The sequence below is a fragment of the Liolophura sinensis genome, chromosome 5 (assembly GCF_032854445.1).
Source record: "Liolophura sinensis isolate JHLJ2023 chromosome 5, CUHK_Ljap_v2, whole genome shotgun sequence".
Lineage (NCBI taxonomy): Eukaryota > Metazoa > Mollusca > Polyplacophora > Chitonida > Chitonidae > Liolophura > Liolophura sinensis.
Genome location: NC_088299.1, coordinates 6056671 through 6117618, shown reverse-complemented (window position 1 = coordinate 6117618; position 60948 = coordinate 6056671). Strand labels below are relative to the sequence as shown.

Sequence of the window (60948 nt, the reverse complement as noted above, 5' to 3'; positions counted from 1 at the left end):
ATCGCACTCAAGAATATTTCACTTATACGAGGGTGAGCGTCATATTGGTAGAAGGAGGCCGGAGAGAGCCCGTACATTAGTTACCCACGACCATCCGCTTGTTGCTGGCTCTGAAAATCGTTTTGAAGCACTTTATATTGCAAGGAAACCAACTACCAATCTGAATCAGCGTCAAAGAAAGCGTTAACTACACAACTTTTGCACGGACCCGACTGGTTTTCAAACTCGATCGAAAGTACAAAATTTTCCAGAAAATACTTGGAGCAGTTACTGCCCGGAAATAACCAAAAAATAATAATCACGAATTTCATTAAATATGAAAAACTTAAGCACATATCCGATTGGATTAAAGCGTGATAAGCGGACAGACATAATCAGATGAATACAGAGGCCAGCCCAGCCGAGGTGATTTGCGTACCAGCGCGGCTCAACGACCCATCAGCTCCTCACCAATGCGGTCACTGTGAGTTCAAGCCCAGCTCATGTTGGCTTCCTCTCCGTCCTACGTGGGCAACTGTGAAACCAACCTTTGGAAAGTCGTGGGTTTTCCCCCACCATAATGGTGGCTGCCGTCTTATAAGTGAAATATTGTTGAGTACGGTGTAAACATCAATCAAATAAATACAAAAATCAAACTAACATGCTTCGCGTTCGCAAAAGACAGTAGAAACATGATCGCTTTTGGTATGAAACCATTAGTTTGTCACTACCGTTAGATGGTATTAAGTTAGAATTGTATACAGCAACAAATATTCAAGAAATATGCCGAGCCGTGAATTATGTTTCAACAGCATGAAGTTTGTTTATATTTCACAGTGGCCATTCCCATGGTCATCACATATATCCGTAAAATCAATGTATTCCACTGCTAATCTTATAAACTAATTATGCACTTTAAAAACAACAACAAAAATGTTACAGTACAATCTGGAAGGTTACAATAAAAAAAAATGAAACAGGTCTAAAACATATGAGAAAAGTGATAAAAAATATAGAAGGCTTCACCAAATTTAGCATTTCCAAAGGATAAGTTACCGTACTCTCTAACTCTTTAACTATCAGTTCTCTTTAAAGTCATGCATAATAACAGGTCAAACAAAGGTTTTCTTTTTAGTTGCGTGTTTTGCGATTCCATACTTAAAACGGTCAAATGTAAAACGGTCAAATGCCTGCCCAAAAGCTACTTTCGTCTGAAGTTCCACAGCTACCGAGATCAGGTTTTCTGCTTTGTGAAATAAATGATTGATGATCAAATGATTAACACGACATGACTTAAAAAATGATTTAAAAATAGGCATTTTTAGCCCGAGGAAAATTTAATTTAATGCTGTAAAATATTATGTTTAGTGCTGCCGCGAACATTTAGTAGGTTATCACCCTAGACATGTACCTTTCATGCAAACCTCAAAACACATTTCCAAAAAAAAGAAAAAAAAGAAGAAGAAGATAAATAGAACCCTCAGATTCATTGCAAAATGTGCGCCTCAGTCAGGAGTTTAATTTCAAGTCATTTTAATATCACATATGCAACAAAGATATTAATCCCAGGCCTGTAACATGTTTTAAACCCTGTGTACACTACAGCATGTTACCAACTGCTACGTCAGCACAATGTTACCACCTCTATCGGCTTGCGCCTATGTGGCTGGCGGTATATGTGGGCATGGAATGTATTTTTACACCATTCTCCCAACGGTATAGTGTGAGCCGCGTGTGTTCTCCACGTGGTTGATCGCATTTGTCACTAACAGGGCTACCCACCTATGTGACAATGTGCTACTATGACAACAGGTGGCGCTGCGGTATAGTAACAAGAAATAAATAACCCCTCCCCTCAACGTAAGTACACTCGTTATTCACCCACGGAGCGATTATTATTTCAGCAGCGCCCACTTTCGTCATAATGTCGCATTACCACATACATACACGAATGTGGATAGTCCTGTTAGACGCAAATACGGCTAACCAACATTGTCAATAATTTCTCACATTTATGAGAAAAAGCTGAAAACAGACCTCAGCTTTTAATTTAACTGAGTTAAGTAATGTGCAGCACACAGGGTTGTAGGCCTACGCATGGTTTTTTTGGCGGATATCCCCTTTCATACTCATGACAGTAACAAGGACCTTTAACTCACTAAGTGATCATATCTTTTTGTTGTCGGATCAGAAGGTTTTTATCTTTCTACACATTTGCATGCAATGAGCAGAAAACATGCCACCTTTAAATAGCGATGCAGAGAATACCGGAATGATTGACACACAGATATTATCCTCTAATTATGTAGTGCCAAGATCTTGCCATTCAATCAACAATAAAAACCTAAATTATTATACTGTCATAACTATGACTGTGTTTCATGTGTTACAGAGTTGTGGGGGTAAAGGCACTGGGGAGTTAGTGCACAGAACTACATGTACCAAAGAGGTCTTTCATATGCAAGGCGTAAACTGCATATGACAATCCATGTATATGGGACGCAATTGCAACCCTGTGAATAGCTGAGCATGATTGGCTATCTGTGTACTATGGGTGGCCACTGCAACCCTACGACTGGCCAAAAACTATAACCAAACTGGACATCGCCACCGACTGCATCAGATCCCCTCTCACAATACCCTTACTTCATAGGGCGAGTTAAAATATATGTTCAAACGCTATTTTCTACGGATTCTAAACACAGCCTTTCTGTTGGTTTTCATTTTAAAGTTTTTTTTTTCAGTGACTAAAATGCAAGTAAAGATAGAGGTCAAACGGTGGGCTTTTCGGGCCACTCTGAGCAAGAGGAAGCACACAAAGTCAATCCTAGAGCCTTAATACTTTTTGCATTTTGCTCATAGTAAACAAGATGTAAAATAAAAATCATGAAAACCATGTTTGGAATCTGCATAAAATGGCCTTTCAAATGATGCATACTTTATTTAAAGGTGGCCTCTTCCTTTAACAAATTTCAATACAGCTCATGCTATTTAAGCATATAGTGATATGGAAGAAAACGAGTACAGCCCGGTGGAAACCCACGACCATCCGCAAGTTACTGAAAGACCTTCCCGCGTGCCAAAGGGGAAGTCAGCATCAGCTGGACTTGAACTCACAGCGACCGAATTGGTGAGAGGCTCTTGGGTCATTGTGCCACGCTGGCACGCTAACCACTTCGGCCAGTTGGCCACAGAGGCCCCCGTATCATTTTCCGTTAATTTCCTTGCTCCACTCCATCCTCTGTTTGTTAACAACTGTATGATTATCTGACAACACAGGCTTATTACATGGAAAACACACACAATCTCTTATTGCTCTCATCTATTAACGTGACCCCATTTCAAAAATATGAGGTCAGTAAGTCACGAGTGACAAATATGGCATCTGACCTTTCAAACCAAAGATTGGTACAAAGTACACCCTACAGCTGACAATGGCCTGTTGACAGTGCCGGGATTTCATAATAGCAAATCTATTGAAAGACAAGCAGATGATAGTTTGAAAAAAGCTATGGACAGAGACAAGTACATGTATAGTATAATCTGTCTCTGCTATGGGTAAATGTATGTATCGTCAAGAAATGCAAATAGTTAATAAAACAAATACACACGCCAGATTATGGTGAACATGCTTGTACAGTGATCTAAACAAAGCTCAATCTGAAAACTGAAACGACCAGCAATACATTTAGATATACGTGTAACCCTTGGAATTGCACAAATCCATAAACCTATGGAGTTTTAAGCCCAGTCCAGACTCCCCAACATCATTCAACTTTTGCTGACTCAACAAAACGAAATTTTGCAAAATACACAGCTCAACACGGTTGAACACACAACAGCAGTGTTAGACAATGTTGACCTATCTGATTTGTAGTGTGTACGGCACACTCAACTTACCTCAAAAGCGTTCAACTTGCCATTGAGCCAAGAAAAGTTAAATGATGTTGGATAGTCTGGACGGGGCTTCAGTCACCTAAGTGTTGTATTTCCCCAAACACTATCTACAGGTAGTACTTACAGCATAAAGCGGATGTGGAACACTGACGTTAGTAATCCACACCTTTCACACATAATCTCAGCATAAATAAAACTTCTAATATTCACAACTTCATTAAATACTTTTTTCATTTTGTACAAAACAAATACCTGTAGTGACTTAAAAAAAAACACTGCAGTACAACCACTATCATGCATGCATGTCAGGTTCATTGTGCTGAGTCAGTTTCCTCAGACACAAAATGACAGAGCAAAAGCTAAAATTTACGGTTCTTTATACAATCATGTATAATTTCTTGAAACATACTTCACACCTCTTCACATGAAAGTACAGTGTAAAGACATACAATCACAGCATGTCAATTCTGACACATCTTACCACAGCCATCTGATTTTACATCCTAATATTGTTAATATATACACATAAAGTTCAAGCATCAATTGAGATATATACATGTAAACACACAATCTTTGTGACAAAAGTTCCACTCATGGCTTTCTGAGTCTTTGATAATGATCCCAGTTCCTAGTTATGCTATTCAAATGAGAATACTCCCCCTACGTCAGTTTTGAGTAACTAGGGGGAGAGAACTTCTTTCTCAGATATTTGATCACATACAAAGGAATACAGCTGACTGAAGTCAACAGAAGAACTTTCCATATAAAGTCCAGGGTAATCATAAACTTTGGATCTGTGGGAAAAAACACAACAGACAAAAATATAAATTTGTTACATGTAATTCTTGTCATAAATGTATTACTGATTGACGGACGGATTTTTTATTCAAAAATATACATTCTATAACATGCATACATTAGTGGGGATAGAGCTCAGAGCTTGTCCTATCAAATTTTTATACTGCTTAACTAGTGACAACTTTTAACTATTTTGATATAAAAAAATATTTTGCTACTACTTAATTATCTGACATTTTTCTACAATTCTGATTCTACAATACAATACTGATCAACTACTGTTCTATTAAAAACTTTCGAATCATAGAAGAACACTTAAATTCACTGCAATGTGTTTTTGAAGCGATCTTAAGAGCTGAACCTTTCATGTGGAGGAGAACAAACCTTGTACCACATGCCTAGAAATACAATACTTTTTCTCTGAATACTGTAAATGACCTAAAATTTGATCCTGACAAAATTGGGCATTTTTCAAAATCCTGAGAGATTTATATATCTCCCAAAGGAGTGTTGAATTTTATTTGGAAATCAGTGTGAGATCCTACCGAAAAACTGTAGAAAAAAAAAAGTAACATATCAGGACATTTATTTGACTCTAAAACTGCACTTTTTGGCGGACAAATGTTACATCATTTACGGTAATCATAACATGCTACTGCCATGGACCTAATACCATATTCCATAGAGTTTACCTCTTTCTTACAATGGAATACTTCTTACTCCTGGGTTGGAAAAGGTAGTATGTTGCCCTTTTAATAATCGGCTTACTAAATTTATTCTTTTATTTCACTGTTGCTTAATGTCATAATCATGAATTTGTCAATTATATGATGGCAGTTAGTTTTCTTTATGTAGAAAACCGGAGTAACAAGCATAAACCACCCACCTTTGGCAAGTTGCCGACAAACTTTTCAACATATTACGAAGAGATACTTGTATGCCCGCCATATTAGTGGAAGACAAGTAGTCTTCAGCGAACATCAGACAACTCAAACGGACAAACAACAAAGCCTTATAAGTACTGACAGCGATGGAATCTGCAAATTCAGTCCTCTGCCGAATTTTGAACTTACCAAAGTATTCCTTGAGAATGACAACAGAGGCGATATAAATGCCAATGCTGAAGATTTGAGCGACAACCATTAGGTAATGCCAGGTGCGAATTGTCAAGGCAACCATCAAGAGCTCTGTGAGCAGAAGTGCTGTGAAGGCTATGTCAATCACTCGCACAAACTCCTCGTCAAACAAGAGCAGGGCCCCAAACATCAGGACACCACCTGTCATAGACAAACAAAACAGTGACTGATTGATTGAACATGTGTTAGCACCATACTCATTTGGCAACATTTTAGCCATATAGTAGCAAGAACAGTGGTCGTTCCACTTTAGAATGACAACATCCATCTAAGGACAAACAGTGAACAGACACTTTTAAAACGAGCCAGTAGAGAATACAAAAATCAGCTAAATCTTTGAAAATCACATCAAATGTAATTCACCCATGGTAAATGTGGAATGTACAGAACACATTTGGGGGCCTACTCCACATCAAGGACTAATGCATGTGTTAAATGATGTGGACCCCTTCTGTCCTGGGTTTGTCGCTGGTTTTGTCGAGCTTGACAAAACAGTTAAAACAGTGGAAGAAATATTCTTCCAGTATGTCCAATTTCCAAGAAAACTATACTTTTATCACTTAGGCCTTTATCTGCCATAGGTTACTGCTTGGACTATTAGCCTACACAGAAAATACCTTCAATGTTAGAGAGCTAGAGTATACATGATTTCTGCATGCTGAGGATGAAGGAGAAGCTGTGTCAAAGCGAAGTTTCACTGAACTTTTACCGAGTCAAAATATTAAAAATATTAAATGCCAGCTTAAGACACTTTGAATGGTAGTACTTCAGTGGACAAAAACATTAGTCAGGTGCTGTCTTTCACATTAAACAAAAATACCTACAACGTAGAGTGGATGTACTCACCTTGGTACATACTAATTAGCACCCATACAAAAAATGTCTTGAACGAGAGAGAACGCCCCTGTAAAACAAAATAATTCAACACACATCTTACATTTTTTTTTCTTTTGCACCGTTTCTTTCTTTACTAACATGGCTAATAGATTCCCATAAATTTGACTTAATGGAATATTTGGGAAATCCGGGTGCCAGATTCCTGACGAAGAATAAGTCGTGCAGAATATAACAATTATGGAATAAAATATGTAAAAAAAAAAAAAATATACAAAAATATAGGACAAATGTAAAACGCATAGGGCATATACAGCATAGGACATTAACACGTAGATTTATTTATTTATTTGATTGGTGTTTTAGGCTATACTCGAAAATATTTCACTTATACGACGACAGCCAGCAACATGGTGGGAAGAAACCGAGCAGGGCAGGGGAAACACGAACATCCGCAGGCTCCTGCCAGACCATCTGCAGGTTGCTGCCAGACCTTCCCGTGTACGAGTGGACCGGAAGCATGAAGATTTCGGAATATATACTGGTAGATTTAGGACACCAAAGTGAAGGTCTCTGCAGACTCACCTTTGTCAACTCCTTGTACAGCTCTGGGTACGTTAAGGCAATCTCTGCCGGTACATCTTTGTCCAGGACCAGTGAGAACACAGGGTACATGGTGTATACGGTACCATACCTGACAATACAACCATAGACCAGTGATCAGTTGCGCTGCCATAAATCTTCCCTATTCTAGATGTTCTCATAGTAAATCGAGTTACCAGATTTAGATACAGGGATGAGAATCTTTACCATAAAAATCAGATGAAATTTCTTCTACTAGCTGACCCTTACTAATAAAATGATTAGTTTTTGGTAATTTTGGTGTTAAAATACTATGAAAATCCTGAGTTTTCAAAAATCAACTGATAAACTAAAACTTCTCATCTCTGTATAAAATATGTAAAAGAAAATAAATTCCGTGGAATTTTCTAAGACAGCGACATAGATCTTCAACATACTGTCACGCTGAAAATCACGCTAATTTTCCAGAACTTTCTTACTCAAGAGGAGACAAACAAACGACCTCAAATGTCAAACTGCTTCTGAGGTGTTTGGATGACAGATGAAATGAGATACATGTGATATAACACTATTTCCATGAAAGAACTCTAAATCTGGGAAACCTAGGATATTTATTGAATTAATTGTATTCATATAAATGCAAAGATGTAAAATTTTGCCCATGACAAGTTACACATAGTGCTTGATTCTCTATTTCTCTATATTCTCTAGAGTTCTTAGTATCTTAGTAAAGTGTATTTTGTTTGGAAGGTAAGGTGATATCCTATTAAACAACGCATTTAGAGAATACCGATAGCCTGCCTGACTGAGCAGTTCGAAATACGGCATAATGTCCAAGTCATGTGATACATTCAAATATTGACCTCTAAACCAAAACAAGACATTCAGAGAATACTGATAGCTTGCATGGTTTGTAAAACTGCATAATGTCCAAGTCATGTGATACATTCAAATACTGACCTCTAAACCAAAACAAGACATTCAGAGAATAATGATAGCTTGCAGGGTTTGTAAAACTGCATAATGTCCAAGTCATGTGATACATTCAAATATTGACCTCTAAACCAAAACAAGACATTCAGAGAATACTGATAGCTCGCATGGTTTGTAAAACTGCATAATGTCCAAGTCATGTGATACATTCAAATATTGACCTCTAAACCAAAACAAGACATTCAGAGAATACTGATAGCTCGCATGGTTTGTAAAACTGCATAATGTCCAAGTCATGTGATACATTCAAATATTGACCTCTAAACCAAAACAAGACATTCAGAGAATACTGATAGCTCGCAGAGTTTGTAAAACTGCATAATGTCCAAGTCATGTGATACATTCAAATATTGACCTCTAAACCAAAACAAGACATTCAGAGAATACTGATAGCTTGCATGGTTTGTAAAACTGCATAATGTCCAAGTCATGTGATACATTCAAACATTGACCTCTAAACCAAAACAAGACATTCAGAGAATACTGATAGCTCGCAGGGTTTGTAAAACTGCATAATGTCCAAGTCATGTGATACATTCAAATATTGACCTCTAAACCAAAACAAGACATTCAGAGAATACTGGTAGCTTGCAGGGTTTGTAAAACTGCATAATGTCCAAGTCATGTGATACATTCAAATATTGACCTATAAACCAAAACAAGACATTCAGAGAATACTGGTAGCTTGCAGGGTTTGTAAAACTGCATAATATCCAAGTCATGTGATACATTCAAATATTGACCTCTAAACCAAAACAAGACATTCAGAGAATACTGATAGCTCGCAGGGTTTGTAAAACTGCATAATGTCCAAGTCATGTGATACATTCAAATATTGACCTCTAGACGAAAACAAGGCATTCAGAGAACACCGGTAGCTCGCCTGATTGAGCAGTTTGTAAAACCGCACGATGTCCAAGTCATGTGATACATTCAAATATTAACCTCTAAACCAAAAAAAGCCGTACGTGGGAAGGTCTGCCAGCAACCTGCGGAGCGCCATGAGTTTAGCCCAGTTTCCACTCACCATAATGCTGGCCACGGTCGTATAAGTGAAATATTCTTGAGTACGGCGTAAAACACCACTCAAAAAAATAAGTAAAAACTAAACCAAAAAAAAAAAAAAAGTAGAAGGATTGACACTGTCATACACAGATATTATTCTCTAATTATATAGTGCTAGAATCTCGCCATTAAATCAAGAAGGCCACTATTACTATACTGTCACAACGGTGACTGTTTATCGTATGCGTAAGGCTTGCAGAGCTGTGACTTCATATGTTACAGAGTTATCCATAGTTGCGGTGGTAAAACACATTGTGGACGGTGTTTGTGCAGAGGTCTTATATGAATGATATGCAAACTGTGAACGGCATTTGGCAATCCATGTACTATGGGAGGCAATTACAACCCTGTGAACAGCTGAGCAAAATGTTGAGCTACGAGGTGAAAGACTTCCTTGTTCTTTAATATGTGAATTGCTATCGATGAATGGATATCCACGTACTATGGGTACAGCCCAACCCTATGAATGGACAACAAAGTTAACCAAACTGGAATCTGCCACAGACAGCAGACACTCCTTACTTTGTAACACAAGTCAAAAAATAAAGGTGTGAATATTTAAATTTTTTCCATTTTAAGACAATTACTGGATTACAAGAACCAAAAACCACACTGGGACTTACCCTACAAGGAGAAGACTTGGAAAGAGCGAGATGGAGGCAAAATAGAAGACAGAGGAGAAGACGGCCTGCATTATAGAGATGATGAGGCCTCTGTGGATGACGAACTGGCTGAGCGAGGCAGAACGCTTATAACTGAAACAACAACATATATTTTAATATCTGTCCACTGTGTACTAAGCACCTCTATAGTACCTCACAGATTTGTCTGGGTAGTGTAATGGGCACCTCCAGAGTACCTCACAGATTTGTCTGGGTAGTGTAATGGGCACCTCCAGAGTACCTCACAGATTTGTCTGGGTAGAAGTGGAGAAAACCCAGTGCCCAGAAAATATGAATACTCTACATAATGTCATGAACATGACACTGACCAAGCAGGCATTCTAATACAAAGACAACTTTAAAGTAACTGGAAAAAATTAAAACACAGGTGGCATCAGTGACAAGACCACTCAAAACCACTTTACTTATTTTTTTTTGAATTTTTTGTTGCAGAGATGAATGGGCATAGTCAAATGTTTGAATTCTAAGCTTGGCTTCACGGCCCATATTAACAATATCTAAATGCCAATGATGTAACACCACATTCTCCTTTTCTTATTTTTTTGGGCTTCAGTCGAGTTTTTTGGACAAAATCAAGGCACCATACCTTACAAAGGAATTCATCTGCTCACTCACCCATTCTGGTTCACCACTTCCTACGCTGGTGAGCGTGTGTTTTGTTTCCTTGATTTTCAATTTTATACAATGGTGGTTAGTTTAATGAGTGAAGACAACAGGAGTGTCCACCTTAAACCACCAGCCTCTGGCAACTTACTGACAAACTTTTCCATGTGTGACATACCTAAATATGCACGACCTTATTGGTGGAAGGTAACTGGACTTCTGTCCAAGGCCTGGATTTGTTAGCATGTGTCATCCAAGTAGGCCACAACTTGGATAATATACTTTTACACGGCCAGCACTACAACAACAGTTTTTCACTCAGGTTTGGTTCAATTTTTGTACACTACCTGTTTCTGCCATGCACCATGAGTAACCTGCCAATATGACTGAACTGTGTGATGGAAAAGTCTGCTGCCAAAGATGCCTGTTTGCCCTCCTGCAAAAACAACAACACACAGGATTGTACCCAACGAGTCTTGAACAACAAATATAACTACAATATTAGGTCTTGAACAACAACAGCACATTAGGCCTTGAACAACAACAAGGCATATTAATCCTTGAACAATAACAGCACATTAGGCCTTGAACAACAACAAGGCTTATTAATCCTTGAACAACAACAGCACATTAGCTTCTTTCAGAGGCATTTAGGAATTGGGAGGGTATAGATTGACAGAGGCATTACTTATGGATAACAACTCCTGGATTTATTGTGTTGGTGACGTTTCGATGTAGGCTCTTACATCGTTATCAAACCATATGAACATATGGTATACTGATACAGGTCAACCAGTCGTTGTACTATCCCCTAAATGTTGAATGCCAAACAAGAAAGATACAACTTTCTCTCTTAAGGTCTTAGGTGTGACACGACCCAGGATTTACCCTGGATCTACCGCTCTTGAAGCGCGCACTACACCAACAGAGCTATCGGGGCTGGTCCCCACAAACAGTGCGAGTAGGACTGAAGGAACTTAGCACAATGCAGAGATACTTACATGTATCTTTATCAGTAACAGCTGGGTATGTACAATGGTGCATGTATGTACCTGGTGTGAGAACTACACTACAAGGTAACAGTATAGATTTAGCCAGAATTTGAAATCATGTCGTCCCATCTCCAATTTTTCTCCCATTTTACCCATCTCTCCCATGTTAATTCCATCAGAATAGCATGTCTCATAGACTCTGAGACAGCCTCCTCTCTAAACCTATGGGTAACAGTCTTTTCATGTTCAACAGCCCTGACATGGATTTACAATGCCTTCCTTCCTTATAGTTTTACCTAGAGAAACCACTAAATTACCCAGTTTTTTGTTAATTACACAGGTACATGTTCTTAAAGGTCCCTACAGAATAACACAGAATGAAAGAGTCACATTATGTTATGTGTATCAGGACCTACCTTTCCCACAATACCAATCCCAGCATCAGCTGTCTGAATCATGCTGACATCGTTACCGCCATCGCCTGAAAATACACAAAACAGCTGATCAAAACATTAGTCTTATCAAAGTCTGTGCACAACTACATGCTCAAGTATAAATATGAAAAGCTGAAAGATTATCATACCCATGTATATATATATTATTGTTTTCTTGACTTGTTCATTTGATTGTTGTTTAACACCACACTTAAAAATTTTCACTTTTATAATGAAGGTCAGTTTTATGGGAGTAGGCCTACGTAAACCACCCACCTTTGGCAAGTTACTGACACACCTAAGACCTACAGATATTTCTTCAGCATTAGACTGTGCAAACAACCAGCCTAGTGTCATCAACCGCTAAGCTTATCTACAGCCCCATGCTTATGTTATTTATTTATTTATTTGATTGGTGTTTTATGCCGTACTCAAGAAAATTTCACTTATGCTACGGCGGCCAGCATTATGGTAGGAGGAAACCGAGCAGAGCCTGGGGGAAACCCACAACTGTGGGAAGGTCTGTCAGCAATCAGAGGAAGACAGAAAGCAAGCATGGGCTGGACTTGAACTCACAGCGACCGCATTGGTGAGAGGTTCCTGGGTCATTACGCCGCGCCAGCGCGCTAACCAACTGAACCAAGGAAGTCCCCTCCACAGCCCCATGACCACTGAGGGCAGTGTTCATGTACATATCATAATCAGCTATTAATTTGCTACCTTTCTGGATAAGTCAGATACAGGACAAGGGGACCATTTGTACTGCCCATAAATACAGCAGATTACGAGTTGCTCTACGATTTAGCAGCAAACATTGTAAATTTATCTGTTCATCCCTCTGAAAATGATACCGAATCAATTCTGGTTGGCTGATGTGAGAGGTAGAGGAGTCCAGGCTTTTACCCACTCAGTGCTAATGACACATAAAATTGACGAATACCCTAATTCCTTGTTTTAATTTCATTTTGAAAACGAAACTAAATTGACCGGCTTGTCCAGTTTCAGGGCTTCACAAAAAGTATAATCTTATCATCAGAATATGCTTCAATAAACACCTTGTACACATGCACAAAAGGCTGAAGAATTAAGGTACACGTTAACTTACCAACCGCACACGTTCTCTTGCCAGTGTGCGTTTTCAGAAGCTTCACTACCTCTGCCTTCTGGGTGGGAGAACAGCGACAAACAACCACACAGGGGCACTGACATGCCAGCTCCACAAACTCGTGCTCATAAAACTGCAGGCAGACCTGTGAGAGGGGCATGGCGACAAAAGTATTAAAGCACAGACCAGGAGACTTACCCTAAACACCTTTGCTATGGTAATCCCAACACACACAGTATATCAAGTGTGGGATGCAAACAGAAGTTATATACCTGTTTTATTCATTCACTTTACATTTTACTCCGGCTACTTTTAAATGAACGTGCATACATGTATATCAATCGAACAGTGTCAGAGAAAAAAATTTAACTGGAACCCTGCTTGTAATAACTGACTGTATATGATTCTGTTATGCTAATTTCGAGGAAATCTAGTCAACAAGTGTTTATCTTGATGTCTAGGTTACTCATATATTAATGTTATATTATTTTATTTAATATATATCCGATAGCTGTTTAATATCATGATGATGGTGACCTTGGGCAAGTTACTAATGAACTTTCCCACGTGTGATGCGCAAATACTGATGGAAGACAAATTGTCTTAAACTAACATATAATGGACTACACAACCGCATGAGCGATATGACAGGATTGCAACGAACCTGCAGTGAGTCCCCTGAGATAATGAGGATGTTGTCGTTTTTCCGCCTCAGCGCATTCAGCTGTAAATGAGCTTCTTCTCTAGTCAGCACATTGTTGAATGTGTGAATGTCTTGGAGTCTGGATACCAGACGTGAACTCTTGGCTATACAGATGGCTGTCTCCAACTTGTCCCCGGTTAACATCCATACCTAAAACGAAACATTCACGCCATTACTCAACCAGCCATGAATTCCCAACCTTGATGCGTGATAAAACAGACAACTGATGCTCTCATCCTTTTTTTTCTTTCTTTCTAAATTCCTGATCTACATTTCGCCCCCCAAAAAAAACAAAACGAAACAAAAGAAACATTTCATTTTTCAATGACAACACCATTTCAAAGTGAAACAGGAGTGACATGGTTATAGGCTATTGGCCTTGAGTCATCTTGTTTCCGACACAGTCCCTGATATAGTGCAGCCACTGCTGGTGGCAAACATGTACAGTGTTATGTTCACCGCCATCCACAGATGATCTTCTTCATAAACACATTCCGAGGATATGCACGCATTCCCATCATCCGATGTGTAATCGTACACAATATTGCAAACCACTCTGGTGGCCTACTGGTTATAGAGCATCCGCCTCGAAGTCCTGAGACCCGGGATCAAACCCGGGTCGGGTCATATCAAAGACTCAAAAAATAATACTTTCTCCTGCCTCGCTTTGCGCTCAGTACTGAAGAGGTTGGAGCAAGGAAACACGACTGGTTGGCCCAATGTCAGGACAAAGTGAATGGGTGGGGTATCGTGTCTGGTGTAATCTGCAAAATACTTCAGAGGCGACAGCGCTCTGGCGGCATGGACTTGCCTTTCCACAAGAAGACATAATACATGTACACACACTTAAAGATCCTTTGATCTTTGATCTTAAATCCCAAACATACATACATATATATATATATATATATATATATATATATACAATATATATATATATATATATATATATATATATATATATATATATATATATACACCATAATGAATTCAAATTTTCAGGCTTTCTCTAGGTCCAAAATTCATATTTTTCAGAAAACTTATTTTAAAGTATTAAAAAACTGAAGCCAATGTAAAATCACATTACTAGATGAAGTTTCGCATACGAACAGCTGTGCAACAAATACTTTCAAAGATGCTGGAAAACAAATTTCACCCTGAAATTTACAGTACATGACAGGTAATGTTCTGAAATCACTGCTTACAAATCAGCCAAAAGTGCATGTGCCAAGTTAGTTCTCTTGTTCTCAATTTCAAGTCTTTTTTTAAAGCACCACATGTAACTACAAAAACCCTTTGCTGTTTCAAGGCCTGAAAAAGTTACGTGTTATTTCAATTTCCACACTTTTCCACGTGTTCATGACCCTACCCATCTGAACAGACACGGTGTACAAAACTTAAGCATTACGATGATACTTCTGTCTAGCCATACCTTGATGCCAGCATTTTTCAGCATCTCGAGTGTAGGTCTGACATTGTCCTGTAGCTTGTCCTCCACTCCCGTCAGACAGAGCAGCTGCATGTCTCTCTCTAGGCTCTCAATAACAGACTGAACCTTACTGCTACGGTCCTGCACACTCATCTTAGCCTGGTGATGACGCGCCTACGACAACAAACACAAAGCCATCATTCCAAAAAGCCCTTCTGACCCTCCCAACAAATGCCATGGTTTTCACTGTGATTTTGATAAAGTTTTTTCTTTTCTTCAGTCAATGTTAATTTCGTTTATATGCCTATCTTCATCATAAAAGAGGATTAAAAAAAATAAGACTTCTCTGCTGACTGACCCTATTATTTCTATTACATTTACAGCCAACAAAGAATTTAAAAACAGCCAAAGGTCTAATAACTGTCTCTCACACCCCCAAAACTGTAAGTTAAAATGTCAAACATGGAGGGCGTCAAGAAAAACATGTAGTTGTTGTTACCATCACATCAACATATAGAGTAAATGGACTATACATGTATATTTATGTACATTGTACACAAAATAACCCAGAACAAAAACATTCCCAACATCCTCAATACCTTACTCAATGTCCTTACTTTGTACTGCAAGCTAAAAAATTATCATTATTATGCAAAAAAGTCAGTTAAGTGTAAAAAAAGCAAGTATTGGCCAACTATTATATGCATAACAAACTGCAATTTTTGTGAAGATGACTTAGTTGAAGACATATATTGAGATCATCAAAACGAATTTAGACACCTATATATTAAGTATTATATATTAATTTTTTATCAAAAGCCAGAAGTAAAAACCATGAAACTGTATGATATGAAAGTAACACAAAAAATTATCCAATGATTATTAAGGGAAAGGCATGAGCTGCCTTGATACAGATAACACAACAATGACAGAAGACCTAATGTTGACCCTCATCTTCTTACATTAAAATCTTGGAACTGCTCCTCTGTTAAGACTTTCTTGGCCACAACTAAAGTTCTCAAACCTTCTCTGGCCATGTTACCACACTGCAAAGTAATCATACATGTATCAAACAATTACACGTCTTCTGAAAGAAACACAAATTGTTTATTTAGTTATTTATTTATTTGATTGGCATCTTATGCCATACTCAGGTATACTTCATTCAAAGGGGGTGGGGGGGGTGGTCCGTGGGCTCAGTTGGTTAGCGCGCTAGTGCAGCGTAATGACCCAGGAGTCTCTCACCAATGCGGTCGCTGTGAGTTCAAGTCCAGCTCATGTTGGCTTCCTCTGGGGCCGTATGTGGGAAGGTCTGTCAGCAACACTGCGAATGGTCGTGGGTTTCCCCCGGGCACTGCCTGGTTTCCACCCACCATAATGCTGACTGCCGTCGTATAAGTGAAATATTCTTGAATACGGCGTAAAACACCAATCAAATAAATAAATTAAATAAATGTTTCACTCACAAAAAGCTATTGACCAGCATTATGGTATGGTGGAGCTCACAACCATCCACAGGTTGCTGCAGACCATCCCAAGTATGGCCGGACAGGAACCTAGCATGACCCGTACTGAAACCCCTATACAAATTTTGTGTGTTAAAAAAAAAAAAAAAAAAAAACATGACCAGGACACTGGTTTATAGTCTGATATTATCACTCGCGACAGCCCCCACAGTAATGACCTAAAAGATCATAAATCTTGCCTGACTCTTAGAAATCTGTTGATCTTAGAAAGCTGTTTTGATGTTTACTGTAGTGAAAGTGAGATGATATCCAGCTTAGAACATGTTTCAACAACAACAGCAGTATTTCCCTGACATTTATTTGCTTTTAAAAATGCCCATTTTGGGGTAACATTTTAAGCCATTTACTGTTCTACAAATGTGACACTGAACATGATCATTCATTCATTCACCTATGTCTATCTTCACCATCCAGCAAAGATCTTACCTCTTCCTCCAGCCAGTCATTGTACTGTACTATAGATGTCATCACAACATCTGCACCCTTCAGGTAAAAAGTTATCTCCCCTGTTTGTTCATCCTGAAAAAGGAAAACAGGGTTTGTTACTTGCGACTAAAGCGTACTTGAGAATAGCTCACTAATGCACAGGCAGAAACATTTACATTTTTAACATATGAAAGAGTAACTTTCCATGCAATTTATGCAGATCTCTGGTTAGAATATGGAGGCAAAACTACAATGGCCGGATTGACCAATTCTGGGTTTCACAAAAAGTATAATATTATCAGTTAGCACAAAACAATGCCTTCAGAATATGCTTCAATAAACACCTTTCAAACATGCGAAAATGATAAGAGAAGAATTGCAGTAACTTCAGTTAATTATTTTGAAACCTGATGTAACACTACAAAATTTGCATTTCATAAAAACAATCAAAGAAATTGTCTTCCTTGCTACCCGCATATTCATATCCAGTTCCAGCTCCAGTTCCAGGTGTAATTTTCTGCCAGGAAGCGTCCTTCCTTATGACCTTGAGCGTCGTCATTAAAAATTAATCCTGCATGTTTACAGCAAAATTTATTCATTTATTTGATTGGTGTTTTACACCGTACTCAAGAATATTTCACTTATAGGACGGCGGCCAGCATTATGGTGTGAGGAAACTGACCAGAGCTCCGTGAAAACCCATGACCATCCGCAGATTGCTGGCAGACCTTGCTTACAGCAAAACAATGCTGATGAAGAAAACCAAGAAAACAATTAACATTAATTCCATCTGAGAGAACAAATCTGAAAGCACCTACCTTGACGATGATACCCATTCGTTTACTTTCAGATGTGAACGGGAAGACGTGTAAAATCTGATAGGTCAGTAAATTGCCATCAGGCCCTTTAAGCTGCATTTGTGTAAAATCCCTCTTCACTAAAGCCAGTCCCACACTCTCTGTCCACTTGACCAGAGCCACCTGAAAACAGACAATCACATTATCTATAATAGAATTTTCGGATGACTTCAAAGGTAAAAGGAAATGGGCCTCTATGGTCATTATACATAAGATTGTGTTTTCTTTGTGAAAATAATTCACTAAGTATTTTTAATATGAGCCTTTCTAACAGCACAATGTAATGTTGCATGAAAACTGTTTAACACTTATCTTTCTTTGTTTTTAAAATATTATAAAATCATTACTGTGCTGAGTATGCTTAACACCAGGCCACAGGTGCCCCCACACCATTTTGATTTTTTTTTTTTTTTTTTTTTTGATTGGTGTTTTACGCCGTACTCAAGAATATTTCACTTATACGACGGCGGCCAGCATTATGGTGGGTGGAAACCGGGCAGAGCCCGGCGGAAACCCACGACCATCCGCAGGTTGCTGACAGACCTTCCCACGTACGGCCGGAGAGGAAGCCAGCATGAGCTGGTCTTGAACTCACAGCGACCGCATTGGTGAGAGGCTTCTGGGTCACTACGCTGCGCTAGCGCGCTAACCGACTGAGCCACGGAGGCCCCCACACCATTTTGATGTCATAACCTTCCAAAATCCAAGAAATCATCTTTCTGGGTTTACTATAGGGTATCCACGTGTGTAGTTTTATTTCTAAATATATGTACACAGCTTGAACTTCCCAAAATCACTCCTACCATCTTCCAACATGTGAATATGTGCAAACTGTCAATTAAGAAAAAATGGTTGGAGTGATTTTCCCACATCTTAAAATGAGTATGGGCATTTGGACACAGTGCAGTAAGTGGGTTAGACTTGTTAGATAGCAAAGACGATCAGCCTACCTTTTGTTGAGGGTGAATTTACAAGTAACATTGTAACTGTCAAGACTTGTTCATCCGATGTCTCCTATTTCAAGACTTCTTAAATAACATAGACAATCAACCTAACTGTCATAAAATGTGAATTTACATATAACACTGTAAGCTTTAAAACTTAGGCTTGTATCTATCATACTAGACTTGTTAGATAGCAAAGACAATCAGCCTAACCTTTGTTCAGGGCAAATTTTCATGTCACATTGTAAGTGTCAAGAATCCAATGCCTGCTAGGCCAGTATATTAAGAGGAGTTTTAATGGCTAGACTCATTCATACCTCATCTGGGCTGGAGGCCTGGTAGATGACCTGCTGGTGACTCTGCATATCAGCCTCTGTCTCCTGACTCTCCCCCTCCGTGCTCTCGTAGACGGGGGTCACATTGTGACACAAGGCCACTGCCTTTACCGCTTCCATCACCCGGGTAACCATGGTCCGTCTGACTGGACCCGATCGTGACGGAGTACTAGATGTCTGCTGGGCCAGTGATGCTTTAATGTTTGATTTTATCTGCAAAAAGAATCAAATTAAAGTATCAAATTGACCAACCTGAAATTCTGCTTAAAATCTTGTGGCAAAAATATTTACTGATTTACTATACAACGGCGGCCAGCATTATGGTGGGTGGAAAAAGGGCAGAGCTCGGGGGAAACTCACGACCATCCGCAGGTTACTAGAGGAAGTCAACATGAACTGGACTTGAACTCACCAAAAAATATTGATCTATCTACATGTACAAGTACTGGGTAGGTGTTTTATGCCCCATTCGAGAGCATTTAACTTCCATACACAATTGTTTGTTTGTTCATAAACCATAATATCAAATTCCACATTTGTCAAATCAAGTGTAAAGACTTTGTTCTATTCCGCTGAAACTTTGGTATACTAACTGGTATATCCATAACAATCACTGAGAAAACCATACGCGGGTGAGAAAACCATTGTACATCGTTTCAAAGGTGAGCAGTGAATTGAATTTCCAGTACATACACTGTACAATGGATAAGTATTGATTCAGGATCAGTTTGATTTAGGAGAGCCTCTTAACTTGGATTCATACAAAGAATGCGAAAACACTTCTGAGTCAATGTCGCATAGCGAAAAAAAATGCAGAGCCCGTGGCATGCATGGGAACACACAAACACACACACCCTGTGAGGTATTCGAGGAAACTCCTCCCTTTTGCAGGACTACTTCTGATACTTACATCATCAACTGTTTCGGAAGTGTAGGAAACTGTGCCCAAATGTAACCTTTTGAATACCTACAAAAAAAACCCCAAAAAACAACAATAACAATTGAGATTAACAGTTTAATGTTTTAATTTTGATCTAAATTAGATATTTAATGATAAAAAGTTAAGAACTAATCAGACAGGACACTAACTAGAATGACAACTACGATGACAGTAAGTCTCCTTGTATTCACGAAAACTGCGGCACACAACCTTAAAATGAATTATCTTATGTAAAAAAAATAAAGGATGTGACTCCACTAAAATAACTTCATGGCCACTACAGACAACTGAAGAATCTGATGTTTTAAAACCATTTTAATTGGTTGAAAAAATTCTAAAGAGATAAATCAAACTATTTTCCTGGACAGTTTTTAGTGCTCTTTCATCTGATTATATATGTGTGCATCGTTCAAATGTTTTTTAGTTTAACGTTTTCTTTGACTTTCTTTAAAATAAAAGCTCCACAGAAAAGCTTTCATGACTGAATTCTTAGAATTACACAATTTAGCATTCTTCTGGCCACCAACCATTTCGTTCTGTGTGAGTGTTCCTGTTTTGTCTGACAATAGGTAGGTAATCCTGCCTAATTCCTCGGGGATGGTCGTACAGCGAACCACAGTGCCAGGGATCTCCTTATCCCTCTGGATCATCCATGAGTACACAGCCTTACCCATGTCCAGGTTCACACGCAAACTATAAGCCCCCCACAGAGAGATAATGAGCAATCAGGAATAACATATACAGGTACACAGTACAAATTTATATACCGGTACTCACTGTGGTTTAATTCCACAAGGCCATTTCTGATTCAGGTCAAAATTGGAAATATGATTTTAGAGCATATTCGTGGTCTCTATAAATGTAACGTTGGGACAAGTGTGTCAAAATTTCAACTGCCAGTGTGAAATACTAAGCGTTTTCAAAGAAAAGGATTTTAGTTTTGACTAATTTTGTCAGAAACGGTTTTGTGGAATCGGTTGCTGATATTAGGCCCACTGTTGAAATGCTTCTCTCACAATTTTATTCTTAAATAGCTCTGCCAGCTGCATAATGTAATTAAGTCAAGTTATATGCTAAAAAAAGTTCAGAAAAATACACTTCTTAGATAATTTAATAGCATATATTTTATGCAGACAAAAAATTGATATAGATTTTGACCCTAAAACAACTAATAAAATACTAGTTCTCATAACTTCATTTTCATAATTTATTTATTTATTTGATTGGTGTTTTACACCGTACTCAAGAATATTTCACTTATACGACGGCGGCCAGCATTATGGTGGGAGGGAACCGGGCAGAGCCCGGGGAAAACCCCTGACCATCCGCAGGTTGCTGTCAGACCTTACCACGTACGGCCGGAGAGAGGGTAAAGGGTTATTACGCTGCGCTAGTGTGCTAACCTTTATTTTCATAATTATAACTTTGCCAGGCACATAATGCAATGTGACTAAAAAAAAAGATGTAATATCTAAAACTAAGAACAATTCACAATTAACACATTTGTACATGCGTTTACCTGATGGGAATGATGTAGGAAAAAAGCAGAATAAAGCGGATGAGGTAACGGAACCAAGGGCCGTCAAAACCCTGAAAATTGATACAGGTATTGTGTATCTGCTGATGTTAAGCTGGGCCCGGTTTCACAAAACTTCTGAAGTTAGGTAAATTGCTTAGAAAGTCGGTAGTATTTAGCCCAAGGTCAACATGGAATGTTTCTTGAAAACACTTAAAGAGCTACTGCAGTGTGAAGACCCGTAAGTCTTAAATGATAAATGATAAGGATTGAGATAGCCTGAATTCTTTCCTAAACTGTAAAAAACTTAACAGTGTATTACACCACGCTAGTTTCAGAGGGTAGTATGGAAACCAAAGTTTCCTGCTGTTTCCAATTTTGCCTGGCGTGACATCATGCAAGAACACTTGGCAACGCCCATCTCTGACATATAGCAACAAATGACATTGTACTTTCAAATGTGCATGACATCATTCCAATGTAACAACTGAAACAGCACTTTACGTCATGAGTATAGTATTATGTTGCTTAAGCAAAACACATTTACTTTGTATAATTAAGCAAAAAAACTTAAGAAGTTTCGTGGAACCAGGCTTAGATCAAATGTGTTCATACATTCACAGACAAGTCCAAACAACAAAAAAACGGTAACATGTGTTTATCCAGGAAAACAATGACATGGAAGATTTTAAAGTGTGAGATGTACTCAAAGATATTTAATCAATTTAAGAAACAATAATAGTATTGTGTCAAATGACAAGAGTCATCAATTTATTTATTTAATTGGAGTTTAACACCATCCTTGAGAATATTTCACTCATACAACAACAACCATCATTATGGTAGAAGGAAGCTAGGAAACCCAAGGTGATACTGAACTTCAAAAAGAGTCACAACAGACTGCCAATCACATGTACTTCACATCCCGATTGACAGCAGAACTCACACAAAAAACAAATGTTAATACAATGATCACTTCAAATGCTGACAACTTACCTTTAGCACCATCATGACGATAGAAAGAAGTGTAACGAACATAAATAGCACCTTTGTCAGAGTATTAATCTCCAGATCCAACAACCCCACCTGGTGGTCAAGGGAGACAACTTAATTTAGAACATTACACAGTGTGATGTTGAATGTTAAATGTAACCCAACTTCAGCCTTTCACTGACATGACTGAATAAACATGATAATAGCGAGAGAACCAAGCCTCTGAGTGTAAAGAAGATACAGAATCTAAAGATTTACTTCACTGAAACTTCTGGGTACATTACTTTTTTCCTTCTTTTTGGACTGGAGTTTTATTCTGTACCAAGAATATTTTACTCATACAATGGCAGCCAGCATTATGGTGAGAGGAAACTGGGAAATAATCCACAAGTTGTTCGAAGACCTTCCCAAGTGTAATCGGATAGGATAAAATTTTTTGGAAGCAGCTGCCACCGTATAACATTGCATCACATGTTGTAATGAAGCATATTATGTTGAGAGAGGTGTACAATAATGGTTCAAGCACTTCACACACTCCTAATCATTTTGATTTATCAACAATTTTTTAATCACCAATTCCGAAAGTTTACCTTGTATTTTGGTTGTGAGGTGTTCATGACACTCCTCGTCTCCTTCCCGGTGTAGATGACCACCCCCAGGGCCGTCCCTGAGGCCACCACAGTGTTAGCCCACATTGTGTTCTCTATACTGAGTGAGTCTTCCACAGCCTCACTGTCAGTCTGCTCGCAGACACAACAAAACATACATTAGATACACAAACCATACAGTCTTCTCAAATTGTAACATTTGATGCTTTTTTGTGCAATGGTATTTATATATTTATTTGACTAGTGTTTTACGCTGTACTCAAGAATATTTCCCTTATACTACAGTTGCCATCATTATGGTGAGAGGAAACCCGGCAGAGCCCAGGGGAAACCCACCACCAATCACAGATTTCTGGCAGAGCTTCCAACATACGGCTCAATAGAAAACCAGCAAGAGCTGGGCTTGAACTCACAGTGACTGCATTGGTGAGAGGCTCCAGGGTCACTGCGCCAAGCTTACACACTAGGCCCCCATGTTCAATGGTTAGGGACAGCATTAAGAAAGATAAATATCAAACTCGTGAAGTGAAATTTAACACTTTTTGGTACAGCACACCACTAGCAAAAGCTTATTTTCATTTTTGTACACCACACCACTGGTAAAAGCTTATTTTCAGCCTAAATTTAAATAATTCTTTTCCCTCATGAAACTGATGCTGTTGTTTTTTTCACATATTTTCCCATAAAATTAGTTCTGCGCATGCCAACTTACCCTTGTAAAAGTTCCGATGAAATTATGTATATCTCTTTGTGGTTTCTCGGCATATATCTGTCCTGTGATGTCAAAAAGTGCCTAATGGACCAAAACCAAAGAGAAAATGTCTAAATTCAGCTTTCTGAACACGATATCTCTGATTTACTTATTTATTTATTTGATTGTTGGTTAATAAAGTAGTACTCAAGAATGTTTCAGTTACATGACGGTGATCGAGAAGGAGAGAGCCTGAGTGTAAACCACCAACTGTTGGCAAGTTACTGACAATTTTCCAACATGTGATATAAAGACATGCATACAATACTGGTCTCGGATGGGTTTTCAGCATAGTTGTCTAAGGTGCGGTAGCTGAGCACAGTGAATGAATGCAATGTGGACTAAACCCACTGCTCTGCACTGATACTACCAACATACGTGAATATCTGACACACACACACACTTATGACATACTGGTCAGCCAATTATATTCTTAGTCGCTGACCAGAGAGCTGGACATACCTCATCAGAGGGCAGGTTTTGAGTGACCTGCACTGCTAGCCGCAGTTTCCAGTCTGTCTCTCCGTCCAGCTGGTCAGTACGGATAAAACTGGCCCCTGACTTCTCTGTGGTCCTCAAGAGCACCATGTCAGCAGGCACTCTCTGGTCCTGAAGCACACAAACATAGTTTCAGTTTCTCTTAATATATTTAGGGCAGACATTATTGTAATAGTGCTAAAATGTAACACTGCATTTCACAATTTTTCGTAAGATGTGGATAGGTTGTTCATTAAAGTAAAGGAAAGTTAAAACATCAAGTATGTTTCATCAGACAGAAAACTGAAAAGAATGCGTAAAAATGTTTTCATTTATATTTTTTTTACATTTTGTGAAGTGTTGAAAGGCATTCAAATATTTGAAATCTATGGTGGCCTTTATGAGCCATATAGACGGTATCTAGGAATTCTGACCTCACATCACCTTTTTGTCCTGATGTTCACCAAAAGACAGGAATTTTTGAGAACATCAGTTCAGTAATGGGTAATGGAGTAATGGTTACTCATGGGTAAAAAGAATTACTTTCAACATTCAGCGTCGTGATTAGAGTTGGAAAAGCTTCCTGTGACGTCAGAGTTCCTAAACTTTGATAGTATTAAGGCCCATAAAGCACACCTTAGAATTCAAACATTTGACATTTCATTTCTAAAAAAATCTAAAAAAATATATATGCAAATATGCATGTATTTATGCATAGTTTTAAATGGTCTATTTTGTAATACTTACTTCGATTATTAGAGGTCTTTTCCTGTAAATTTACTAACAATGTGAGAAAAGAGAAAAAAGAGCTTGTCTGGCTTACAATTAGATGACGAAATCAGACTAAAGTGGCTTGATACACATAAAACAGAGTTTATATCAGTGATAATAATACAAGCATGACAATCTAACCTTTTCCACTACAATAAGATCTCCAACGTGGATGTCAGAGCTAGGCACTGCGTTCAGGCCAGTGGGTGTCAACCTCTTGTATCTCTGAGAATTGGCCTCACGATCTTGACGAAATCGCCGAAAATCATCTAAAAACTCCCTCATCAAGGATACAAATATCACAAACCCCTGGAAAAGGCATGAAAACTTTCACGTTTATGACTTGTACTAACTAGAATGTGGATGTCTGAAAGCCGCCTGCCTTATTTGCATATACTGAACTGATATTCGCATGTAAATTAAAGGATCAGTGTCCAGATTAGTTAATTTAATTATAATTGACTACCCCTGTGAATACTGTTAAATTGAGTGTCCAAAAATATTGGGAAAAGGTACAGCTATCTGAGAAAACAAAGCTGGGTATACGCATTTTTCCGTCAACATTCGGTAGTCTCCGCTGAATGACATCATACAGATCCAACCTTTACAAGCTGTCAGAGCTTTGCCATTTAGTTCAGCAAAAGGTTGTAAAAACAGGTCATCAAAGAACCTTGGAGTTTTTTCAAGTTTCCAGACGATTTGGTCCCCAGGAAAGCGTGAATTCACTGCACAAGACAGAAGGGTACCAACCAAACATAGTCAAATCTTTGCTTGGCTGGCAGGAGTCGAGATAAAGAAATCCTGGCGGCCAGCGAAATTTGAACAGCAGGGAGTAAAAATTAGGCTTTAAATATATGTACATAAACTCAGGTGATAGGGCTTGATGGGCGTAAAACAAAGCGGGAGTTCATTCGTCGTCAGTTTGATTAATTTCCGGCCAGCCGGTAAAGTGATGGAAAAGTAGATACAACCACATGATGGCTTCCAATGAATGTTACTTTGATAGAGGCTATCCCATTGGCTGTGTCTCTCCTGTGGACCAATGAGTCAGCTTCTAGCAAATTGTGAACTGTGTACAACAAAGCAATGGTCTTTTGACAGGTATGGCAATGTATGCAGTTTCTGACCACTTACAGAGGAAGATTAAAACCGAAAACAATCCCAAACTTAACTGCGTTAATGAAGAATTAATGACTGCGGTTGAAATACTGCTGGTTGATTAAAATTACTCATCGAAAACAGGTGCGAAAATAAGTGACATCTCTTTGAAAACTGCTCAAGGTAGGTGCGAAAGCAATCTTACATAGTAATAATCCATCTCCCATTGTTTTAATCTGTGATCCACATTACGCGGATTAGCAACAACAAAAAAAACAAAAAAGGATTAATGCCACCCTTCATAATACCGGTTTCACGTGCTTAAGTAATTCTGACCATAACTATGAAATTTAAACAGTTGTAAGAATGTTTTTTCAGTATTGCCTTGATGTAAATCCACTCGGGGAATAGAATGATATTTATTGTGAAGTGGACAGAGGGAAAGAGTGGTAATATTAAATTTGATATACGCACAAAATGTAGAAAAACAGCATAACACAGGATACAACTATAGCTAACCAGTCCGTATTGCCAGTGCAGTTGGAAATGCATGCCTGGACAAAGATCATATTCAACGCCTGGAAACTCAGAACCTGAAGTCTGGCCAGAGATGTCAAGTGTCATAAATCAGAACTTCAATGCCATCCACTTTGGGTTCAAATTTATAGGCATTATATTTGCTTCTGTGTAGCTAGAATCCATTTCGAAAATGACATAGTTTTGATACAAATTCCCACTCTGAGGTTATATGGGTCAGCTAGACTTAGGTTGGCCATCTATGATGTCACCCTCTGAACTTTTGATGATTTAAAGTCATAATTACGTTTCTCAGAGGCCTTCCTGGTAACATACTGTTAAACAGGTACTCAAGGCAAGTAGCTAAATTTGGACTCTAATCTTTCAAGAAAGCACCAGTCTGGCTCACTGGAAAGATGTACACAAAAGAAAAAAAAAAATAAAACATTCATGGAAATTTGTGACATATGTTTGGAGGCACTGTGCTTAAAGGTAGAATTAGAAGAAAAAAAATTACAGATTTACACAATGGGTGCACAAGACATGAAGTCATCAGACATAACACCCTACGCAGTCACATTATACTGATACCAGGCCAATCAGTCATGTTTCCTTGCTCTATCTTCTCAGTGCTGAGCACCACGGGTTGCAGCAGTAAGTATCATTTTCAGTCTTTCGTATGACCTGACCCGGGTTTGATCCCTGGGTCTCCTGACTTCTCTCCCTTTAAAGGGATGTTTTAAAAATGCCAAACACAGATTTTTAGGCTGGACTGTCCTGCACACATAGTATAATACTGACCAGGGGTACCCAGTAGGTATAGAGGTAGCCTATCCTCAGTTCAGGCACAAATTGTAGACATGCCATGACCAGGAAGAAAAAGTTGAGGAAGAACTTGAATTGTTCAAATAATACCTGAAATCGAAAAAAAAAAAAAAAAAAAATAACTGGTAGAAAGTAATTCTGAACTACCTTTTCCACTCAGATCTCATAAAATCCCACAACCTAGTTGGCCTTCATTAAAAATATGTTTGTTGGGTGTAACACAAGCGATGCTTAGAAAAAGGGCCCTACTCTCTGTTTCACTGAAATTTTTTAATTTCTTTAGAATCCCTATCAATTTCACTACCCAGACAAAAAGAGGTTATTTCCTTATGACTGATCCTATCTTTTTTTTTTTTAAAAAGGCCCACTTATATCCAACAAAGAAATGTTTAAGGATGGCCTTAGATAATCTATGGTAAATCTTTCAACCTCAGACATACTTAATTTTCAGTCGATTTTATACATACAATTATGATGAAAATGACTCTAAAATGATTCATCTCTGTCACTAAAGATGCATTCTTAACAAAACTGGAATTTTTTTCTCGGCACCCCATAGTTCTATCACTCAGGGCTAGACTTTTCTTTTCCCCCATGCCTGTAGTCAGTTTAACTTTGAACTTTCCTGCTGTGCTTACTGTAATATACATACATCTATGGAATGAAATTATGATAACATAAACTTCAACAAATAAAGAATCATTCATACCAAGGGTAAAAAGGTGAAGAAATTGTACTTCTGATTCTTCACCACATTTTTGGGGAACTTCTCCTGATGAGATGCCTTGCCCAGGAACACACGCCTGGGCTTCAGTTCTTTGTATGTCCCACATTTCCTTGCCAACGAATTACAGCAGCTGAAAAGACAACGGAGAGAATCTGAAAATTTTTTTTCTTATTTAATAGTTGTTTAACACCACACTCAAACATTTTTATTTATACAAAACCGGAGCGCAAATTGTAAAGATTTCACAAGTTACAGACGAACTTTCCCACATGTGAGGTAGAGATATTCACACCACATTGGTGGAACCTTAAATTTTGATCAATGAATGTTCGACAGCGCAAACAGACATCTATTCGTCACAAAGGTCCCACAAGCAGCCAGAGTAAGGGGAATCTACAATTTCTCTGTCCATGCCTGGTTTTGAATCCACGCCAAAGAAAGCTAAAAACCTTAATCATTTGGTCACAACCTGCTCTTGACCATGGAAAGAAGACTGACCATGATAAACGTACTTAAGTATACAAACAGGCAATTATGAAATTTCCACCATACCTTCAACATAAATGTACCAGACTCCACCTTAATCATGTATAATGCACAAATTCATTACTTTGTATAAAGCACACCTATATGTCGCAATGTACATGTATGCATTACCCTTAAAGGAAAATCACTAGGATCACTAAGTTTCCATAACCTGTCTCCATTAGACATAATTACACCAGCTGACATATGACCCTGAAAAAATTCTAATAAAATCTAATGTATGTACATGTATTCCTTGGGTTGTACGTCGTACTCAACAATTTTTCAGTCATATGAAGATGAGAACTCATTAAGTGCATGTTCATATACTGTGTATTCTTGTGGCAGAGTGAGTCCACGCCCCTACTGAAGAGCCATGCCCACGACACCAGATATGACTTAATGTCACATTATACTGACACCGAGCCAACCAGTCCTGTTTCCGTGCTCTAACCTCTCAGTGCTTAGCACCTTGTGAGGCAGCAACAAGTACTATTTTTAAAGTCTTTGGTATGACCCGACCCCTCTTTGATCCAGGATTACCCGCCTTCGAATCTATCTAATCATTACTCTACCGGTACCAAACAGGTCTAAAACGTAATGGATTTGAATTGTAAAAACGCTTTAATACATGTAAACCACAAAACTATAGGCCTTTATACATACGCACATTTACAACGAAATGTAATTCAAGAACTCTGCATTAAAGTAAATAAGATACCGCTTGATCTCGGATTCATGAAGCCTACTTAGTGTTTAAAGTAGCCCTTTACCATGTTTACCTAAGCAGACTTCCTATCTCTACAACAGCCCTAAGTTACTGAAGTGTGTTTCACGAAACAGGGGTCTTGTATGTGTATTTACCAAATGAGATAAAGAAAAGCTACATGCACTTATAATTTACCAATGTTGTCCTTCACCTCTGCTGCCGCCCATGTCTCTTATTTGTACAAATACCCCGACATAGGACATCGCTACCTCACAGATACATGTAAATTGTCCATGGCATACATAATCAACGACAGCAGTCTGCAGTTGTGCAACCTCATCACCATTTAACAGATGTGTCCAATGTATCAGTAGCTAACACATGCACTGGTGTTCAATTTTCAGTTCAGATCATCAGCAGATGAAACCCTTAGCTGGATTATAGGAAGAAAACCTATATGGTCATGCATGTATATATATATACATATGTGTATGTGCTATGTATTCTGGTGATGTCCTAGTTAGACACGTTCATGCTTTATATCTATATATAGGTGCTCTGTGCAGTCAATATAGTGTGAGGGATTTCCAAATGACACTGAAAAGATGGCAACAGATGTTGTCTGGATCAATTGTCAATGCTTCCAGCTGAACGTTCATTGGTTAATATTCCACCAATCAGCTGTCAGCCAGGCAGCTATTACCTGAACTGCTGTGTATTGACAGACACAACAAATTTTGATATTCATGTATAATAGTACATAAAGGAAGCTTAATCTACATGTATGTGTGTCACCATTTTGAATATCAGCCTTTCGAGTGCAATGTACACTTTATTTCATACTATAAATCACACATGCTGAGTTCTATGAAAATATTATAGCTTAGATGATCAGTCTAGCCATGAGAGCTCTCTAAGGTATTATATAGTCAGTCAACCCTTTATTCCCTACATGTATTTCTTTTAATATTGGGGACATATGAACTGGTCATTTTAGCCAATATATGTAATTGTAGCAAGAATACGGAGTTTCTTTTTTTCTCACTTGGTTAGATCATCTAATGAACAACATACTCATATCTTTGCTGTTCCAAAAGGCTGGTAAAGAAATGTAATATTCTACTTTCAATACTACTAATCTTTGTCCCACAAATTAGAAGAATTAGGGTTGTAGACAGCTATAAAGTGTGAGTTTGTGTTTTATTATCAGTTTAATAAAAAGCCCTTGAAAAAAGAAAATGACGACAAATGCCCCAAAGTTTCACCCAGGCAAACAAATATACATGTACCACTAAATAAATACTATGACTTTTAAAGTTGAAACTTATAGTTGTGCCAGTAGGATATCATCCTATACTTTTCCAAACAAATCAGACAACATTCATTCAGTGTTCATTTATTCCATGACCGCGGCCATCATTATGGTGGGACAAAACCGGACAAAGCCTAAAGGAAACAACCAACCATCCACACATTGCTGACAGATCTGTACACGTACAACCATGAGGACTGGAGGTAGCCAGCATGAGATGGACTCACAGCCATGACAATGGTATTAAGATTTATTTATTTATTTGATTGGTGTTTTATGCCATACTCAAGAATATTTCACTTATACGACGGCAGCCAGCATTATGGTGGGTGGAAACCGGGCAGAGCCCAGGGGAAACTCACAACCATCTGCAGGTTGCTGGCAAACCTTCCGACGCTACACAATGGTATTAAGAGGCTCGAGGTCCACTGTGCTACCCTAGCATGATACCACCCTCAAAACACATTTCCGATGTCAATCAAATTTTGCCATGAGCACTACTTTAGGTCATTTACCAACTAATATACTATTACATCAGTATAAAGTGCAGACACCTGTCTTACCTGGCTAAACAATTACCGATACTATCAGATACACTCTGATTAGGCCAGCGATAGTGCTTACGACGCATCAACGAATCGTTTTCATCCATTTCAAATCCGTCGTCACAGAGAATCAAAGGGATTTCATCCATTTCCGACAAGTCGTCTTCATCGTCCTCTTCGGTTCTGAAAACCACAGGTATCACAAAAAATGTTTTAAATAATACAGAGAGAAAACGGTAAAGAAAACACTGCCCAGCCAAAAAGCACTGAAACGCTTTAGCAGATGTGTATTTCATTACTGGTAGTGTTAAGGCCTTCAATAAAAGGATTTCAATAATAACCTCACAATAGAATTACAGACAGTGTATGTCCATGTACCATGCCCACAGATCCCAGTCAAATATCTCACACTCATCATGACTGGATCATACGCCGAAGTTCAGGCCATCATACAATGATCCCGATCTACTCCCTACTGCAATCGTGGAGCGATCCTATGTCCTCGGTGGCCCTCTCATTCCGATCAGAATTCGGCAGCTTTTTATACTGTGTTTCTTACGAAACTATTTTTGACAATTCCGACATAGCCTTAGAACTGCACGAGGTATATACAATTGTATATGCTGAGCACGTGGCTGTTGTAGCAGAAGGTGCTGTTCAGATACATGTAATGTATGTACTCCTTTATAACGTTGTAAAATCATACGGCAGTCTCACGCCAATGATGGTGCCATGATCTGCACATTCTGATCTGGTTACATGGCCATGAAGTACAGAGAAACGAACAAGATCACCAAACAGGGACCGTGCAGCCAGGATGGGTGTAGGATATCCGGCTGGGATCCAGCTCTACTGTACCTTTCATTTATCACTTATCATTTTTCATGAATCATTTAGGCATGTTCAGTACTTCTTATAAAAGTCATGAATGAGTGAGTGAGTGAGTGCCTGGGGTTTAAGGTAGTACTCAACAATTTTTCAGTCGTATGACGACGAAGGAATCCTTTAGGGTGTATGCAATGTGCCTCCTTGTTGCAGAACAGATGTCCACCGCTCTAGTGCTGCTTCACTGAGACAACTTACTGAAGACAAGTAAGCCGCCCCGCCCGAGCCATTATGCTGATACGGGTCAAGCAGTCGTTGCTCTATCCCCTTCATGCTGAACAAAGTCATGAATGAGACGTAAAGAAATTAACATAATCTACATGTACTTGTAGCTTAAAATTTAACTGATCTTAACCTATTATCTTTATCTTCCATTTATTCTATATTAATCATTATTCTATTATTAATCATGCCTTTTTTCTTTATTTATGGTGTGGGGGGGGGGGGAGTAGATCAGCTCATCGTGAAGAACATTTTTATACTTCAAGTTGCATGTACATGTACCAGGCTAACAAATTTTCTGCCCTAGATCCTATCTGCTAGTTTTCAACACATAGGATATACTAATTAAGCACATCCTGATAAATATATAAAAAGTTAAAATTCATTAAAATCGTTACGCTATGAGTAACTGAGAGAGAAACAAGATATTACCACTTCTGACGATTTTTCTTCAAGCGCCTCTGACGAAGAACTTGTTTTTTTCCTTATACATGTACATGAAGTTTTAAAAAAATGAAGGTACAGAATAAATGTTTTAGATATCACAGCCAAAGCAGGAAACGGGAATAAGCACAGTGTGAGAATGCTTGGGGGTTAAAAGCTGTCACGTGGGATAAAGATAAGTTTACATACTTTTGAAAAAAAAGAAACTGTAAAATGAACTACATGGCTACATGTACAAGAATATCGATGTTTTAAAATTCACATTTGTGGAACAAACACAACTGACAAATTCAAAGACAGTAATAATACATGTAGTCTTGATCAGAAATGAAAGTGAAAGTATTCAGAAAGTGTAATCCCTAATAACAATAATACTGTTACTTAATCCACTTTCTAAATTACATCTACACTGTATACCTGTTGGATATATTCACCTAAGGGAGCCATGTCATTTCTGATCATCAGAAGGGTAATTCATGTTCGCTGTGAAGTCTACCAGTCAACTACCCCCTATTTTGGGCGAGTGGTCTAGATGGTTAACATGTACTGCTGGTGATTTGGTGCCTAACTCTGAAGTCGCTGGTCCAAAACTTGCAGTGGTCTCAGCCAAATTTCAGCACTACTATCTGTGCTATATTCAGAAAGTGTAATCCCTAATAACGATAATACTGTTACTTAAATCCACTTTCTAAATGACACTTATTTCTGTCTGATATATTCACCTAAGGTACCTATGTCATTTCTGATCATCAACTACCTTCTATTTTATCTTCAGACAATTCTATCAACCCTAAACCCGTGTTTTGAGCTTTGTTTTGGAATGTATGATGACATACTGCTGGAAAAAAGAAGTTTCAGCAAAAGAAATTCCAGTTTAGGACTTTTATTTGCCTCTTAAAATGCACTTTTTGGGTGAAAGTTTAGGTCATTTACCATATGGTGCTCAAAAAGGGGAATGGTAAAAAAGGAATGAAACAAAGAGAAAAGAGTCTTACCATACTTACAAATATTCTACAACATAAAGGGAAGATGCTGTAAGGCATGAACTTTGTAATTTAGGGTAATTAATATTCGCACATGGCATGAAAGACAGAACATCCCTCCTTTGCTTTACACGTGTGCATAGCCCAATATAGTAATATTTCAGAGACTGATATTTTATACTTTAATTTATATTATTCTCAAGCAACATTAAAGATGGAACATCTGTCCTCATGTCACTGTGTTTGGCATGTGTGCAACACCTGAGCTCAATACAAACAGTGCCTTTAGATGTAACCACCTTTACAAATTACTTTAATATTCCATTGCTGTAAATTTCAAATTTTTCAACCACTAAAGCACTTTTTTCACTGGAATTTATGGATACAATTATTATGAAAATGAAAATAAACATGATTTGTTTATGTTACCAAAGATGCAAGCTTCATAAAACTGTGCAAATTATTTCTGTACAACCCATAGTTCTCTCTAAATGTTTTGAAAATAGTGGTTGAAAAAGTTGAAGAATTAAGGTAATTGTCATTCAGACTATCACCATGGTCATGTCAGATATTAGCTTCAGCTCTAATTTGAACAGGTGAGCACATTTATGATGACTGTGCATGTACTCTCATATGCAACGTATATATATAGCCATGTGAGTTGATACTTGTGCATGTACATGTACCACATTGTGCTTACAGCTACAAGTAGTCAAGTGTTTGCCTAGGGATGACATTATAAATATCAGAGACCCAAGCTGACTGGCATTAACCTCAACACACAGTGTACATACACACATGTAGCAGTATTGCAATGTGACTGTGCCCGATGAACATAGACAATTAACCCGACAAACTACATGTACACTGACTGTATCATACGTACATGTGTGAATGAAGTCAGCATCATGCATGCCTAATTAACTGGGTCAATGTTTACTTATAGAAAGCACAGAAAATGTATATCATAGAAATATCTACAACACATGTAAACTAGCCCAACCAGATTGCATATGTGTATGTATGTACATGTGTGTATGTATGCATGCTTGGGATTTCACGTCATACTTTACAACTTTTAATTCAGTAGCTACATGTGTATACTGTGTCTTCTTAAGGCATGTCGAGTCCATGCTGCCTTAAATACTGATCAGGCATGACACCCCACCCTGACACCAGATCAACCATGCAGTCCTGTTTCAGTACAACAAGTACCATATTTAACTTATTTATTTATTTGGTGTTTTACTCCGTAGTCAAGAATACTGCACCTAAACAATGGCCGCCAGCTTTGTGGTTAGGGGAAACTGGCCAGGTCCCAGGGAAAACCCACCACCATCCGCAGGTTGCTGGCAGGTCTTCCCGAGTATGGCTGGAGGGGAAGCCGGCATGAGCTAGACTTGAACTCACAGCGACTGCATTGGTGGGAGACCAGTTTTAAAGTCTTTGGTATGACGTGACCCAGAGTTAATCCCAAGTCTCCTGACTTCAAGCCAGATGCTCTATCTTTAGGTAACCAAAGCAGTGTACCTGTTTCTGCGCTGTACTAATCTAACTGTACACAATCATGACTTATTTACATTGATAGCACACAGGCCTGTTTAGCTCTAGTCCACACTCTTGCATGACGATCTCATACCAATATATTTTTACATACATGCATGTATACACAAAAGCCCAAGCTTAATACATTGCACACAAGCACTGCAATATCAGTATCCCTTAAAATGATATGCATTTTTTTTTTAAAGTACTGTCCCCAGTATTTTCAAATATTTGCATTTAAAGTGAGAAGTTCTGCTCTCATTACATAAGAGGTCCATATACTCAGTATTACCCTAATCCCTAAAAATTTTTGCATATGAAACAGCAACTGTTAGTCCAATTTATGCACATTTTTCATTTGATTTTGGAAACAAAACTGCATTGATTAGACCGTCAAGTTTCACGGCTGTACAAAATGTATAATTTTATCAGTCAATACAGAAAAATGTCTTCAGAATATACTTGAATAAACACATTGCAAACATGGGAAAAGGTTAAAGAATAACACTAAAACTGAATGTCACGTAGGTCTTGGGGTGATGTATATAATTGGAAAATGTGGTTTTATAACCCAAAATTACTGAGTCTTTAATGAGACAAAGGCTGTATTTGAGCCCCAGGGGTTGTCAAGACACAGCCATTCATCTGGTAGTATGCGCTGTGGTATTTATTTATTTAATTGGTGTTTCACACCATACTCAAGAATATTTCACTTATACGACGGCAGCCAGCATTATGATAGGTGGAAACTGGGCAAAGTCCAAGGGAAACCCACGACCATCCACAGGTTGCTGGCAGACCTTCCCACGTACGGCGTGAGAGGAAGCCAGCATGAGCTGTACTTGAACTCTCAGCAACCGCATTGGTGAGAGACTGCTGGGTCATCACGCTGTGCTACCGCACTAACCAAATGAGCCACGGAGGCCCCCGCTACAGTATTAAGTTATGGTCTATGCTTTTTTAAGTAAAAGGACCATATATGAAAGACATGGGCACAGGCAGTTTTTTCACTTTTACAAATCATGTAGGTAAAATGTAGGTACAAGTAATTGAGCGTGGGCCAGCCTTCAAAAGTAGGATAGGTCACTTGGGAATGTCTTTTGTTTTCATTCTAACTAAAAATATTAACATCGTGAAAAAAAAGAACACTTAAATCAAAATAAGCCACACTGCTTAGGAGAAGTTAAAATTAAATTAACTCCTGCTGATTACAAACAAGGCCCTGTCAAAACATTGAAACATTAACTATGCGACATAACAGTTCATTCTGAGTATGTATGCATTTGGACACTTGTTGGACTAACATTATTGCCATTTACGAAAGACGTGTCCATAAATTTCATCCTTCAGAGTGCAGCATAAATATATAACAGCAACAACAGTGTATATAACAGCCATGCGGTCTTATTCTCGGGTGTGAAAAACCACCACATACAGACACGTTCACTTCACCTCAACTGGCGTTCATCTCGTGACAGCTGCAACAACAACACTAGGCGTGTGAAAAGTCGGAAGTAAAAAATCAATTTCCCCACGTTGATATCGACCATGACTTTGGAGAATAATTATTCGAGTAGTGGAGATTACAATATTCCCTGGCTTTACTGTTCATACTTACCGCACGCGTCGAAAGGTTTTGCCGCCATGACGTGTAGTTCCATAACGACTGTTAGTCAGGGACATAATAAGCCTTCAATCATAAATATTTTCCCCGGTTCATCGTGTGATGCCGCTTACACCAATAGCAACACATTATGAATAAGTAAAATTAAAAAGAAACTGTTAATTTAACGCAATATGTGGCAAGACCTAATGACGTGTTACACTCAGGGAAACACATTATAAATATTTATTTGGATATTGCGTGTATATTTAGATTGCATTAATTAAATTTTCAGTTCATGGTGTAAGCGACAGATTGGCTTGACAACAAGACGCTTTTGACTGCTAATCGGCTTTCGCTCTCGGAAATGTTTTCACTTTTTCAGCCGAGGACACCAAGAAATCGAAATGAAGACAGGAGAAAATGAGGTTTCAAGTTGCTTTATTCGTTGTCTTTATGCCATGTGGATTTATTCCGTCCTGGTCTTGTTTGTCACAAAAAATTACCTGCGCATTTACAACACTTCGGCAGGCGACCCAGTTCTCAGTGCGTGCTGGCTGTTGACTAATAGAGACAAGCTTGCGTTTCGTGTCACTTATGTGTGTTGTTTTGCAATATTAGGTTGTAAACTGTTCTTTTTCACTTTTCTTCGAACCAGGTAAAGAAATCAAGCTTCTAGTTCTTGTGTAAGCACTGCTCAACCCTTTATTCTTTCAACATTTATACTAAACGGATGGCTATCCAACATTACAGCATATTAGTGTATGTATATGACCTCATGTACGCTATAGCAGGTTTGTTTACGGGTCTGCATGTTCTGTTAGTGTTACATGCTCCACATATTTCAGCTTAACTTTTGCTCATTTGTAGATGATTATTAGAAAGCCTTTGTAAACCACAAATTAATTTCAGGGTCATTCTTATTGACAGTAAATAACTGAATAAGATAATTGTCTTAGCGTGGATGTGGACATAAATAATCCGTGTGGTCTGTGTTATTTACACAAGTTAGCATTCTGAAAATTTGTAAACAACCATATGATTCCCCCACACCAACACCCCCATCCCCCAAACATTCAGTTTACCTGCAGATGTTTGAAACTGCAGCTGAAATACAAAGCTGTGGCAAACAAGATTTTTTTTTAATACATGTACTTGTACATTTGCACTATATATTTATTTCCATGCCATTAAATCAATTATATATACTATGTAAATATGTGTGGATGCACTTGCTTATCTACTGTATGTTCTATATTTGGGAAAAAAATATTTCTGTATACATGTGTAAAAGTCAATGTTGAAATACATGAATCTGTCAAACCTGATAACTTAGCTGACAGTTTTGCTATTCTTTGATCTGTAGACACGAAGAGACCCATTTCTCTGCACCTGCGGGCCATGTAAGAGGTTTTGGAAAAGTACTTTTGGCCCAGAAGCTGGGCGTTTAAAGCGCTCCCCCATTTGCAAAACAAAACTGTTAAATCATCCAGAGAAAACCCCATACCTACCCCTGGGGGGACGAGTAACAGTGAATGACAAACACACAGGTGGGTAATCTGGTTGATCACACGCTACATCAAACTCCTTAAAGCACATGTGCAGCTCTCTATGCTCACATTACATCATACATATTGTTTATCATACCTCAGCTTTTAACTTCAATTTGTAACTAAAATCTGTAATAGTTTGATACTTTGTTTGGTAGTATAGGGGCTTCTGTGACCCCTTTTTTTAATTCTTTGTGTACTTGGATTTTGTTGCTTGCTGCTTAAGTTTTCAGCACTTTATAATGGTGGTATTCAGGGGTATATGCATGGGTTTATAGTCAATGAAGACTTGACATGGAACATCAGAAATTTAGCTGTTTTTTTGTTTTTTTTTGCATATAACTTACATGTTTGTATGTTTCTATGCTGGGAAAAGAATTGCATTGGTCTTTTACTGTCTGGTTATTTAGGCACAGTGCGATATGTGGGATACCTAGAGAGACATCGACCGAAGCTGTATGTTGGAGTAAAACTGGATGATAATGGTGAATTATTAAGACTTTAAAAAATTTGTGCAATTCACGTCTTTTGTTTTTGTGATTCCAGCTTTCCTGGTATAAGTTGCCTGTTACTTGAACTGAAGAAATAAAAGCACTTGGCAGTGTTTGTATTTTTGAAGATCAGATATTATTAGGGAACATCTCAACTTCCATGTTCAACCATTAAATTAATTATTATAAACTGTTTGCAATTTCACAGAGTTCAAAATCTGTGCAACTCACATCTTTTGTTTGTGTGATTTTAGCTTTCCATGTATACGATTTTTAACTATCAGGTATTTGCCTAATTCATTATTTGGAGAAATATTAAATTGTGCTTGTATTTGAAGATCAAACATTACTAGGGAAGACTTAAACATCCATGTAGCAATCATTAAATCAATTACATTATTTTAAAATGTTTTCAATTTCAGTGAATTCAACTCATAATGGCATTCTCAATGGAAAAAGATACTTCTACTGTCCCAAAGGTCATGGTGCAATGGTTGAGTATGACAAAGTGAGACCTATGTCTGCACCAAACAAGAAACCAGCTATCAGAGGTAACTACATGTTCCCAAGCTATGAAGTGATAAGACGGAGGAGACAAGAACGAAGTGAACAGTAAGACATTATGAGTTTTTCTTAAGTTAATAAAGAGTAAGAGTACTCTTAATTTGTTTTGAACACAGTTATTATTCTTTGTTTAGCAAGCACCTCTTAAACTGATTATCTTGTGCTTTACAATGTTGATTCTAAAAAAAAAAAATGGAATGTTTAACATTTCTGATCATATTCATTTATTCATGAAATTATTTTTGTGAAAGAATATTAATTCGATAAACACAACATACACTCAAATACATCGGGGACTACCATGTTAGGCCAATCGGCATTTAGCTGTTCATTGTCTGAAGGCAATCTTGTTAAGCATTTGGTGCATTCTGTATTCACCTCGCAATCTGTGTCTACTGCCACACGTCATCTACAAGAGAGCACTTTGTAACTGTCAGATCCCTGAATTCAGCCTTCACATTGGCTAACAGACCACATAACTTATTACTGGATTTCAGCTTTTTTTTTCCATCTTTGAAGCTTTCTAGTTGATTTCTTAACAAAAATCCCAACTTGTTGTGACAAAGACTACAGGCAAACAGGAAGTGGACTTTCGTTTCCAGTGTACATGTAACCGATATGAGTTTTCTCTTTGCACATTCTTCTGTTCAGCAGATGCTTCATAGCCTCCTATCTGCATGAGCCAAGCGAGTTACTGCGATAAAATGGTGTGAATAGCCTGCTTTATTGTAGCATTTTGTGAAAAGAGCAGTTAATGTGTTCTTGAGTTTGGCTGCACATATAGAGCTGGTTATAAATTCAGCCAATCAGTGACTGATTTGCAGACGAAAAGTGGTAATGTAAGTGTACATGAATGACTGCTGACAGTGCTGGCATTATTTCTTCCTCACAGGTTATCAGCCCTGGAGACTTCATCAAACAACAGCTCTCCACGAAGCACTCCCAAGGTGCTTCCAGCTTTGGAGCGGAGCCGTAGTGCCTCGACTGTAAGACCTACCAATGACCCAAAAGATATGGCATACCAGGTAAGAAGAAGAAAAAAATGACCTAAATTTCACCCATGACACATTTGCCCTATTTTTAGAGCTCTGAGGCCACTTTCACAAACCTTTATCAGTCACATTTCTGGTAACATTTTTCGCAAAAGACATTGTCTGGGTTATAGTGCCATAAGGCGACGTCATTTACAAGAAAAGTTATGAAAAGTTGATTTATGGAATTTGGTGCAAGTGCCCCCTGATGATCTTAGTTATACGTGTTCAAAGGTTTGTGTGGAAGGCAAGATGACATCCTGCTGGGAAAAATTGTTAACTAGCCTTTTTATGACTTGCATTTGTTTTCAAAAATGCACTTTATGAGGCTGAAAGTTTAGGTTACATGTATTTACTGTATTTGTATTTATGGTTTGTTTTGTGTTAACAGTTCACTGGTGGAATTTAGACGTTCATTAATTTCCAACTTTCGATAAATTTGGTTTGTCAAGAAACGTGTTGATGCTCAGGGCATGTGACACCCACTCCTTCCTTCAAAGTAGTTTCATGCCAACCTTCTTCCATTTATAATCTGAGGCACACTGCCTGAAAAACAGAGAAAACATTAATGGAAAGTCTAATTATCACACAGTACATATATGTATTTCTGCATAGCCCGCTGTGTGCACATCAAGGGAGATAACATCTTAAAAGGCTAATTGGTTAGAACATTTGATTATTGACACTTCCAAAAACATTTATTATAAAGCCACATATTTCTAGACAAGCAAAATGGAGACTATTTTGAGTACAAAGAAAACTTTATGGCTTGTCCGATTGTCGCACAGCTACAAGCATTTCAGCATGAGGGTCAAGAGAGGTAACTCATAACTTGTATGTATTAGCAGTTTACACTGTATCAATGTTAATCGATTTCTTTTCCGTATGTTTTTGTGACATTACAAAAAATGTCAGTTAAAATATTAGAGCAACTGTGTTTTGTGGAAACTAATGTATTGAAAATTGATCATGTTATTAACCAGGACCGGTTACGAGAATTAGAGCGAGAGAAGAGAAAGCAAGAAGAGAGGCAACGAGAGCAAAGAAGGCCTCGAAAAAGAGAACCAACTCCAATTCAGAAATGGACCAAAGAGTTCGGCGGAGATGAGCGTGCAGCTAGAATGGCAGAGACACTGGAAAGACTGCGACTAGCATATGAAGAAGGACTGAAACTAGTTCAAGAAGAAGAACAGTATGATCACAAGTGAAGTTCTTTGAAGATTAACATTTTATGATAGAAATTGAAGACAGTTGTGACATTGTGTATCCTTTCCTTTTACGTTCTTCACATTATATTCTTTGATAGACCCAAATAAGGCTTCATTTAAGTTAGCTGGAAAGAGCATTGGAGGGAATGGAAGCCATCTTGTCTGAGAAAGTCTTGCGGCTCTGTATGCTGAACCTGTGTTGGCCGGAATAGCCCCGTAGTGACTCACTGAGATTTCCCTTCAGTGCTGACAACCTGTTGTATCCACTGCTTTGAACACCACATCATTTTCAGATAAAAATGTAAACAAATGCAAACAATAAATTCACTGCAACATGCAGAAATTCATACAAATATAAAGCTGAAAAGGTTTTTGAGGCCCATAGCCAGGAAAGAATTTGGCTCACACAACATCACTATAGCTAGGTATGAAAAATGTCAATACTTCCCACATAGAAAGTTTGTTTTGTTTTTACAATTTCTTTTTTTTTTGACTTTTGTTAAATCAGTGAGAGAGGCTATAATATATTAATATATCAACAGCGAGATTCTACACACATGTATATGGAAATTGTCAACACTTCAAACTAATACATATGTTTATAAATTTTGGCAGCTAAGTAGCAAATGATTTGATATACAGTCATTTGTTAATTTTCTTCAGTGGCAACTTGTCACCATCTAGTGCTCGTCTATTACTGTACCATTGCCTTTGAACAAAGTTTTTTAATACTCCAAAACATTAAAAAAAAGAAGAAATAATCAAAACAACTACACACAATAGGTAAACTTACATTGAAGTTGTGATCTAATCAACTAAGTAAACGTAACGTGAAGTCTTTACTCCACTAGAAATAAGAGACATTCTTAAGTTTCTCAGCCTGAGTGGAACTGATCAACTGAGTTTAGTCATATTACACTCATACCAAAGTGTCACGCGAGTGCAAGACTTGCTCTCTCGCCATTCCACAAAGGGGCCTTCAATGTTCTTCCCAGGTGGAAGTTAGAAACTTTCACCCTGTTAGAGGTTTCTATTTCTCTTGGACCTTAGTAAATCATTCACTCAGATATAGCCTACTCATACACATTCTACAGTTTTGCCTAGTTTTTAACATAAATTTTGACATGCAAAAAGCCAATGTTCAAATTTATTTCTTCATTTGATATTTTTTGTGTCCCTACTTGATGGTATTTTAAAGAGAAACTACTGAAGAGTTCTCATATTCAGGGGAGAGCCGCTGTGCAACAGGAGCACGGCATATTCAATTTAACACCTTTTTATTTCTTAATATTTTTATTGAATGTGATCGATTGACTTTTTACATCTTTAACTTTGGACACATGCGTGGACCAAGAATCTGAAAGTTGAAAATAGTCATGTTGATATTTTTGTAATTATTCTTTATAACTGAAATACATTCTGTTTTGAGCTAGTCAGTAACATTTTATGCCCATTTATACACATACTAGCTTTTAAATACAGGAGTTAGAGAGACAAGCTTTAAACTTGCATCCCGGAAACCTATCCTTAAAATAATGACAGTACGTCACATCAAAGGTATGTACCTGTACTTCTACACTCATGTATGTAATGTTTTTAGACAACTGAATGGTTCTGGATAGTGTTTTTTTTCAGCCAATCCTAGGCTTCAATCCTAAAGTATCCATTGCTATAGAAAACATCTTCATGGGCGGAGCCAGTGAAACCAGGCCCTACGAGTGACATACGTACACTGATTCACCGACCAATCAGGAGAGGGTGTGCGTTTGGCTATAGAAACCAATTTGACATTTGCTACACCCCAGCATTTATGTCATGACAAAGATTTTTCATTGTGAACTTGATCCTTTTCTTAGATTATCTTTAAGGCATCTGTGAGTAGAACGTTTACCTTTTTATACTTGAAGATTTCGAATTTACTCAGAATTTTATGACTTTGTGACTAAAGATATTTCTATGTACTTTTTCGAAGACAAAAAATATACAAATTTTTTATTTTGAATTAGTTTTGAATTGCGATTCTTATGCTTTCTTATTATTGATTATGTTTCCCCCGGTTACTGACCGGTTTCCTACCAGCATAATGCTGGTTGTAAAAATATTCTTGAGTACGGCATATACCAACTTTATTGAAAGGCAATAGTTTACTCCAGGGATACATAAACCTTAAGAACTGAGGTGCTGAATCAGTCAAAAATTCTTCAGTACACCAAAAGGGCACAGCAGCCACACAGGCCCCTAAATCTCTAATATCCCAGACCTTAAGAGACCCATTCCGCTGGTAGATGCTATGAAGACTGACAAAGTATATGATTTCCTCGAAAATAGATGAAAATGGTTTATTTGAAACTTGATTTGTAAGTTGTCACAGTGAAGCTATGTATGAAGTTCAATTCAATACAGTGAACTGTAACTTTAACCCTCTGGATTTATTAATTTGATTGTTGTTTCATACAATACTCAAGAATTTTTCACTCATGCACAGTTTTATGTGTGGAGGAAACCGATGTGCCCAGAAGGTAAACCACTGACCTTTGGCAAGTTACTGGCCAACTTGTCCATGTGTGACGTACAGATATGCACACCATACTGGTGAAAAACAAGTTAGACTGCTGAATGTCCAGAAATGTCATTGAGAGCTTATTGTCATCAAGGGCTCACAAATAGTGAGAGTAGCCCTCTGTAAGGGAGGCCTATTTCTGAATATGTACCGGCACCTCATGGCAACAGTTGTACATGTGCTTCAGAATTGTATGCCATATGTTTATTCTCTCAGTAACCTTCAGCTAGTACACTGTAGGAAAGTCCTTCTAAGAAATGTAGTGAAAATGATACAAAAGACATTTCAAACAATACTGATGTATTTAGCACTTCACTGCATTGCATTTTAATCATACATGCAATAAATATAGCACCAGTGGTAAGTGTTCACACAATATTCTTGTGCAGCTGTTCCCATGCGCCCTGTATCTCCAAATGCTATCCACAATGTGAAGGTCAGTTAAACATTTTGAAGACTCTGAATACTACAATGCTGTAAAGGCCAAAGAACATTTGTTGGCTCTGAATTGTATGTTAATGTGTTCATGTATTATAGTGTGAAAGAGAGTCCGTTGTTTCGCTTTTATGGTTTTACATCACCCAGGAAGGTGTTGAGGGGCGATGTGAACTTTGACACTGACAGACAACATGTGGTCGACTAGTTGACATTATGAAAGCGGTGTAATGGTCTACAAAACGTCAGTCGTATGTTTCTGAGCTATATGTGATCACAACTAGATGCGGGTTCAAGTCTTGTTCAACTGCTGTACCACGGTTCAAGCTTGTTTATTAAAATCAGTGATATTCTTGGAACAACAAATTGGCGTTAAGCTGTTACATACACATGCTTCTTTACCAAATTTTCTGACAAAGTGTTTGTCGAGTTCTCATCAAGGAATTGGAATCTCTTCTCCAGGTCACTGTCATAAATCCTCCATCAAGAAAAAATGTACTTTGTCCAAATACTCTGTGTAAACAAAATCAAACATACAAAATTTATCACAATATCCATTGAACTGCACAAATAGAAACACATCTGAGAAATGACTGTGTCAAGGTTGCTACAAGGTCTGTTGCTGCACTGCTGTAATAACAGCACCAATAGAGGGGTTTCAAGTTCAAACTCTTCTGCAGTTAAAGGTAAAAACAGTCCTACTGTATCATGTGACTTGTGAAAAATGTTAAGCAATCTCTGTTGACATTAATTTATCGGTCACTAATCTCAACATACCTCAAAGGCACAATTGACATCTAGTTGCTGCAGTAGTGTCGTTTGATTTAATGAAAATTCTCTACTATAATCTCCTACATTTGCAGTCATTTCCTTTGAAAAGGACAATCCATCTTTGGTAAAATTTATGAATACATCTTCATATATATATCAACCCCAGATACAATGACTTGCTATTTTGTCTACAATACACCAGAGCCCTGGGGCCAATTCCTCAAAACACTTTCTGACTTTACCATGCTTAGTTTTAATACTGGAGGTTGAAATTTGGACAAAATTTGTCACTGATGAGTCAGACAAAATTTTAAATTTCTAATGCCCAAAATTAAGATCATGCATCAAAAATGGATTCATGAGATCAGCCCCTGTTCCACAAAGCAATTACTGCTGAGCAACAATCAAATAAATAAATATATAAATAAATAAAATGAGAGGAAAGACATGAAACTCACAAGTTACACTGAGTAGTTGAGATGCTTGTAGCATATAACAATTTCATGCAAATTCTGAAAAATTCTCATATGGTATTAAACAACAACAACGCAAACAAATGTAATACTCAGGACGGGGTTATTGTATGAGAATTGATTACAGAGCACTGCTCATTTTCATGCCACAGGCTGCCTGCAGAAATAACAGCTCTTACCTTTAATCTGATTGATGACAATCTTCTCTTCATGCACGCATGTAGTTTGAAGTTTTTCTGCTGATTTAGTATCATCATATTTAAGCGTCTCAAGCAAATACAGCTTACAGCAGAATCTGGTAATTTGGTTAAGGAGTCTTTTTTTTTTTTTTCACGCAATACTCATTTATGTTATTATATTATTATCACGGCTGAATATCAGGATTTTCTTCGCTATTATAGATAATAGCGCTATTTCACAGTTACATATATCACTTTTTAGTGCTTGTGTTGATGGACAATGGGATGTTGATGGACAATGTGATGTTGGTGTTGTTCACTAACCATTTGGGACATGCACATTGAAGGAGGACCAGAGGCGGCCAATAGGATACTGTAATTCTTCAACCTTTTTGCATATTTGCTAGGTGTTGATTCAAGCATATTCTGAGGGTATTATCCTGTGTTAACTGATAAAATTATACTTTTTATGAAGTCATGAAATTGGCCAATCCAACCAATGTAGTTTTGTCTCCAAAATCTAATTATCAATATGCATAAATTGCACTGAAGAGTCGCTCTTCCATATGTGAATGGGTTTAAAGATTTATGTGATTTATATAAAAAGGTTTATGTGAAAAGAGGAATTCGGGTGGGTAAACATACAGAAGATGGATTCAATCATATCAAGGTCAAATCGCACTCAGCCATGCATTCATACAAAACAAGTACAATGTCACTACCCTAATTTCTTTTTCCTTTGATTTGGAGACAAAACTACATTGGCCAATTTCAGGACCTTACAAAAAGTATAATTTTATCACTCTACACAGAATAATGATCTCAGAATGTGCTAAAATAAACACCTTGCAAACATGCAAAAACGTGGAAGATTTACAGTAATTGCACATGAAGGATACTGCTGATGAAGTGCTATATCCGCATCCATTAGCCACTCGGTCATATCTGCTAGTGAAGGTTCCGTGGCAGATCTCTGAACAAGGGTGTCAAGACTCATCTGACTGGAGTACTTCCCATGGAGATCTGCTACAGTCTGTCTCTGCTTGGAGAGCCTTTCACAAAAGGTTTTCTCTGAAGATCTGGAAATTTGAAGCAGGGTACATACATTTATCCCGCATCAGACAAAATACACCGCTTTTCACTGGACAACAACAGTCTTGAACCCTCCAGAAGATGTCAAATGTGTTTGCTAAGTAGGTTATCTCCCTTCGTTCGGTTGTGAAAACAATGGTCATATGGCAAGCGATTTACCTATACATCAGTGTTCTGCAATCTACACCGAGCTGATGGGTCATTTGCAGGATAAATTTGTTCCACAGTTACTCAATGATAGGATATGGAAATATATATGGAGTCAATAACCTACATATTGGGCTAGGCTGATGCCTTTTTAGATTTGCAATTATTTAACTACATGTAGCTGCTATCTGCAGCTCTGTAACTTGCTTTGTAATACTTAGGCCTTACAAGTATCGAGGAATAGTAGGTTGACAAACATTTGGATATGCCTTAATCATGTCTGCTAAACATCTTGTCTGCTAAACATCTAGTCCACGTCCTGTCATTCACAAAAAGCCTCCAGATTACACAGTTTATTTAAGACAGCCGCCATAAACCACATCATTCAAACTGGCTCACGTGAACACTTGAATCCTCACCAGTGGTCAAATTCTTCAGCTCATAATTCAGTTGATTTTATTTCAGATAGTGCAAACTTATAATGATATGACTAACCCAATACCAAAATATTAATAACTGTGTTGCCAAAATAATGCTTGAGACTAAAAGAGAAAAAAAAGCAATAAATGTCTGCTTTTGGGCATGTTCCAAAATTGTGTTCACTCGTTCAACTACAGTGGCAGTCTCGAAAATATGATGTACCACATAGAATAGATTCTTTATCTTTCAACTTCATGTCCTTACACATGATATTTAATCATAATATCACTACAAAACTGCATATGGTGATGGGAAGGGGAGAATTTCACTAGATATAGGTAAGTGGTGTCCCTGTAATTCGGTCCTTCACCACAACAGCAAACAGTGGGCGAGATCTGTGCATTCGGATTAGCAGCTATCAAGAACTGCCCTTGTTACAAAAATACTTACAGCATTGTTTTCAGAGCCTCTGTTTTCCCTGAATCTCACTTGACAATTTCAGGAGTAATTTTGTCTTCACATCATTGAATTTCCTCAAAGGTGTTGCCTCCACTTCTACAGCCTTGCAACATTCAAACTGTTCACACAAATTACACACTGACGAAACTAATTTTGTGTATTCTGGCACATGGGATTCCAAGTTATCAACAGCTTGCTGCATCAGTTTGAAGGACTTCTGAAGCTGGCGTCTAAGTGCTGCATCACCTTGGGGAACCATTTTCTATTATAGTCTGAAATACAACAAATATATGAAAAAGTCAAAACTTCAAATAATCAAGTACAATTTGTTTAATATTTGCCCTTGGTAACTACGCTTTGCTGGGACTCGCATAATCATGGATTGTTCCTACTGGCTTCTAAAGGAAGCATCGTAAAATTTCTGAAAACAATCAATTACTAACCTCCCTGGTGTGTTCAGTTACTCCAACACAATGCTTAGCGTCCCAGGGCATCAACTGTTTTCTGAAATCTCGTGATGCTTCCTTCAGAAGTCAATGGGAGTAGTCCATGACTAAGCGAAGCGTAGTCATCCAGGGCTATGTTTAAACGCTGTCAGTGTCATTCAGCTCACCGACAGGATGTATGATTACAGCAGAAAAGCCAGAAAGTCAGGTACATATAGGGCAATTACAGGTGTTTCTTCAGTGAAGATATGCTGGTACTGTACCTACTTTCCTTGCACTTTATTACGCTTGATTTTAACACCGAACATAGTGAGACGAGGCCAAAGGCCTTGCACATGCTGTACTCTGGGTATACTTCATTTACCCGTCATATCTGTGAGATTCTGTATTTCTTTTTTTGTTAAGGTAAACACAGAACACACCATAACTTACACCATAAGGCATATATAGGCCTCATCCTATGGGCAGCCACAGAAAAAGAAAAAAAAGGTACAACAGTCAAATTGCTTAGTTACTTTTACTATGTCCGTGTGGTCAATTAGCATATATTTCATTAGCGATTTACTTCAGCTACCTCATACTCGATTGATTTAATTGAGTAAACAGTTATCTGAAAGAAGCGGTGACATGAGTACATGTAGACCTACAATGAACAATGCAGGGTGTAGCAAGTGAGGTGTAAATGACATCTGATAATATATTTCAGGCAGGAGGTGAAATGCAGTTCATGAAAGAGATTTTACTATCTTCATTTCTACACGTACAGGCCAATCATAATATGTTCAAATTTTGCCTCATTTCTACACTGAATACTTAGATTACAGGTGTTTTTTTTAATAATAAAATACTCACTGAATTTCAATATAATTTCAGATAAATGTCCCAAACTTCTCCCCTCATAATACAGGTCATTGTCAAAGTCAAACACCCTCTGATACTGTGTAAAACTCCAATCAAATAAATAAATAAATAAACCAAATCCACCTATCATTTAATCAGTGTAAATAAAATACATGTATTTCAATTTATTATAAAATTGTTTTCATCTTTTACTTCCCGTTTCCATTTTATTTGTTGGTTTAATTTTATATATTACAAGTGGTTATAACTTAAATAATAAAATATTTTTTAAGTGTATATATGTATCTCTGGTTTATGCCACATAGTGAGCACAGTCAGAGGTTGGCATGTTTTCACTTTAAACACTTTTATTAAATGCAAATATTTTTGCACATGCAGTGAGTTTATGTGGTACCTCTTGTTAAATTCTTTTTTAATTAATTATCCAACTGTTTTTTATGCCATGCATAAAAATTGCTCACTTACATGGTCTCAGTCAATTTTATGGGTAAATGAAACCAGATATAGAAAAATTCACTATACTCCACATATAGCCTATCTGTCACTTTGTATTGTGGATTACATCTGTCAAGCAGTTACTATTTCATCTGCTGTAAATGTAGACAATATTTAAGTTATTAATTTGCCTAAAACTGTATAGATGTATATGTAGGCGTACACACTACGTTCGGCCTAAGGCTTGGCCTAATTCATATTAGACTGAATAATTGAAGCAATTACTAAGCAAATTTCCAACAAGAAATGGAGGATTTCTAAGCATTCCCCACTCCCATGTTGTTGTCTGAAGAAAGCATTTAATGATTTAGCAGACGACATACATGTACTCGTCCCAATCAACGTCTTGTATTGTGGTTACCTAATGTATACAAAAATTGGCCAGTCTTGACAATGGGTTCATATTATAGTCTCATCAAGCATCAAACACAGGTACAGCACAGTTTACCATCCTATTACATCAATTTTCATCTGTGAAACTGAACTGTTGAGACACGCGACATGGTGCTGTTTCCGCATTAAAACCAGTACTTTCAGTACATCTAATACCACAGACCGGAAATTGAGTGGCAGACATCAGTCAAAAACAGGTTTCTATGCTGGGCTACAAACCCTTCTGTTCTCATCCTGGAACACCTTCATATATTATATACCATTTTATTATCTACATCACAGGTCATTTATTGGTCTAACAGAGGAATATTTTGTAGATATGTGAAAATCCTTTTCCGGATACAACAAGTGGTTAGCTATTTGGACAGCCTGAGCCTGCGCAAGAGCATATATTTGTGTACTTCCTGGAGATTGTAAACAACAGTAGTTTGAGCTCGAGCACATTTGGTAAAATGCCCATCAAGAAAAAGAAAAGCGGGAAGAGCAAGAAGTTCGTATCTTTGTTACAGCTTTATTTGTTTTAAAGATGTTGTTGCAATTTCTGAAAAAAAATCTAACACTAAAACTGACGTTTACTATCGGTAACACTTAATCAGTTGCGTTCAGTAGAGTATACCTTAAAACGGAAATCTCAATACTCAATAATCTCAAAATAAATTAAAACATATCGCTACAGCTGTGATCTCTTAAGAAAAGCCAGATACAAAGCACTTTAAATTTCATGTTCACTTGTCCATAATTCTTTATAGTAGGTCCCTTATTTTTATTTTTATTTTTCTTGTAGAAAGTCCGGTAAGAAGAGTGTATCTCGAGCAGCAGGGGACTCAGGTGGTGAAGATGAAGGAATTGAGGAGCCGGTCACAGCCATATCAGGAGAAACACCTCCACCCAAACCTACTACACCCAACAAGAAAAAGAAGAAATCTGCCAAGAAGATGACAAAATCAGAAAAAGCCATGGTTAGTGGGTTTGGTCGATATACATGTATTTTGAATGCTTTAGGAGAATGTTAAATGCATGGGTAGACAAATCAGAGTGTCGGGTTGGAGACCTTCTGTTTCATCAATCTATCTATCTTTCTGTACATTAATTAAGGTGTGCTGCGTATTAATAATTATTATCACTTGATAGTGATTAGATACTGATCAAGATTTTAAAGACAGAAATTCATTAATAAAAGTCGAAGAAAATGAGATCTTCAAGCCAGTCAAAATTTCTGATTTTTATCAGAACAACAAAGCTTGCAGTCACCATGTTAAATGACCTGAAATTTTTCCCATGGCAAAGTTGCACATTTTGCCCAATTGTGAGAGTTAAGGTGATCTTAGAAAGGTGTTTTAAGTTTTGTTTTAAAGACGTGATCATATATCCTACTGGAAAAATATATGTTTCAGTCAGTTTATGTTGGCTTCCTGTCCGACCATACGTGAGAAGGTCTGACAGCAACCGTCGTTTTCCCCAGGCTCTGTCAGGTTTCCTCCCACCATAATGCTGGCTATCGGCGTATATGTGAAATATTCTTGAGTACGGTGTAAAACACTAATGAAACAAATACATGTAAATAAAATAAGTTTCAGTACCGAAAAATTATTATTTTATTTACGACATTCTTTATCCTCCAGATTTGTGTTTTTGGGGGTAAGATTTAAGGTTATGTACATAGTTGGAAATAAGTGCACTGTGAGGTGGATCACAACACCTCCATTCCAATCTTTCATTGCACAAGCTTCTTATCTTTCCATGCATTCCAGTGATGTATTAATTGACCTTAACTCATGGAGGTATTGGCACAGCATTCTGTCTTGTCCCACCTTCATTTGAATCATATAAAACTATACTCTCCCCAGGCTAAGTTGGACAAGGCAGCAGGCAAGATCAGAGAGTCAGGTGGAGCTTTTCACAAGTTTATCAGCAGGATGGACAGATGGATAACTGTATATTACCCTAAGGCTGTTGAACTCTTCCAGAAATTTGATGAGGAAGGCTTTGGCACCCTGACATACGAAGAGTTCAAATCTGGTGAGGACATCAACTGTGTACATACATGTAGTGGGAAGGAGATGGGAGTTTGAAATGTTTTATTTTATTTTATTTTTTGAGACAAGAATGGTCTCAGTGTTAAAATGAATATCAGAATTTTGTAAGTCCCTTAAAATGACCTAAAAAAGTTGCACTTTTAAGAGTTCTTTTGACTGTAGAAATATGTATTGAGGTTTGCTAAGAAGCTAGGATGATATCCTACTGAAAAACTGTAAGCTTAAGTGTATAATATTTTATCACATTTATTTGTCCCTAAAACTGCTCTTTTTGGGTTGAATGCATGGACTGGTGTCTTGCAAGTTCACAAACTCATATATAATTATTGTAGTGCAAATAAGGTGAAAATATACTTCCTGCATTTAATTGGGATATATGTAGGCCTACTGCAACTTTTTTTTTATTTTAATTTTTTTTTTTTTTTTGGATAATATTTCACTTAATTGTATGTGATGGTTGTCAGTTGTTTAAGTTCAGGAAACCGGATTGACTGCAATGATCAACCTTTAGCAAGTTATTGACGAACTTTCTCACATGTCACATACAGACCTGTACACCATATTGGTGGGAAGACAAGTATTAGTGAAATAATAAGTTTCACCAGTAATCTTCAGTTGACCTGTGTCATAAATGAAATGTACAAATGAAATATTCTTGTTAATGTTAAACAGGAAAGAAAAATAATTTCTGTATATTAAAGGAAAAGCCCTCTAAAAGTCAAAGTAGGCATCACTAAATAGACCCCTTAAAACTATACATAAATATACTTTCATTTATTTTTTTAAGATTTGTATGAATAGAGTTAAAGGGGGTCAATCATTTAAATTCTAAAGTGGGCTTTATGGACCACGCTGTCAGAGTTTAGGAACTCTGATGCCACAGGAAGTTTTTCCAACTCCTATCATCACAATGAATGTTCAAATAACCCTTTTTACCCATGAGTAAAAGATTACTGATAAAAGATTCCCCAAAATTGCTTCCTTCTGGTGAACATAAGGAAAAAAAGGTGATGTCACGTCAGAGTTCCTAGATACTGTCAGTATGGCTCGTAAAGCCCACCTTACTATTTAAATATTTGAATGCCTTTCAACAATCATAAGAAAAATCTGAAAAAAGAAATGAAAGTATTTTATGCATAGTTTTCAGTTGTCTGTATGATAAACCTTACCTCACATTTTAATTTTCGTTTACTTAAACTGTAATAATAGAATAATATACACCACATTTTATTTTCTGCTTCATAGGGATGTTTGATCTGAATACAGGATATTAACTGTAACAACAGAATAATGTACAGCACATTTTATTTTCTGCTTCACAGGGATGTATGATTTGGTACAGGATATTAACTGTAACAACAGAATAATGTACAGCACATTTTATTTTCTGCTTCACAAGGATGTATGATTTGGTACAGGATATTAACTGTAACAACAGAATAATGTACAGCACATTTTATTTTCTGCTTCACAAGGATGTATGATCTGGGATATTAACTGTAATAATGGGCTATTATACATCCCATTTTTTTTTTCTGCTTCATAGGGATGTGTGATCTGAATACAGGATATTAACTGTAACAACAGAATAATGTACAGCACATTTTATTTTCTGCTTCACAGGGATGTATGATCTGGATACAGGATATTAACTGTAATAACAGGATAATATACATCACATTTTATTTTCTGCTTCACAAGGATGTATGATTTGGATGCAGGATATTAACTGTAATAATGGACTAGTATACATCACATTTTATTTTCTGCTTCACAGGGATGTATGATCTGGATACAGGATATTAACTGTAATAACAGGATAATATACATCACATTTTATTTTCTGCTTCACAAGGATGTATGATTTGGATACAGGATATTAACTGTAATAATGGACTAGTATACATCACATTTTATTTTCTGCTTCACAGGGATGTATGATTTGGATACAGGATATTAACTGTAATAACAGGATAATATACATCACATTTTATTTTCTGCTTCACCGGGATGTATGATCTGGATACAGGATATTAACTGTAATAACAGGATAATATACATCACATTTTATTTTCTGCTTCACAAGGATGTATGATTTGGATACAGGATATTAACTGTAATAATGGACTAGTATACATCACATTTTATTTTCTGCTTCACAGGGATGTATGATCTGGATGCACCGTGCTCAACAGTTGAACTACATTTACTGGCCAGGCTGTTAGATGAAGAGGACACAGGGGATATTGACTACACTAAGCTGGCTAAAGGACTTCAGTTTGTAAGGTGAGCCTATGGTGAATTGCTAGCTCTGCATATATGAGGCTTCGAATGTGATGTATTTATACATCTGATTAGAGTGCTACATTTGTACTCAAGAATATTTCACTTACACAACCTCAGCCAGTGTTATGGTTGGCAGAAGCCAGGCGTGCAGAGCTTGGGAAAAACACACGGACACTTGCAGGTTTCTTCGATCTTCAGGCTTGATAACTATCACACTTCACACTCCTGAAGCAAAATCTTTAAATACACACCTCATAGCATTAGGAGTCAAGGTAGTATGCAAATCACACATCTTGGTTAGGGGGCGTTAGATTCAGGGGCAATCCTGGGTCGGGTCACACCTAAGACTTTAAAAGGCGAAGTTCTAACTTCCTCGTTTGGCGTTCAGCATTAAAGGGGATAGTGCAATTACTGGTTGACCCATACCAGTTGCAGGGCGACTTACTTGCCTTCAGGAAGTCGTCTCTGAGTGAGCAGTGCTAGATAAAAGAGCGGTGGAAATCCATCCTGCAACAACGAGGCACATTATATGCACTCTAAGGACTCTTTGTCACACGACTGAAAAAATTGTTAAAGTACGATGTCAAACCCCAAGCACTCACTCACTCGCTCTTGTGACCTTCTGCAGGGGGTGTGATACATGTCATTACACACCTGCTCCTAAAAAGGCTGGATGTAGGTTGAAGTTATTTCTACAGGAAACACACGTACAGAGTTGGAATGGTAATTGAAATTTATATCTTTCTGTAGACAGGAGATTGGGCAAACAAGTAAGAATGAGAATTTGCTGTTATGTACATGCTCCTAGCTATTTGTTTAATTTTCTTGTGTTCCAACTTTAGCGTGCAGTACAAATATCTGTATGTGTGTTCAGTGTTTAATGTTATATTAAACTTATGTATCACTTAAGGCTGACACATTATAACTACATGTACATGACCTGGTAGACCCCTAATGTTGAAAAGACATTGAATGAAGTTCTTATTTCTCACTACTAGATATAAAATTCAAACTTGATTCCAGGACAGTATGCTAACCGAACTAAGTTTGTTAATAATTACGCAACAGAACTATTACTAAAGCAAAACGGACATCACAATTTCAGTTCTTTAAACAGCAGTCAAAGATCAGTTCAGTTTATGGTATGTCTAGAAGGATCACCTGGGAGTCCATTTTCCACAATATTCCCACAAGCCAAAGTTTAATACTTAATCTGTCAGGATTCACGTAAATAAAATGAAAGAAATTATTATTAAAAATCATTTAATTGATCAGTATTATGTGTTCATGTCTGAAGAGTTCAGATTTCAGATTTTGAGATTACATTCAGATTCTATCACTATTTATTTCCTTTTGAGAAATGGATGAAAGAACGATCTGAATATAAAAGAATGTATAATAGATCGGAACTCCATGGATTCAGCATGAAATGGGATAACAGGAATTTGATGAAAAAATCCCAGTTTAGGCTTTCAGTATGTGTATATGTATATTTCATCAGATTTGCCTCCGTTTTTTTTTTAATATATATGCACAGATAATCACTTTTCATCAACAGGGAAAAAGAGCAACTGAAGAGGAATGAAGAAGAAGGTGCATCAAGGCTGATTTTAAGCGAGAGGAAATTAGAGCATTGTGCCTGTTGTAAACTTGGCCTTTGGCATCCCTACACAGAGAAGAATCCAAAGTGAGTAGGACTTATTTCGTCTAAAACCTTTTCATTCATTGTTTGCCATTGTTTAAAATAAATGCATCCATTTTAAGCAGGCCTCAGGAGCCTCACCTAATTTGATGCTTATATCTTCCCGAGTTTGGTTCCGCTGCTTCTGTCTATGATATGGACAATGATCCACAAAAGATGACCTACGTTTATTGAATAAATGACTTATATGATGGTGGTCAGCATTATGGTGGGAGGAATCTGGGCAGAGCTGGACTTCAACTCACCTTGACCAGAGGTTCCCCGGTCATTGTGCCATGCTGGCATGCTAACCCTTTTGGCCACAATTGTATTTTTTATTGTATATAACTGCCAAATGTGCTGTTCATGCCTTTTACTACAACAAAATTTTATTTTTCACATCAGATATTTATTGGTGGAAATGCGACTGGTCACATTTGACAATTTTGAGGACCACCCTGGCCATGTGACTTTTGTCATCCACTTGCATGCAACCATACAAGCTCTTATTCAACTGATCCGTGATGAAACAGACATTCAGTGTACAACCATGGCAATATTTGAGGATGCTTCAAGATCAAAAGACGCCTACCTGCCAGAGCATAAAACTTTAGATGAGTTGGGTTTCTTTGGTGGCTCAATTGATAACCCAGAGGAGATAACCCTGTTTTATGATTATATGGTGGAGTTTACTGATTGTCCATTGCTTCTCTGTGACCATTATTTTGGACAGAAACATTAGTAGAATTAATATAATTAAGTATGAAGAACGCTTATCTGAGTTGTCTGCTTTCTTTTAAGGAAATATTTATTCATATGTATTGGATTGGTTATGCAAAAAGTAACAATCTCAACTAGACAACGAATCAAAATGGTTTAAACATGTAATTTAATGGATATTATAGACACCTTTCATGAAAATGTCAGCATTATTATATAAAAATTCTATAAAAACGGCAAGAAATATAAGTTTATACATGTAATGTACGTTGTCACACAGAGTGGCATCAAGTGCCTGGAATGCAGTCTTCATGTGTCCAGTTGCTTTTATGAAATTTTCATGAAAGATGTCTAATATTCATTAAATGATGTGTTTGAAATATCACGGTTTTTTTTATGTAAAACATTTGGGAAAATATGTTAAGAGGATTATCAATTTTTAGTGTGTATATGGTGTGTATACAAAGAGCATGTTGATGGTATTTAAAGATTAAAAGTGTTTTATAGGGTTTATTCAGATTTGATGACGGTGGTGAACCTCTACGTATTCATTCTACAATGTTGGTTAGAAGGCTACGTGGTACATTGCTTTGAAACAGCCTCAGTGATTGGCTGAAAGAGAACATTGTGAATACACTACATATCTGCAATGCAAAACCCATGTGCCCAATGAAAAAGCACTGAACTTTCATAGTATGAAAGCAGTCCTCAGCTTTTCAATTTAAATAAACATCTAAGAGAGATCTTGGACTATGCCATAATGTTATGCAAAAACAATATGTTTCCATTCCAGGAGATTTTTTTATGAATAATGCTAATAAGGACAACTATGCAAATGCCTGCAAGGTTATTATTTGACTATACTCAGCCAGTGATAATGAGTATCACTAGTATATGGCCTATATTAGGCTCTATACATTCAGCTGTTTGTTGGGAAAAAGCATTTTACGTGTACATGAATTTTAACCAAGTAATATTAGATGTTTATAATAAATTATTAATTGTCAATGCAAAAATATTAGTAGACTGAAAAACAGTTTTTCAGTTTCCTTTTTAAACACATCTTTTTTGACACATCTAAATTTTTGTTCATAACTAACTCATGCACATTGCCAGATTCAGAGGGATCTGGAAAGATTTGGCACCAAAAATAGTATTTGATGACCATTTTATTTGTCTGTTATCAATGCGCTTTCTGGGTCAAAGTACAACAGTTTCACAATTTTCTTTCCTCAAGCTGAAATTCAAGTTTTTTGTTGAATGTTTTTGTGATCTGTGATCTTAGTGCTTTCTGTCTTGCCTTTTCCAGGGGAGACTACTCTTATCAGCAAAACGAGATCTGTACCAAGTGCTATTTTGCTGATAAGAGTTGTCTCCCCGACAACGCATCAAGTAAAGTAACTGTCAGAGCTTGTTAGCATTATAGGCCTACTCATTAAATCCAAATCTTTATATCATCATGTGGACAGTTTGTAATAATGACAGCCGATTAGTACGGCGATGTTAGTGCTGAACTGAGTACGTCCTCACTATCACACATGTCCGTTCCGCATGATGCCACATGCACAGTTGATGGAGATCACAATCAATATGAATACAGGTGTTCCAACTCTCCGGGAGATCTGTGGCGCCTCTCCCATTTGCTACTGACGCGTACCGACGGTTACAGTTGCCATAGTCCGTACTAGAAGTGTGCGTGTTGACCCACGGGCTAGACAGTTGTCCACACCCTCCCAGCCTGACTGTCTCTAAACGGGATGCGGAGCGTGTCTTGTGTTTGTCATACATCGATTATATTAGCAAGTCTATATTAATTTTATCGGCCTGGAGGAAGAGGAAAACGGAAACATAAATGTTAGTCTTGCAACAACACGTAGTTTCGTGCTCAGGTTTCATGCAGACCAAACATGTTTCGTTGATTACAAAATACTATTTGGCGCCCATTACCTCCATGGGGTAGGCCTACATGTATATAGGTTATTAATGCAACAATCAATGCATTGTTGTTAAATTAATGAGGTTTGATTTAATTTCACTCTCCTTGTCACGCTAGTTTTATATTTGCCAATGCGTATACAGGTAAGAAGCGCAAATTCGCAACAGCTTGTGTGACATCTAGCAAAAAGTTGATGCCGCCTTGCACTAAGTTGTAAGAGACTGGCCTGGGGTAAAGGATAAGGCGTCAAACATTTGACGACCAACCGACCAATGGATCAACCAACATCTTACGAAGCTGCCTGCATGCCATACATGGAGCTATTAAACAGCATTGCTGTTACACAAATTCAATGTGCGCGTGGAAGTAAAGTATTTGTGTGTATATGTACATGTATAAGAAGTCAAAAAACGGCACAGACTAAAACGCCATATTCATGTTACTTGTATCTATAGTGTCAACTCGTTTCACTAGCATGGGAACAACGCCACAATAATTGCCGACGTGGTGTTATCTCATTGATTTGCATACATATATGTATGAATTAAACTTAAGAATTGTGGTTACATATATATAAAGGTGTTAAATACGCACACGAAAGGAATTGAATATATTTCGTTATATATTCAGCTATTTATTCACGTATTCAGCCCTTGCAGTGTTATAATTATATATAAACACACACAAAGCGCTTTTAATACTCGCCATCGCTCTCATTTTCTGATGATTTTGACGAATTCAGAAATTCTCGTGGAATTATTACCTGAACTGCCTCAAAAAACAATAACGGTAAATAGAAAAGCCATAGGAGAGTTTAGAATTCAGTTTCATGCATGCAAAAGTTTGATAAACTTAATCTTAAACGAAATTTATACCTTGATATACATAGCATTTAGTGTCTGTAAACGTGCATGTTTCAGAAACCTATACATACAACCTAAAATGATAATCTAATCTATTACGTTTTAGACATAGTTTCTTTTTTAAATATATTAATATTCCGTACAAAGTGTTATTGTATATTCACTTAAGACATATCGTTAATAACACATAAAATGTTTCATAAGAAACTTATCTGAAATTTCATGCTTTTTATATACAGTCATTTACTAGGAAAAAATGTATTTGATATAGATTCCTTATGCCCATCAGCGAGTCTCCCCTTAGGAGGATGCATGGAAAGTTCATCAAAATTTAAAACTTGTTTGATTATTATTTTTTTCCCGATCATATACAACCCCTATAACACCGGGACCATGTTAGCTTTTGCTTGAGTTAAGCTTTCTTTGAAAATCACCATTGCTACATTTGGGTAGAACATGGTGCTTGAAAAGAACGTTAGAAAGCTAAAGCTGCATCTTTTGTCCGGGTTCTTTTATAAGGCGCACGTTTTCTGGG

General features: G+C 37.5%; 3 protein-coding genes and 1 long non-coding RNA gene across 5 annotated transcripts; 2 read left to right on the top strand and 2 right to left on the bottom strand.

Annotated features, from left to right (window-relative positions):
• Positions 1–1434: 1434 nt before the first annotated feature.
• On the bottom strand, positions 1435–37435 carry LOC135465545 (probable phospholipid-transporting ATPase IIB). Its single transcript, XM_064742781.1, has 26 exons — positions 37332–37435; positions 31653–31817; positions 28526–28673; positions 27793–27906; positions 25519–25686; positions 24592–24738; positions 24091–24171; positions 23361–23510; positions 22774–22863; positions 21781–21851; positions 20789–20954; positions 20232–20288; positions 19304–19534; positions 18004–18165; positions 17186–17278; positions 16196–16279; positions 15237–15407; positions 13766–13954; positions 13102–13246; positions 11979–12043; positions 10918–11006; positions 9908–10039; positions 7230–7338; positions 6657–6714; positions 5748–5951; positions 1435–4670 (listed from the first exon to the last, which is right to left on the bottom strand). The coding sequence occupies exons 1-26, from the start codon at positions 37394–37396 to the stop codon at positions 4537–4539; spliced, it is 3288 nt and encodes a 1095-aa protein (XP_064598851.1). The 5' UTR covers positions 37397–37435; the 3' UTR covers positions 1435–4536.
• A 150-nt stretch (positions 37436–37585) lies between these two features.
• LOC135465546 (tubulin-specific chaperone E-like) lies at positions 37586–42505 on the top strand. 2 transcript variants are annotated; one of them, XM_064742782.1, is made up of 6 exons: positions 37586–37744; positions 38683–38866; positions 39277–39351; positions 39780–39969; positions 40814–40946; positions 41936–42505. In XM_064742782.1, exons 1-6 carry the CDS (start codon positions 37724–37726, stop codon positions 42158–42160), a joined length of 828 nt encoding a protein of 275 aa, XP_064598852.1. In that variant the 5' UTR covers positions 37586–37723; the 3' UTR covers positions 42161–42505. The 2 variants fall into 2 exon arrangements, with proteins under 2 accessions (XP_064598852.1, XP_064598853.1); XM_064742783.1 differs by lacking the exon at positions 39277–39351.
• A 240-nt stretch (positions 42506–42745) lies between these two features.
• Positions 42746–47651, bottom strand: LOC135465795 (uncharacterized). Its single transcript, XR_010444067.1, has 3 exons — positions 47478–47651; positions 46579–46694; positions 42746–45668 (listed from the first exon to the last, which is right to left on the bottom strand). It is a non-coding gene; the product is annotated as an uncharacterized LOC135465795 (long non-coding RNA).
• A 3637-nt stretch (positions 47652–51288) lies between these two features.
• LOC135466020 (uncharacterized) lies at positions 51289–57687 on the top strand. The gene is made up of 6 exons (XM_064743409.1): positions 51289–51381; positions 51676–51850; positions 52739–52910; positions 55090–55213; positions 56772–56900; positions 57300–57687. Exons 1-6 carry the CDS (start codon positions 51344–51346, stop codon positions 57634–57636), a joined length of 975 nt encoding a protein of 324 aa, XP_064599479.1. The 5' UTR covers positions 51289–51343; the 3' UTR covers positions 57637–57687.
• Positions 57688–60948: the final 3261 nt, after the last annotated feature.

Excerpts from the sequence above, each read along its gene's own strand:
- LOC135465545 (XM_064742781.1), bottom strand. The coding sequence starts at position 37,396 with ATGTCCCTGACTAACAGTCGTTATGGAACTACACGTCATGGCGGCAAA. Across the intron at positions 24,172-24,591 it reads AAAACCTGCCCTCTGATGAG|GCACTTTTTGACATCACAGG; the intron begins GTATGTCCAGCT and ends TTGGTCCATTAG. Across the intron at positions 7,339-9,907 it reads CCAAGTCTTCTCCTTGTAGG|GTATGGTACCGTATACACCA; the intron begins GTAAGTCCCAGT and ends TTGTATTGTCAG.
- LOC135465546 (XM_064742782.1), top strand. The coding sequence starts at position 37,724 with ATGAAGACAGGAGAAAATGAG. Across the intron at positions 39,352-39,779 it reads AGTAAAACTGGATGATAATG|TGAATTCAACTCATAATGGC; the intron begins GTGAATTATTAA and ends TTTCAATTTCAG. Across the intron at positions 39,970-40,813 it reads AGACAAGAACGAAGTGAACA|GTTATCAGCCCTGGAGACTT; the intron begins GTAAGACATTAT and ends TCTTCCTCACAG.
- LOC135466020 (XM_064743409.1), top strand. The coding sequence starts at position 51,344 with ATGCCCATCAAGAAAAAGAAAAGCGGGAAGAGCAAGAA. Across the intron at positions 55,214-56,771 it reads AAAGGACTTCAGTTTGTAAG|GGAAAAAGAGCAACTGAAGA; the intron begins GTGAGCCTATGG and ends TTTCATCAACAG. Across the intron at positions 56,901-57,299 it reads TACACAGAGAAGAATCCAAA|ATATTTATTGGTGGAAATGC; the intron begins GTGAGTAGGACT and ends TTTTCACATCAG.